General features: G+C 42.5%; 2 protein-coding genes across 2 annotated transcripts; both read left to right on the forward strand.

Annotated features, from left to right (window-relative positions):
- Nucleotides 1–23,889: 23,889 nt before the first annotated feature.
- Nucleotides 23,890–26,424, forward strand: LOC123384816. The gene has a single exon (XM_045055376.1). The coding sequence runs from the start codon at nucleotides 25,246–25,248 to the stop codon at nucleotides 26,422–26,424; it is 1,179 nt and encodes a 392-aa protein (XP_044911311.1). The 5' UTR covers nucleotides 23,890–25,245.
- An 18-nt stretch (nucleotides 26,425–26,442) lies between these two features.
- Nucleotides 26,443–29,152, forward strand: LOC123384817. Its single transcript, XM_045055377.1, has 2 exons — nucleotides 26,443–26,703; nucleotides 28,335–29,152. Exons 1-2 carry the CDS (start codon nucleotides 26,443–26,445, stop codon nucleotides 28,839–28,841), a joined length of 768 nt encoding a protein of 255 aa, XP_044911312.1. The 3' UTR covers nucleotides 28,842–29,152.
- The last annotated feature ends 42,937 nt before the right edge of the window (nucleotides 29,153–72,089 follow it).

The raw sequence follows: 72,089 nt of genomic DNA on the forward strand, positions 1-72,089 counted from the left end.
ACAGCCTTTGTTAGGTCATAGTTCTTAGTCCGCTCCCGACTTTTGTGTCAGAGTAAAGGGCAGTGCTAGCACATAGGTAACACTGCAGCATTTCATTCAGCTGCCTGACACACTTAGATGGTGAGAAGTGGGTGATTAGAACACGGTTGTTGTAGAAGCCCATTAGAGAGGCGCCTGAAAGGGTACCATCATAAATGAGGGTACCATTGAGATGTGAGCTTAAGAACGCAAAAGAGGTGAGCTTTGCGAGTAATGGCCTAAAGCTGTTCCTAGCCAAAGAACAGGTGAGGAAACATGGAGAAGAACGTGAGTGGTATGTCTGTGGCATCCAGGGGACTCCAGCCACTTGGTGGCAAAGGGTGCACTAGGTAAGGTGAATGAGTTAGGAGAGGACAATCGGGAAGACCAGGTCAGAAAGGGACTTTTAGAATCATCCCTTAGTGGGCATCGTGGATGCCCTCAGGCGTCTGGTAAAGCCGCAGATTGTTCAAAAGAGGACCAGTAAGTTCATCCAGCACCAGTCAGACCGATAAGTCAAAATTAAGCACAACCGGCAGAAACCCAGAGGCGTTGACGATAAGGTACATAGAAGATCAAGGGACAGGTCTTGATGCCTATCATTGGTTATAGGAGCAACAAAAAACAACAAAGCACATGCTGCCCAGTGGCTTCTGGAAGCTCCTAGTTCACCATGTCAAGGGGCTTGAAGTGTCACTGGTGTGCAACAAATCTGAGAGTGCGGATGTCTCCTTCGAGAACTGCACAATGTCTCCCTTGTCACAATGCGTCCTTCGAGACCTGCCAAGCCATGGTGGAAAAATCAGCCCAGTGGCCGTCAGAGTCACCAATCCAGTGATGAATGCCAGTCTGCGCAGTGAAGAAAATGAATAGACAGACAGCGATGTGCCCATTGTGTTTGTGTTAGCGAAACCCAAAAAAGGAATAAAAAAAGGAGGGGGGCTTTTAAGTTTGCAAAAGGAGACCTGCTTTTATCTTCAAGGGAAAGGATTTTTAAGAAAGCTAGTGTGAAATCTTCAATTTGAATTTAGAAATATGACCCCAACAGGATTGTTGTGTATTGATTCCTCCCGAAAAAAATGCCAGAGGAAAGGAGTAGGAAGGCCCCCGTTGTAGTAATGCAGGGGGGTAACCAGAGCCCTACTATGAAATCGATATGATTGGAGAGGAAGAGTGGTTTGAGTCCTCTTTGGGAGGTAAAGTTGTGTGCACTTGAGGATTGGCAGGTGGAGCGGTGAGGAAGAGGATGACCATGTTAGTGGGGACAGGGGTTGGGGGTGTAAGCTCAGTATGAACATGCTGAAATGCACGAGGTTATTTCCTGTGAGCATTCTCAAGCTCTGGCCTGACTGGATAATTCCGAGTAAAGTTCCTCATCCACAATATGGATACCCTCCACTATTATGTCACGCAATTGTAGGGGCTCTGGGCAAAGTCTTAGAACTTTTATCATTTTTCAAAAATTGTCGAGTGCATGTTGAATGCCTATGCGCAAATCCCGTATTGGTCGACATGCCCTACTTACTTCCCGAACACTTTTGTTTTTTGTTTTACTGCATACACTATGGCAGACACTGTGGTTGGCCACCCCAGTCCCTGTTCCCAACCACCTGTTACCCTTCCTGTCTCCGCAGAGGATGAAGGGGCTAATTACACAGTTTATTGTGTTCCCTGCAACATCGGTGGCCATGTGGTACCATCCTGGGCAATTGCACAAAACAAAATCTTCCGGGGGCTTATTTTTAATTAAAAAATTAACACTGATATTACCTTTTCATCTGTTCTTCCTGCCCTGATAAAATACTTGGATCTAAGATAGTTACCTTGGGTTCATGAGAATCCCAGGGATTCGGGGTTGCTGTGGAGCTGCTAAGCCAGTTAGAGTGACTCCGGAATTTTCATGGTATGAGGGGGATAAAAGTTCTCATTTGTTGAAGTCATGTTGTTTAGGCTTTCTGTTGATTGCAGCTGCATGCTTTCCTAACTGATACACAGCCCCACACAGTCTTAGATACAGCATACAATCACTTCTACAATTGAAATACGCAATCTTACGAAAGTAACCAAATTCAGTAATAAGAAATCCCCACTCCTCAAAAACAGTCCTTGATATTCAATAAAATATGCATATCAATATATGCAATAAAATATGTTCAAATTCATTCATTCATCAAACACTCATTGTACTAGGTTGACTGGATATAATGGCATTAGGGAAAATCAGTCCTAATATCTTACCCAGAAATGTTCTGAAATACACTGAACTGGAAACCAATGGTGGGAGAGGCGAGTATAGTATGAATGTTACTGAGTATTTATTGAGGTCCACAGATAGCCAATAGTCACGTTATCTGATTTTTTTTTTTACTTCAAGAAACAAGAAGAAAATTAAATCTTAACAACTTCTTATCAATTATTTAAGGCCCAGTCACTGGTATGTTCCAAGCAGAAGGTGAGTGGGTCATCACTTAAAAGGTGACCGGAGAAGATGTATGTATCAGTTATCTTTGTTACGATAATGTTGCATAATCAGCCATCAAAACTCACTGGGTGAAAGAACGTTTATTATTGCTCGTGAGTCTACAGGTCAGGTTGATAGTTCGTCTAGGGCCAGTGAGGCTCTCCTATATGTTGCTGGTCAGCTGCAGATCAACTAGGTGGTCGTGCTCATCCCGGATGGGCTTTCTCACAGTTCTGAGACCTTTTCTGGGCAACTAAACTGACGTCACTCTGTCTTATATGGTCTCTCACCCTCTAGGAGGTGGCCTTAATCTTGTTCTCTTGTGAAGGTGGAGGACCAAAAGGAAAAGTAGAAGTGTTAAAGGTCTCCTGGGGTCTAAGCTTGGAACTGGCCCTGTGTCCTTTCCTGCATATACTATTTATCCCAAGCAAGTCATGAGGCCAATCTAGACACGTTGTGCAAGGGAATGAATAGTCTTTACCACTTGATTGGAGGTGCTGCAAAATTACACTGCAAAAGATGTGGATATGGGGAGAGGTGGAGAATGAGATCTTTTTTTGTAACCAGTCTACGTCACGGTCACACATCAGGATATGGGATTAAACAGATGACCTTTCAAGTCCTCTTCTATCCGAGAATAGAAAGTTAATTGAACTGGAAAGGAATCGTTGAGTCTTTTGTCTCAGAAGAGTGTTCCCTGAAAGATTTTTTATCCTCCAGTGACTCTGATAGGAATAATTGTTGATCTTGATTCTCAAAGAGACACGTCTAGGTATATCAGTTTGGTCCTCTGAGAAGCGGACTACCAAGATAGAATTAGATATACCAGAACTTCACAGCAATTGCCTGTGAAGGTAGGGGCAGCTTTCGAACTGTAATGTTTATTATATACCTGTGCAAATGGAGCAAGAAGGAGGAGTCAGGGAGTTCTGAGTCACCGTAGTTCTGAGAAGTTATGGCCATTCCAAAATGCAAAAAAAATAAGTATCACATCCGAGTATTTTCGTTGTGCACAGTTATTGGCTGGAAGAGGCCCAGGCAAAATGTGTCCTGGTGTGAACAAGAAGATCTATCTCGAGGTGTGGCATCTGGAGGTTGTCAATCATCTACACACCCGACATCGGGTTCCTTCAAAGGAGGGGTCTAAGGGCCTCAACTCCGTCCTACCATAAAAAAGAGAATATGACATTGAATGAGTGTTCCAAAATTTGGGATGCTCAATTACGTCCGTGTCAGTCATCCGAACGTAATTAGATCCAGGGCTAACTCTAGGAGGAGTAACTAACTGCACTGGGATCCTGCAGCCAGACGCCCAAATTGCCAGCAAAGGGCTCTACTCAAACACAAAATGGGTTCTTCTTTGTTATAAATGGTACCAAGCACCTCTCCAACCAGGCTCTTCTACTCTCAACCTACCAGTCATGAAAATCATGTCTTCCCTGTTACTTATGCTGTGCTCTCTGCAATGCCTCTCATATGCTTTCCACCTACCAGACACCCATACTTCAAGGCCCCGTCCAAGTCCCCACCTCTGTGGCCACTCTATCCGCAAACTTTCCCTCCAAACCCCTGAGGAATATTATCATACCACTGTTTACCACCGACAACGTTTATACACCTGTAATAATAGTTAAATTACTGTGTCATTTAGAATTTCAGTTATTTAAGGGCAGAGACCATGGCACACTGATTAGGTTGCCAACTTTTGTCATTTCTCTTTCTTTATTCTGTTGAAAATGTGGGGAGGAAGAGCGAACTGGGTGGAAAGCCACCTCACTATAAAGATATGCTCAACCAAAACAGTGTATGTATGTGATGTAGGGAAAGAGAAAAGTAAAGGTTACTTGGTGTCATGACAGGAATTCCCAATCCCCAAACCATGCTTACCTGTAGGTACAATCCTTGGACCACTTCTTGTTGCAATGAGACCATAGAAGGAGGATCAATGGATTTGGGCAATGATTTTGGCAATCAATGGATTTTTCCCTCCCCTAAAATTCCTTACTTGCACACGCGCTTTGATTCTATCTCAAATCTATAACAACTCTCCATCCTCCTCCTCCTCCTCATATTAGTTGGAGGGCTGTGAGGATCTCTTACAGGGCCTCCATGCTCTCTTTCCAATACATTCTTTACCAGCATCCAGAATCATAAACCCATAAATAAAGGTACCTAGGTGGCTCAGTCAGTTTAGCGTCTGGCTCAGATCATGATCTCGTCATTTGAGGGATCAAGCTCTGCATTGGGCTCTGCACTGGGGGGCATGGAGCCTGCTTGGGATTCCCTCTCTGCCCCTCCCCTGCTCCCATTCTCCTTCTCCCTCTCTCTCTCAAAATAAATAAATAAACATTAAAAATTACAAAATCGTGCATAAGATGATATCATTTCTCTGTGTGAAACAATAGTTGATTAGAAGTCTGAAAACATTCTCACCCCATATATTCTTTCTCTTCGAAGCTTTCAGAATTTTGTTCTTGTGTTGTGTAGTAACTCAGTGGTCGTCTTAAAGCTAAACTCGTTACTTTAGATCTGAAAACTGTATTGTTTTTATCTGGTTCTTTGCCCTTTTCTCTGTTCTTAAATTCTTCTAGATTGAGCCTCTAGGTTTCTTTGTTTTGCTTAATCCTGGTTTCTATCTTATAATATCTTCACCAGGAGGTAGAAATAATTTATCAGAATGTGACTCCTCAAACTTGCTTATGAGGATGACGGTTTATTTCGATAGGCTTAACCTTTCAGGTAAGTGACAAACTATGCTAAGTTGTCATTTTTTTGTCTCTTGCTATTTTTCTAGTGGTTTCACATAGCTCATCTGGAACTGATGGGCTTGCTAACAGTTTCACTTAAAAATTCACCAAGAAATATGTTCCCATCATTTTTTTTTTCTTCAAAGCAGCGAGATAAATTGGGCTGTTGGAAGTGAGGGTAAAGTGCAATGTAATATAAATTTAGAAAGTAGGTCAGGTCCTACTTCTGTGTCAGGGATAAGAAATGAATCTCAGATTCAGAAAGGGAATATTCAGTAATTGACACAAAGAGAGAGCTCCCTGAAGCCAAAGTCATTTGTCATTTGGTTATGGAATTCAGGAACCCTAATCAACAGCATAAACTCCAGGGAAGGTAACGCCCATCTTTCACTGCGGCATTTACAAGGTACAATAAGATTGCGGAGTAGAGTCAGTAAAAGGAAAAGAGAGAGAGGAAGAGAGGGAGACCAGTGGGTCAGGCAGCATGGGGTAAGGGGAAAACCACTGGATTAGAAACTGATTTTAATTCTGGTTCAGCGCTTGTGACCAAGTGCCAGGCAGACACAATGTCTGCTTGTGGCTCAGGGTCTGCCATCAAATGTAAGAATAAAATCAAATAAGATCTGTGACGTCTTGGAGAAGGACACAGGTTAATAAAAGCTTCGCAATTCTTACGACTGACAAACTGCTTCAATTTACACTTGGATCAGTGAGATAGAAATGGCAATTATATTATTTTACTTATCTTTTCTTCAGATTAGGAAACTGTCACTAAGTGAAAGTAGAACTAGATAAGATAAAAGCTTGTACCTTTTGTTCCGTTAAATAGAAGACACATTTAGCTGAACGTTTATGATGGACCCGCTCCAAGTGGTGAGAAACTGATGTCTTCAAAGATTGCAATGACTTTTCTCAGGGCTTGTTGGTAAAAGACACGATGAATCTAACAAACGGAAACATCGGTATGTTATTCTTTGTGCTCTCACTTGTCTCTGATGATTTAGGGATAATCTTACCCAGGGTAGTATAAGAGCTCTGAACATCATTTCTTGAACTCAGAAATCAAAGAAGTGCTGTTAGTCAATGGAAAAATCATAGTAGATGTTGTAAAGGTTTCTTTTATGGACTAACGCCCACTTGACGGGTATCATTAAGATGCCGTGTGGATGCCTAACAAGCAGATTGGCTAGACAGAGTCCGGGGAACAATTCCAGCTCTTCGAATCTTTAATAGAATATAGGCTAATCATTACCTCCCGAACCATTCCCAAGTGAAATATTATATTGAGAATATTAGAGCATTTCTGATTTATACCTCTGTGTCTTTCCACTTATTGTTGCCTCCGAAACACGTTATTTCTTTATTCTTCACCCAATCTTTGCACCTTGAAAGTCCAGCACAAGCTGGATAAGATAATCTGTCCTTTTTTATTTTCAGTGCAAGTCTGTATGTTCCCATGCCATCATCTGCACAGTAGGATATTTATCGCACTGACAAATGTGGGTCACTAGTCCGTGTGTCCCCATGGAAATGTAGACATAAGGGCAGGACCTGATATGTCAAGTTTCCCCAGTTCCTAGCACAATTCTAGCTATGCTAGCTATCCTTACAAAAAAATTAAGTAAAAGGAAACAGCATGGATTTTATAATTGAAAGATCTGGGGGCGCCTGGGTGGCTCAGTTGGTTAAGCATCTGGCTTCGGCTCAGGTCATGATCTCACAGTTTGTGGGTTCCAGCCCTGCATTGGGCTCTGTGCTGATGGCTCAGAGCCTGGAGCCTGCTTCAGATTCTGGGTCTCCCTCTCTCTCTGCCCCTCCCCTGTTCATTCTCTCTCTCTCTCTCTCTCTCTCTCTCTCTCTCTCTCTCTCTCTTTCAAAAAAAAACATTAAAAAAATTTTTTTAAATGAAAGAAAGATATGGATTTCAGCCCCAGTTCAGCTTACTTCTAGCTATCTTACTTTTGGGAAATGAACGAATGTCTCAGATTTTTAGTTTTCTCAGTTTTCAGATGGAGATAATAATAACTTTGTTACATGCTTATTGAGATGTAAGTGTGATACTCTGGAAAGCCACTTTGTAAGCAGAAGATGCTATACTAATATTGTCATTGCTATTGTCCTACAGAAGCAAAGAGGTATCAGAACCCTCGGGTTGCATGATACCGGGCTGATATCAGATGCCTGTGTATTTTTGAAGTCTCAAATCCCTCCACAAACATGTTTCCCAAGTAACATTTCATTATGAAACACAAAAGTCTCAAGACTCCTATGAACAACTCTGGGGAACAAGGGAATGTTTAGATGTTTGGAGTAGAGGTGTGGGCCAAGAGCAGTTAATCTACAATCAATGTCACTGAAGGGATGACAGGAGACAGAAAAGACAGGAGTGTGTAGCTTGATTTTACCAATCTGTGGGTGAGTAATTGGAAAACACTCTTTTACAAACCCTGTGTGTAAAGAAAGTCTTATTCGGAAATCATAAATATAGATATCATGTAGTCTAAAAGAAAACGTTTATAGAAAAAACTGGTTTGTTTTTTTTTTTTAATTTTTTTTCAACGTTTATTTTATTTTTTGGGACAGAGAGAGACAGAGCATGAACGGGGGAGGGGCAGAGAGAGAGGGAGACACAGATTGGAAACAGGCTCCAGGCTCTGAGCCATCAGCCCAGAGCCCGACGCGCGGCTCGAACTCACCGACCGCGAGATCATGACCTGGCTGAAGTCGGACGCTTAACCGACTACGCCACCCAGGCGCCCCTAGAAAAAAATGGTTTTGATGGCTTCTCTTACTTCTGGTTGTACATTAAAACCAACTAGCAACTTTTGGAAAAGATGAAATAAATTACAGTGTATGGATTTTCCTTTCCTTTGAAATAAAACTTTTGTCAGCCTTCTTTTATGTGCCAAGAAGCCCTGAGTAAAAGCCACTGGATATGTATTCAGAAGGTCTGAAAGCAAATCCCATGTAGAAGTAAAAAGATGAAGAATGACATTTATTTGGTTTATATGAAAAGCCGAGTCAGGACTTCTGCTTTGGGTAGGATCGAGGATTTCATAGCAGACCAATACTCCTACGGAAACCACTAGAAAAGTCAGATATAATTTTTAGAAGTTTGGTAAGTGTAAGAGAACCACAGAACTAGGGAGAAGAAAACTTTTTTTAAAAATTATAATTTATTGTCAAATTGGTTTCCATACAACACCCAGTACTCATCCCAACAAGTGCTTTCCTCAGTGCCCATCACCCACTTTCCCGTTTCTCCCACCCCCTCATCCACCTTGTTTGTTCTCTGGATTTTAAGAGTCTCTTGTGGATTGCCTCCCTCCCTCTCTGTTTGTAACTATTTTTTTTCCTCTTCCTTTCCCCCATGGTCTTCTGTTCAGTTTCTCAAGATTCACATATGAGTGAAAACATATGATATCTGTCCTTCTCTGACTGACTTATTTCAGTCAGCATAATACCTTCCTGTTCCATCCACGTTGCTGCAAATGGCATGATTTCATTCTTTCTCATTTGTTATTCATTCTTTCTCATGATACAGTATTCCATTGTACATATAAACCACATCGCCTTTATCCATTTGTCAGTTGATGGACATTTAGGCTCTTTCCATAATTTGGCTATTGTTGAAAGTGCTGCTATAAACGTTGGGCTATAAACATGTGCCCCTTTGCATCAGCACTCCTGTATCCCTTGGATAAATTCCTAGCAGTGCTATTGCTGGGTCACAGGGTAGTTCTATTTTTAATTTTTTTGAGGAACCTCCACACTGTTTTCCAGAGCGGCTGCACCAGTTTGCATTCCCACCAACAGTATAAGAGCGTTCCCATTTCAACACATCCTCGCTAGCATCTGTAGTTTCCTGATTTGTTCATTTCAGCCATTCTGACCGACGTGAGGTGGTATCTCAGTGTGGCTTTGATCTGTATTTCCTTGGTGATGAGTGACGTTGAGCATCTTTTCATGTGTCTGTTGGCCATCTGGATGTCTTCTTTGGAAAAGTGTCTATTCATGTCTTCTGCCCATTTTTTCACTGGATTATTTGTTTTTCGGGTGTGGAGTTTGGTAAGTTCTTTATAGATTTTGGATACTAACCCTTTATCTGATATGTCATTTGCAAGTATCTTTTCCCATTCCGTTGGTTGCCTTTTAGTTTTGTGGATTGTTTCCTTTGCAGTGCAGAAGCTTTTTATCTTGATGAGGTCCCAATAGTTCACTTTTGCTTTTAATTCCCTTGCCTTTGGAGATGTATCGAGCAAGAAATTGCTGCAGCTGAGGTCAAAGAGGTTTTTCCCTACTTTCTCCTCTAGGGTTTTGATGTTTTCCTGTCTCACATTTAGGTCTTCCACCCATTTTTAGTTTATTTTTGTGTATGGTATAAGATAGTGGTCTAGTTTCATTCTTTTGCAAGTTGCTGTCCAGTTCTCTCAGCCGCATTTGCTTTAGCAAATGTCTTTTTTCCATTGGATGCTCTTTCCTGCTTTGTCAAAGATTAGTTGGCCATACATTTGTGGGTCCAATTCTGGGTTCTCTATTCTATTCCATTGGTCCATATGTCTGTGTTTGTGCCAGTACCATACTATCTTGATGACTACAACTTTTAAACAAGAAGGTGAAATAAGGCTTTCAGCTCTCCCTGTGGACAGTATCAGATTCTGGACATGGGCTGACAGTCTGGGCTCAGCCCAAGCTCGCACTACTCAAGTGATTGAGGCTGAGTTTGAGTGACAGGCTTAGAGACGGGAACGTCTACAAATGATGGCCAGTGTCCCCTTTAATACCTTTCCTGCATAGGATAGGACACTGAGGAGCTCAGCCCAAATCTCAGAAAAGCTGAGTGGAATTTTCCACAGCCTCTTGATACTTAGAAAATAAATACTTACTAGAGACAGGAAACCTACAAGCAAGAGACGATAATGGAAAACTCCCGAGCAATGGTGAATTAACATGGACGCAAAGTTCCAGTTGCTTTTTTCCTGGAGGCACTCGCAGATCTGGGAACACCTACAATCTAAGAGCGCCGCTGCTGTAGACAGAGAAACCAGCAGAGCTTTTGTCATTTACCCAGAATTGGAATGATAAAATTGGAAACTTGAGGGACTTTAAACACAGCTGGTCTCCTCCTCGAGACTATTGTCAAACTGTGATGTTGTGTGGGATGAGAAGCTGAAGACTGGGGCTATAAGCTCAAAATCAGAGCAGAAATTCCTGCAGTTTTTCATTTTGGAAGAGACAGAGACCCCCAATGATCTCAACTGGAAGCCCTAAGGGCCATACGTATACCCTAGGAAGAAGCACAAAAAAGGGGACAGAGTCTTAACATAACAGCCACACAGTGCGGGTACAGAGCAGTCTTGATTGGATTAGAGTAATCAACCTCCCGACCATTTGGCAAAAAAAAAGGGGGGGGACCCTTCTAACCTGAAAATAAAACCATTCAAGGCAGCTACAATTATTTTCCCCAATATATGGCAGTTAATAAAAAAGTACTAGGTGTGTGAGAAGGCAATCGTGGGACTACACCCTAAAACACACCATAGACTCCAGAAGCACGTCGGCAAGTTGTCCCGATAGCTGAGTTAGCACACAAGTTGTTAAGAATGAATTCGTTTAGGATGTGCAAGAAAAGACAGGAAAAGAGGAAAGATAGAAAGAATGTAGCATTTTAATACAGAATTGGAATTTCTATTCCAAGGAAATCAAATGGATATTACTGAACTAAAATATATAATCTCTGAATTAGTGATTTTAACGGCAAATTGTGTGTTCGCAGACAGAACGGTGAATAGGAAAAACAGTCAATAAAAAATATCCAAAGTAAGGCACAGAGAGAAAAACGAGTTTATAAAAATAGAAGAATATAGAAGAGACAGACAGGTCAAACTCAAAAAGTGTAACGTATATGTCATTGGAATTCAAGAGACAGAGGAAAGAAAATGAAAGGTAGGCATTTTTAAAAGAGGTAAGAGCTAAACATTTTCCTAAAATGGTGAAAGACATCAGCCCGTGGCTTCGGATAGCTCAAGCAAAGCCAGATTAATAAATGTAAATTTAGAAATACCTGAGAACATCATGGTCGAATCATTGAAAACCAAAGAGAAAAAAGAAAACCTTAAAAGAAGTTATAGAAAAAGAGACACGTTACCTTTAAAGAATGAACAGGCGGGGCGCCTGGGTGGCGCAGTCGGTTAAGCGTCCGACTTCAGCCAGGTCACGATCTCGCGGTCCATGAGTTCGAGCCCCGCATCGGGCTCTGGGCTGATGGCTCAGAGCCTGGAGCCTGTTTCCGATTCTGTGTCTCCCTCTCTCTCTGCCCCTCCCCCGTTCATGCTGTCTCTCTCTGTCCCAAAAATAAATAAAAAAACATTTAAAAAAAATTAAAAAAAAAAAAAAGAATGAACAGGCAGTTCACTTTTCAGGAAGTCTGAAGAAATCCTAATGATATCTTCAAAATGCTGATACCCAAGTAACTGCTAACATAGAACACAATATTCAGCAAATATATCCTTCAAAGATGAAGGTAGAAGTAAAGACACATTCAGAACAAAACAGTTCATTACCAGCAGGCCTATATTTTAAAAAAATACACAAGAATTCTGTAGAAAGAATTCATGATGCCAGTGAAATCATGGACGTGCATGGAAGAAAAAAAAATCACTGGAAAGAGTAAATATGTGGATAAATGTGAAGGAATATTGACTGCAGAAAAGGCTGCTGATAACGTCTTATGGATTTAAAAATATATGTAGAATCGAAGTGTGTGACAAAAACAACCTGAATGGTACGACGGATAAATGGAGTTAAATTTTTGTAAGTCCTAGAATTGTTGGGAAATGATAAAAGTAGTATTTATGCTATCTTGCCCTAACTCAAGAATGTCTGTTACAGTGTATGGAGTAACCACTAAAAGTAATAAACGCAGTGAAAAGTGAATAAGTAAATAGGGCAAATTTGAATAACAAAAATCACATTTGAAAAATAAAAAGTATAAAAATGAAAAGAAAAGAAAACGTGTGCCAACGAGCGCCTGCGTGGCTCAGTCGGTTAAGTGTCCAACTTCGGCTCAGGTCGTGATCTTGTGGTTCGTGAGTTCAGGCCCTACGTCCCACTGTGTGCTGACAGCTCAGAACCTGGAGTTTGCTTCAGATTCTGTGTTTCTCTCTATGCCCCTCTCCGGCTCGTGCTCTGTCTCTCTCTCCCTCAAAATAAATAAACATAAAAAAAATTAAAAAAGAAAAAAAGAAAACGTGTGTCAAATAGAAAACAAAGTGGTCAATATAAGCTCAACTAAATAACATAATTAAGTATTAAAGGGTGCCTGGGTGGTTCAGTAGGTGAAGCATCAGACTCTTGGTTTGCACTCAGGTCATGATCTCATGGTCCATGAGTTTGAGCCCTGCATCGGGCTCTGTGCTGTTAGTACGGAGCCTACTTGGGTTTCTCTCTCTCTCCTTCTCTCTCTGCCCTTCCCCAGCTTGTGTTCTCTCTCTCTCTCTCTCTCAAAATAAATAAACTTAGAAAATAAATTAAATATTTAAAAACCACTTATATTTAAAAACACAAAATGTAAAGGTAATAAATTAACCAAACAATCATATTCCATGTAAATATTTAGTAAAAAGCTCTCATAGTTTTGTTAATATCAAACAAAATACATTTTAAGGTAAATAGTGCTAAAAATAGAGAAGTACATCTTATAATGGTCAAGACATGTCTATTTAAAGGTCAAAAAGACAAATCCAAAGTGCTAGATGTAGACTTAGCAAACTTCTCTCTATAGCTTATCGAACAATTAGAACCCAATCAGGACATGAAAGCCTAAACAGCACAATAAATAACCTGTTCTGACTGACCATTACAGAATACCCCACCCAATAACAGCAGACTTCACTAAATTTACTAATATACTAAATTTACTAAAATGATCACATGCTGGGCCATTGAAGAAAGCTTTAACAGATCTTTAAGAACTAATATCATTGGCAGGATGATGTCTGATCCCCAGTGGAATTAAGCTCAAAGTAAATGAAAAAGTTCACTTGAAAATCTTCAACCTTTTGGAAATTCAAGACTGCACTCCCAACTAATATGTGAATCAAAGAAGAAATGACAACTGAAATTTGAGAATAGTCTGAACTGAATTACAGAAAAGCTACAACATTTTTTTTTTCAAAAAGCATCTTGTGAGCCTCAGCTAAAGTAGAACCCAGAGGCAAATGTTTAGTTTTATGTGCATATCTTGGCAACAAAAGAAACTAGTCAAAAATACCAGTGAAACTAAATTAAGTAAAATAGAAAAAAAATAGTAAAGTTGGGGCGCCTGGGTGGCACAGTCGGTTGAGCGGTCCGTGGGTTTGAGCCCCGCATCGGGCTCTGGGCTGATGGCTCAGAGCCTGGAGCCTGCTTCCGATTCTGTGTCTCCTTCTCTCTCTGCCCCTCCCCTGTTCATGCTCTGTCTCTCTCTGTCCGAAAAATAAATAAACATTGAAAAAAAAATTAAAAAAAAATAGTAAAGTTAATAGTGGCTAATAATAAAATATAGGAACTTCATAGAGAGAAGCAACTAATATGATAGTTGATTCTTTTAAACAATTATCATTGATCAAAACCTAGAAAGAGTGAACAACAATAAAGGAAAGAAAGAAGAAAAGAAGGAAGGGAGAGGAAAACAGATTACCCAATGAAAAAATAAACATCACTACGTACCCTACACACATAAAAGTGAAAAGAGAATGTTAGAAATAATCTTTTTTGCTAAAAATATTTGAGAGGCACCTGGGTAGCTCAGTTGGTTAAGCGTCCGACTTCGGCTCGGATCATGATCTCATGGTTTGTGTGTTTGAGCCCTGGGTCAGGCTCTGTGCTGACAGCTCAGAGCTTGGAGCCTGATTTGGATTCTGTGTCTTCCTCTCTCTCTGCCTCTCCCCCATTCATGCTCGGTCTCTCTCTCTCTCTTTCAAAAATAAATACACATTAACATTTTTTTATTTTGACAATTGGAACAAAATAGATAAGTCCCTTATGAAAAAACTTACTCAAACTGAAACAGACCAAAAAAAAAAAAAAATCCCTAGCATAGTATTTAGTAAATAAATTAAATCTGTTGCTAAATAACTTACATATATATTAAGCAAAAATAACCACAAGAAAACCCAAAATACTCATATAGCTCATATACCCACATACTCATAAAACTTCAATAAATTTTCCCAAATAAACTTAAGGAAAGCAAGTAGCACCAACCTCATAAAATTCTTCCAAGGAATACAAGCAAAGGCAAGACTTTCCTATTCTTTTAATGAGGCTAATATACCTTGATCCCAAAACTTGCTAACCAGAGGGGATTTTTAACAAAATTTTAGCTCAGTAAGTCCAGCAAAATATATACACAAAATAATACCTCTTGACTAAACTAATATTACTCCAGAAATGTAAGAGTAATCTAACATTTGAAAATCAATGAATGTAATTCTCATCTGAGCGAGAAAATGGCGGGGTTGGGGGGGTGAAGGCAGTGGGGAAAAAAATCCTATGATCTTTTTCCTAGATGCGGAAAAACATTTGAGAAAATTCAGCACCATTCATGCTAAAAGAAAGCAAAAAAACTCTCAGCAAACTAGAAACAGAAAAAGCATTTCTTCATTCTAGTAAATATGGATGAATTTCTCATTATACGGAGGTGAAGAAGCCAGACAAAGAATGCACGCAGCATAATTATAGTTATCTAAAATTCAAAACCAAGGGAAAGTAATCTGTGCTGTTAGAAGTCAGAACAATGCTCACTGTTTGTCTTAGTCTGCTCTGGCTGCCATAACAAATAGTGTAAATTGTCTGGTTTAAACAATAGAAACTTATTCTGTTCTGAAGGCCGGGAGGTCCAAGATCAAGGTATCATCAAGAGGTGTTTCATTTGAGGGCTCTTCTCAGGGTTTGTAGGTGGCCACCACCTTACTGTGTGCTCACGTGACCACTTCTTTGTGCACGTATGGGGAGAGAGAGCAAATCTCTGGAGTCTCTTCTTCTGTGGACAATAACCATGAGGGCCCCAACCTCACGAACCCATTGAACCCTAATTACAACCCAAAGGCCCATCTCCAAATATCATCACATTAGGGGGCAGGGTTTCAATATATGAACTTAGAGGATTCAGACATTAGGTCCAGTAACACCGTTGTTCAGAAGCAAGTAGTACTAGAAGTGGGCACCAGAGAGCTTCTGGAATGCTGGCCAAATTCTAATTCTTGAACTGGTCACTAGTACATGGAAAGGAACGCTGTAAAAATACATCAGCTTGTACACGCTTTGTGCACATTTTGGTATATATGTTATGTTTTACTTATTTTTCTAAATGTTTATTTCTTTTGAGAGAGAGCACACGTGCGAGCAGGGTAGGGGCTGAGAGAGAGGGAGAGAGATTATCCCAAGCAGGTTTCTTGCCGTCTGGGGGTTCCATCTCAGGAACAGCGAGACCATGAGCCAAAATCAAGAGTTGGGTGCTAAACTGACTGAGCCACCCAGGGGCCCCTATATGTTTGTGTTTTTTTTTAAACACAAATTATTCAGAAAACTCTGCATGATGTCCCTCATATATGTATTATAACTTCATGACTTCTTGTTCCTTTTTAGATTTAGGAGATATGTCAAGACCATCTACATCTGCTTTAATCACTTCCCATTCTAAGAAGGCTCATTTTGCATTTTTCAAAGTTATCCAGCCTTTCAAATATGAAGGCTTCATCTGAACATGATTTATGAAAATTCAACACAAGCAATAAAACCTATGTACGGAATACAATAAAAAAAAATAACGAAAACAGGGACTCAGCAGGAACTTTCCAGGTGGCCTTTCTGCAAAATACTGCATCCTTCTAGTCCATGCCCTGAATCCTGACATGGTTGTTCATGTTATTATGAGGAGAGGTGTTTGGAGTCAGGTGAACTGGGCTCAAATTCTGCCACTTTTCTGGTCCTGCTTTTCCTGGCAAATTGGAGCCATTGGAGCCATTGCTTTCATTTTCCTTGTAGAGGGAAAGCCATGACTGATGTAAACCGTTCTTGACTAGTTTTCATGGACATATGAGAGACGAATAGAGGGAAACTATATCTGGGGCTAGTCACCGATTTTTTTTTTTTTTTAACTGAAATCCCCATAGCATTGTGTTTGTAAGTTTTATTTTCTCTTAAAAACGTGAGGGGGCGCCTGGGTGGCTCAGTCGGTTGGGCTTCCGACTTCAGCTCAGGTCATGATCTCACGGTCTGTGAGTTCGAGCCCCGCGTCGGGCTCTGTGCTGACAGCTCGGAGCCCGGAGTCTGCCTCGGATTCTGTGTCTCCCTCTCTCTCTGCCCCTCCTCTGCTCATGCTCTGTCTCTGTCTCAAAACTAAATAAAAACATAAAAAAAAAATAAAACAAAAATGTGAGCCAGCCCTCTCTCTTTGTTCCTCTCCTGCTCACACTCTTTCTCTCAAAAATAAATAAAGATTAAAAAAATATATATTTTTTTAAAAAGAGGCGCCTGGGTGGCCCAGTTGGTTAAGCAGCCGACTTCAGCTCAGGTCACGATCTCACGGTTCGTGGGTTCGAGCCTCGCTGACAGCTTGGAGCCCAGAGCCTGCTTTGGATTCTGTGTCTCCCTTTCTCTCTGTTCCTCCCCTGCTCGCACTCTTTCTCTCTCAAAAATAAATAAAGACTAAAAAAAATAAAACAAAAAAGCAAAAACAAAAACCCAAAAAACGTGAGCCAGGAGGTGAAAATAGACACTAGGTCTTTATCTGTAAAAGCTTTGCCTATCGGTCCGGGGCTACAGAAATTTGTCCTATTTTGCAGCGGCTGACTCATGCAGTGTCAGAATGATATTCTGTTTATATTGTCCCATTTTTCAAACTGTTGTTTATAAGCTTTGCAACAAAGGCTGCTAAATAAATCTCTCTGCTTGGAATTAAAACATAATACAAGGGAGGCAATTTTCTTTCTCTTCATGGTGGTGGCCCATGAGTTGAAAATAACTTGGTCTATTAATCACTAATTGGATGGTCCGGATTGCCAAGTAAATATTTACTGTGGTATAAGTCCTGTATAATCAGGAAGATCCCCCTCCTCCTTTGGGGAATAGAAAATAAGAAAAAAAAAATTTTAATATCCGCTTTTGTTCATTGCTTTAACTCTCGAATTGCCTACCATGCTGTACTGTACCTTGTTTACATCTCTCAGATAGATGTTCTTCTCATCAGCTGCCCAGCTTCTGCCTCAATATTTACCCCCAGATGTTGGCTACACCTTTCTATTTGGTCCTAATGTGCTTTCTCTGCCTGTGGTCCCTGATCTCCTCCTTCACCCCAGCCCTGGGTCTGTCTTTACAAACTACAGATGTGGTCGTGCCGCTCTTTTAGCTAAAGCCTGTCCATGTTTCTTCATCGATTTCAGGGGGAAATTTGAAGTCTGGCTTGTCACATAAGATCCTTCATTGCTTAGCGTTTGCCCATTTACTGACCTGAATGAGCTTGGCCAACCTATCATAGCCTCTGCATCTCCTTACCCTCCTTGGCAGAACTGGGATAATGACGTTCCTACCGCAAAAGGCCCTGGTGAGGATTAAAAGAGGTAAGACTTGGGGCGCCTGGGTGGCTCGGTCGGTTAAGCGTCCGACTTCGGCTCAGGTCATGATCTCATGGTTTTTGAGTTCGAGCCCCGCGTCGGGCTCTCTACTGACCGCTCAGAGCCTGGAGCCTGTTTCCGATTCTGTGTCTCCCTCTCTCTCTGCCCCTCCCCTGTTCATGCTCTGTCTCTCTCTGTCTCAAAAATACATAAACGTTAAAACTAAGAATAAAATAAAATAAAAGAGATAAGACTTGGGGCGCTTCGGTGGCTTAGTCTGTTGATTCTTGATTTCTGCTCAGGTCGTGATCTTACCCTTGTGAGATCTGGCTCTGAGCTGGGCATGGAGGCTGCTTGGGATTCTCTCTCCCTCTCTTTCTCTGCCCGTCCCGTCCCCTATGCCCTTGTGCTCTCGTGCTCTCTCTGTCTCTCTAAATAAATAAATAAATAAATAAATAAAGGAGATAAAGCTTCACTCAGTGCCTGGCTTGGAACAAGTGAGCAGAACACTGACTTTATGATTATTATTCTTCTCTCCTACCACCCCCAGCCCACACTCCCCCTGCAATCTTACTGAATCTTCCTGGTTGCCATGTCAAAAGTGCCTTTCGTTCTCCTATTCCCACCTTCCAGCAGCCTATTACTTTGGTATGATTCTGGCACTCATTCCAACGTGTGTTTTTACTTTAACACACCAAGTAATTAATTTAATTCCCTGAGGACCCTGACCGTCCCACACATTTAACTCCCAGGTTGACCCTACCTACCTGGAGATAGCATCAGGTTCCTCAGATCAAGGGCTCGGCCCCCCAAGACTGCCCCCCCACTTCGGATGCCAGTGACAGGTCCATGGTTGTCACGCGCGCTTCTGTGCGACCGGCTATGAATCAGAGGTTTCTATGACTTTCTCCTTTGGTTCAGTTAATGTGCTGGTGTGACTGATAGAACTCACAGGAAATCAGTTTACTTACTGGATTACCAGTTTATTATAAAGGATATTAAAGGTGACTCCTGATGAAAAGCTACACGGGGCTAGGTCTGGGAGGGTCCCCAGGGCAGGAACTTCTATCTTTGTGGGGTTAGGGTGCACCGTACTCCAAACCTTGTCCTTTTGGGCGTTTCTTGAGCCTTCTTTATATAGCGTGGCTCATTAAATCAGTGGCCATTGGTAATTAAGACCCTCTCTCCTCCCCGGAGGTCGGTCGCGCGGTCTAGGGGAGTAGGGGTGGGGGATGGGACCGAAAGTTCCAACCCTCTCAGCTCCTGGTGGGCTCCCCACAGCCAACCCCCATCCTTAGGTATTTGGCAAAAGCAACCTCATTTAACATAACAAAAGGCAGCTTTATTGCTGGCTCTCCTTACAGGAAATCTCAAGGGTTTTGAGAAGCTCTCTGCTAGAGAACAATAGGGACAAAGACCAAATGTACGTTTCCTATTATAAACCACACTATCATGCCTGGCTAACTCCTTTGAGTTTTATCTGAAGGCTGATCTGCTCCAACAAACGTTGTGCAAAGCCTGGCTGTACTGCATGTGTTTTCCATTTGGCTTCCTTTGTCTTTTCGGCACGGTTCCTGATGTGTCTGCAGTCTTCAAGGAGACAAAGCATCATCTGAGTTTCACTGTCTGTGCGTTTCTTAAATGGCATTTTGGCGCCATTGCACTATTTTTGTGTGTGTTTATTTTTTTTGCCGGGCGCCTGGGTGCCTCAGTCGGTTTAGCGTCCGACTTCGGCTCAGGTGGTTAAAAGTCTGACTTCGGTTCAGGTCACGATCTGGCAGTTCGTGGGCTTATTATTATTATTATTATTTGGTTTGAGGTCTCTATATTTTGCATCCTTTAGGGGCATACAATATCCCAAGGTGGTTCTTTTCTCCGTCGTCTGATGGAGCCCTGCTTCCATCACCGCTCTGTCATCATTCTGTCTAGATGCAAAGAGAGGAGGAGAGTATGATCAGGTTTTGGTTCGAATGGATGATGTGGACGTGAGCTGCACCCCACGGCTGTAGCCGAGGAGCTCTTCCCCCGTAGCTGGGAGGTGAACCTTTGAAATGGCCACGGCAAAGGTTGAGACGCACCTGAAGTCGTCCCTGGGTAACCCAACAGTGACAACATCTTCCATGAGACCCAGAGCACCTGACATTTTTAAGTCATTGCTGCAAAGAAAGGCAAGTTTAATTACTGCAGATGAAATAAATCAGAAGGATCTCATTGGAAATGCAGGCATGCCAGACAGCCTTAGCTGCAGCCGTCTCAGCCATCTGCCAATACGGGTAATTTGCTCTGGCTTCTGAAGGAACAGGCTGTGCAGTCTAAGGGGACGCGAGAGCTTAAGGGCAGAGGCTCCAAATGCCTGCAAACTCTCCACCTTTAAGAAAGGAACTGAGAAAACGCTGATGAGCTTATGGGGAAACATACTCAATGGACACCCGGGTGTCCATTCTGACCCTCCTCATCTCCACTCACAGCTTCGTTTCCAGCCACTGGAAACTTTAATTTTCATTGTGCCTAAACGTGCGCATCATAACCTTTGCACAAACCTTGGCTGATTTTACCCTCCACCTCAAATGCCTTTCCTCAGTTTATTTATTTTATTTGTTGTTGTTGTTTTTTTTAATGTTTATTTATTTTTGAGAGAGAGACACACAGAGTGTGAGCAGGGATGGGGCAGAGAGAGCAGGAGACACAGAATCTGAAGCAGGCTCCAGGCTCCGAGCTGTCAGCGCAGAACCTGCTGCGGGGCTGGAACCCATGAACCGGTGAGATCATGACCTGAGCCGAAGTTGGATGCTTAACCGACTGAACCACCCAGGCGCCCCGCCCCCTCCTCAATTTATCTGTCACCTCTGTGCTCTCTGCTGGGCAGAAGGTTCTTCTATCTCTGCTACATTATATCATTATATATGCCTGCCTTCCTACTGAACTGCAAGCAATTTGACACACATTTATTTTTATTTTCATTCTTATGTACCTACGCTTACCCATATCTAAATATTTGCTAAATCCTTGTATCCTTAGAATGAAGGAGCCCCAAAGGCAAGCGGAGGGCAGAGCACAAGCTAGCAACACCCCCTCCCACCCAGGCGAGATTTGAGTGACATGCCTCAGGCACTCCTTACCCAAGCACAAAGGAAAAGATAAAACAAACGGGTTAACTGGTTACCCGGTGGTTGGTGGTTAACTGATAAGAGATCAGGGTCATGCGGATACGAGTCTCCATCATTTACAAATGTCTTAGTAAATTACAAGAACAAGGCAATCTTATCAATAGCCTAAGCTCCAGAAATTTACAGACTCAGTTTCCTGGAGCCCCAACATCACCCTCCCCTCCACAGTGATGTGGGGAGCAAAGGAAGGAAATGGCAGGTAAAATTAAATTTCCTTATAACCCGCAGCCCATTGACAAATACTTGAGGCAAATACAGAGTATAAAGTTTTTCCAGGAACCCCCCCCTACTGCCTTAATGTTAATGCCTTACCAGAGGGAAAACCACCTTATCTTGACAATAGCAAAGCCTTCATTGTTATGCATTCTGCTTCCCTGGCACTGAATTGTGGTGTGAACTTGTTGTAAAACCCTATGACTATACGTAGCACAATCGCAAAAACATTAATATCCTTTACAACAGTAATCTTACCCCCAGCAATATAGCCGATGGGAACAATTTTATAGAGGAAAGAAGCCACGTGGTAAATGGGAAAAATTCAACCCAGTGAATTTTGAAGATCTAACTGGCTTTATTCAACAATTCATGAATTGGGTGGCACCCCATCTAGCAAGAAGACAGGAGATCCAAAAGACTACACAAAGGGAAAGGTTTTTGAAGGCAGAACGAGGAAGTCATAAGTGAACAAAAGGATTGTTTTCGATGAGGTCACCTTCCTTTGGGGGAATGAACAGGTCTATTAGGGGATCTTTTCATCTTCCTGTAGGGAGTGGAAAGAGCTTATGTGGTAGATTACCTTATTGGAGTTGACCAGAAAATTCTAGACTGAATAGTTAAGATTATATTCCCGGGGAAGATGGAAACCTCAATTAGGTTAAGCCTCTGTGGGCTTAGCCCAAGTGACTCCATTTTGGTCCTGTTGTTTCCTTTTAAAACACAATGTGTGTATGACAAATCTCGCATGTCAATATTCAAAAGAAAGACAAACAGATAAGGCTTATGGGAATCAAGATTTATATCTCCCTGTCTTAACATGGTTGATGGTTCCTTTTTGAACTTTTCTATAAATGTTTATATATGTATTTTTAGAAATTTTGTTTTGATGTATATTAAATGTTCCGCAAGACTAGGCTATCTTTGCTAGTCACCGAGGAACTTTTTTTTCCTAAATGACTCAATAATTTCAGCTCCGGGTCAATTCTGTGATAGGTTCCTTGGAATTTTAGCCACAAACAATACAATCGTGATAACAATAGCTAACAGTAGTTGAGCTCTCAATTATATACTTGTAGCAGGATTCTTAGACAGAGAGAGTCCGGACGATGAGGCTTCTCTTTCCAGGAAGCAGCCTTCTTTGTTGTGCCAGCACGGGCTCAGTGGGTTCGTACCCAAAAAAACTGAGCCCCAAGCACAGCGGGGTATAGCCTTTTGTACAATTTTTGCTCCTTTGTCTCCCATACATGGTAACATGTAGTCTGAATGGGCGGTCCATGTTACAGAGTTGGGAGAAATGTCACACAAGCACACATGGACAGATTGCCTTACCTTGTCTTGAGGTTTTCCTTAGGCACATTCCTTAGGGAAGGGCTCTATCACCTACTATTTTAAGTTACTTACATATGTGTTAAATCAATATTCAAACAACCTACTATTATCCCCATCTTACAGGTAAGAGGCAGAGGCACAGCAAGATTAATGAACTTGCCCATTTCAACAGAGATGAGAAGTAGTAGATAAAGCCAAATATCTTGCTCAAAGCTGTACTGTCCTCACCTCCCACCCTCAGCACCAGGCTGGGCCCTGCTGGGCCTCTCTGAATTTTTCTGGGTTAATCCACAGTTACATAGGGTCTGCTTCTGGGGTATAATAATTGTGGCATTCGCCTTCCGCTCTAAGTATAGAGTAATAGATGTGATGCCTTTTCCAAACTTAAGTTTAAGTAACTCTAAAAGCACTCCATAAGCATTTACTGAAGATTTTTAACGCTGTCCATAATTGTGTCAGGGGTCCCAAGAGTACCTTCAGGTACAATGATTTGGTAGAAGGATTCACAGAACTCAGTAAAGCCATCGTACTCATGGTGAATATTTATTACAAAAAAATGGTACAGATTAAAATGATCCAAGGAAAAAGGTACCTAGGTCAGCATCCAGGAAAAAACAGGCATAACTTTCCAGTTGTACTCTACCAATGATGTTATTGGACAGAATTTAATTCTCTCAGCACATAGGTTTTTGGGCTTTTTTTTGTTAGGGGTCAATCACATAGGCATAGCACGCTTGCACGACTGGCCCTAACTGTTCAGGCTTCAGCCCTCCTGAAAGGAACAATCCAAATGACAGCCCTGCCTTAGTTTAAAGCTAGGTTCTCTTTTCTGCTTATTATGGATCTTTGATAAGAAATACAATTGCTGAGAAGTCTGTTTTGCTTGCTGTTTGCTACGAGCATTGTGAGGCCTTTCCTGAATGTAACCCGCTGTGTAGTAGAATGGGTTGTAAACCTTCCTAAATGTAGTCTGATATGTAATGGAATGAGTGATTGTACATAAACTAACTGGCATTTCTCGCTTCTGTAAACCTGCTTGCTTAGCACATTCCTCACCTAGCCTACCCCCTTCCCCCTTCCCCCTTTTTTCCTCCCGCCACAAGTAACGGACAAAGCCTTCCCGCCAAAGGACAGACAAAGGACGCCCAATCAGAGAACAACAAATGTCCTTACTTTAAAATCAACTAATCAGGCCCCTCATAATTTGAAACCTCCCCTGTGCTATTTGTCTCTGTCTATAAAAACGCTGTACCAACCCTGATCGTGGCCTCTTGCGTCACCGGCGACGAGTGCGCAGAGGACCAGGTTCGAACCTGCAATAAACGACCCTTGCCGCTTGGCTTTGACTTACGACTCTGGTGGACTTTTGTGGGAGGTTTCGGAACTTCGGGCATTACATTTGGAGGTTCCACCGAGATCTCCTCCGAGCCCACCAGACTTCTGGTCAACGGGTCGTATCTGATTCCGATCGGTAAGTAAGCCGGCTCTAACGTTCTTCCTTTTCTCTCTGATCTGTGTTTCTTCTCTGGAGAACCGGTTCTGTCTGGAAGCTGGTGTGACCCTGGCGGACGCGCTATAGGGCACCCAGCCGGTGTCAGTTGGAGACGTCCACTGACTGGATCTGGGGGCCTTCTTGGCCCATCTGGGGGCCTTCTTGGCCCGTCTGGGGACCTTCTTGGCCCGTCTGGGGGCCTTCTTGGCCCGTCTGGGGGCCTTCTTGGCCCGTCTGGGGGCCTTCTTGGTCCGTCTGGGGGCCTTCTTGGCCCGTCTGGGGGCCTTCTTGGCCCATCTGGGGACCTTCTTGGTCCGTCTGGGGACCTTCTTGGTCCGTCTGGGGGCCTTCTTGGCCCGTCTGGGGACCTTCTTGGTCCATCTGGGGGCCTTCTTGGCCCATCTGGGGACCTTCTTGGTCCATCTGGGGACCTTCTTGGTCCATCGGGGGCCTTTTTTGGCCCATCGGGATTCTTTTCTGTGGGCTGCTTACGCCCAACGCGCCTGCGAACTAAATACTTTCATTTTCTCTATGAACTTCCAGAGTGCTAAGAAATATCTCTAGGCGTCTAAAAGAAAAAACCATCTAGGCATGCCAATTGTTATCCGTATTTTGATGTGATGTGTGTCTGTGTGTCTGTCTGTTAAATCGACTGGAATGATTGTTGGGAGTCAGGGGCACGCGCCTGACTTCCCCTATGTGTAGTCCCACAGCATAAGCTACGGGATTCGAGTGGGCTCTAACCCGACTTCCGCGGTGATCCTCATACGGCTTAAGGCGGTCAAAATTTATTTTGATCCAAGCAGGGGGTTTATACCTGCCCGCCCATGCTAAGAGGCACCTAAGTTCCCGCGAGGGACGCGGACGGGCGAGTACGCGAGTGCTTCTATGTCAGTCTAAATGTATTGTCACCCCTGGGCCCTTGTAATTACTGCCGTCCTAGCCATAACCCTTTCTGTTCGGCTGGCCGAGACCAGAAAGTTGGAACCACTGCGAAAGATTCTTGTTAGTTCTTGTTTTTCTTTCATGGGTCGGATGTTTTATTGGAATTAAGTGTTTTATCGGCTGATCAGAATTAATTATTCCATCCTTTGTTCCTCTCTCCTCCTTCCTCAGCTCCCTGCGGCTTTCCCTCCCACCCCCTGGCCAGCGGCGCCCCCTCCCCCACGTCCGTGCTGCCCGCGCCCCCTTCTCTTCTCCTCTTCCTCAGAATCATAACATGGGCCAAACGCAGAGCACCCCTCTCTCCCTCCTTCTCGCCAACTTCAGGGACGTAAAAGCTAGAGGACACAACTTAAGCCTAGACATTCGCAAAAGGAAGTTGATCACCTATTGCCACTCTGAATGGCCCACCTTTGGGGTCAATTGGCCTACAGAGGGAACCTTCTGCCTCCCTGTGGTCCTTAAAATAAAATCAAAAATTTTCCTACCAGGGAAAGAAGGTCACTCGGATCAGATTCCCTATATTCTGGTGTGGCAAGATTTAGTAGAAAACCCACCTCCCTGGATGGCCTCTTTCTTAACAACAGGGCCATGCAGAATTCTAGCGGCTAAACCTATCAACCCTCCCAAGCCGCCAACTCCAACTGCACCCCCTGTTCTCCCCGACAGCCAAGATTTACTTTCCCTTGGCCCACCCCCTTACCAGGTTCCCCCTCTTATTCCGCAAGCTGCTCCTATCCCTGCCGCGCCGGCAGAGCCTCCCGTAGCTCAGCCCATAGAAAGATTAGAAGATAGGGAGGCTCAACCCGCGCCCATGCCTAGAGGGGACGAAGTCCAAAGTCCGGCTGGACATACCCGTAGGCGGGCCCCTCATGAGCCAGGACTCCGCCTTCCTGACTCCACCGTAGCTTTACCCTTACGGGAAACAGGGCCTCCCGATGATACGGGGAACCCCCGACTTCAATACTGGCCCTTCTCTACCAGTGACCTATATAACTGGAAAACCCAGAATGCCCAATTTTCTGACAACCCTAAAGATTTAATAAGTCTCTTAGACAGCGTTATGTTTACCCACCAACCCACCTGGGATGATTGTCAGCAGCTCCTCCGAATCCTGTTCACTGAGGAGCGAGAAAGAATTCAATTGGAAGCAAGAAAGCTGGTTCCTGGAGACGATTGCCAACCCACTGCTAACCTTGATCTCATTAATGCAGCTTTTCCCTTGACCCGACCCCCACAGGATGGCTGGGACTACAACACGGCAGAAGGTAGGGGACGGCTGCGCATTTATCGCCAGACTCTAATGGCGGGTCTCCGGGCTGCTGCACGCAAGCCCACTAATTTGGCAAAAGTGTATTCAGTAATACAAGGTAAGACAGAGAGCCCTGCTACTTATTTAGAAAGACTGATGAAAACCTTCAGACAGTATACCCCCATGGACCCCGAGGCCCCCTAAAACCAAGCTGCTGTTGTAATGGCCTTTGTAAATCAGGCAGCCACTGATATTAAAAAGAAACTCCAGAAACTAGAGGAAAAGGGGGGAAAACAGATTCAGGACTTACTCCGCATTGCCCAGCGTGTCTATAATAATAGAGAGACTCCAGAGGACAGGCAACTTAAAGCCACTGAGGAAATGACCAAAGTCCTGGCCGCTGTTGTCCAAAAGCCCCTAGATAAGGACCAATGTGCCTATTGCAAAGAAAAAGGCCATTGGGCCCGAGAATGCCCTAAAAAGAAAAATGCAAGAAGCCTCTTTACCTGGTCACCCGAGAACAGGTGCCCTTTGAATGGACAGGGGAAACTGAGCGGGCTTTCCAGCAAATTAAGCTCGCCCTGTTGTCGGCACCAGCCTTAGGGCTCCCCGATGTCTCCAAACCCTTTCATCTCTTCGTAGATGAAAATAAAGGGGTAGCCAAAGCAGTGCTGACACAACTCCTTGGCCCATGGCCCAGGCCCGTTGCCTATCTTTCAAAAAGACTGGACCCAGTAGCGGCTGGCTGGCCCCCTTGACTCCGTATGATCGCTGCTACAGCTCTAATGGTAAAGGATGCTGATAAATTAACTATGGGACAAGAGTTACATGTTACAACCCCTCATGCCATCGAGAGAGTCCTCAAACAACCTCCTGACCGATGGATAAGTAACGTCCGACTGGTTCACTACCGGGGACTATTATTAAATCCCCTCAGAATCATTTATGCTCCCCCCCGAACACTAAACCCTGCCTCCCTGTTACCAGACCCAGACTTGGATACCCCCCTCCATGACTGCGCTGAGATATTGGCACAGGTTCACGGAGTTCGGGAAGATTTACAGGATCACCCGCTACCAGACGCCGAGGTTACCTGGTTCACTGACGGCAGCAGCTTTGTACATCAGGGTCAAAGGTACGTGGGGGCAGCAGTCACAACTGAAACTGAGACTGTTTGGGCAGAGCCTTTGCCAGCTGGCACCTCTGCCCAACGGGCTGAACTTGTGGCCTTAACCAAGGCACTGACTTTGGGAAAAGACAAGAGACTAAACGTGTATACCGATAGCAGATATGCTTTTGCTACGACCCACATACATGGAGCTATATACAGAGAGAGGGGACTGTTAACTGCAGAGGGGAAAACTATCAAAAACAAAGAAGAAATATTGGCTCTTTTAAAGGCACTCTGGCTGCCTAAACGACTAGCCATCATACATTGCCCAGGCCACCAAAAACCGGTCACACCGGTGGCCAGAGGAAATAATTTGGCTGACCAGGTGGCCCGAGAGGTGGCCTTACAGGTGGACTGTGCTTTAATGACCGCCTTACCAGACCCCGGCTCAGCCAGTTTGCCAGAAAGCCCCACCTACACTGAAGAAGACCTAAATTGGATCCAAAGGTTGCCCATGACCCGCTATCATAATGGATGGTGGAGAGCAGGAGACCGGAGCGTAATCCTCCCAGAGGAAATGGGGAATAAAGTCTTAATTAAAATACACCGGGCCACCCACCTGGGCACCAAGAAGATGCGAGACTTGATAAGACATGCTGAAATCACCATCAGGAACTCAGGGCCAAAGATTGAACAGATAGTTGCCAACTGTAAGGCTTGTCAACTGACAAGCGTGACCAACCATGGAAAAAATCCCGGCTCTAGGACTCGCGGAACCAGGCCAGGAGCTTAGTGGGAAATAGACTTCACCGAGGTAAAGCCTGGTAAATATAGATACAAATACTTGCTAGTGTTTGTAGATACTTTTTCAGGATGGACGGAAGCTTTCCCCACCAAACGAGAGACTGCACAGGTAGTGGCAAAGAAAATATTAGAAGACATCATGCCCAGGTATGGATTCCCTATCCTAATAGGATCAGATAACGGGCCAGCATTTGTTTCTAAGGTAATACAGGGAGTAGCACAGTTCATTGGGGCTGATTGGAAACTACATTGTGCATATAGACCCCAAAGCTCAGGACAGGTAGAAAGAATGAATAGAACCCTAAAAGAGACCCTAACCAAATTGACCATGGAGACTGGCGCTAACTGGGTAGTCTTACTCCCCTACGCTCTGTTCAGGGTGCGGAACTCCCCTTACAAACTGGGATTAACCCCCTTTGAAATCATGTATGGAGTGCCCCCCCCTATAATTCCCAACCTACAGTCTAATGTGTTAACTGAATTTAATGATCATAAACTTCTTATTTCCCTGAGGGAACTCCAGCACATCCACCAGGAAGTTTGGTCCAGATTGAGAGCCATTTATGAGAACGGGACCCCTCCTGAGCCGCATCACTACCAACCCGGAGACTGGGTATACGTGCGGAGACATAAGCAAAGAAAAAAAAAAAAAAAGAACAGGAGGCAGGATGGTTTGAATCCTGGTTCAGTGCATCCCCATGGTTAACTACCCTGCTCTCCGCTTTACTCGGGCCTCTAGCCATCCTACTTCTCGCTCTCACATTAGGCATCATAAACAAAATGATTAATTTTGTCCAAGACAGGTTCAATGCTGTACAGTTAATGGTCTTACGAACCGCTCGAGACATTACAAATAGAAAACTGAAGATCCAAGATTGGCTCTTTAGGCACAAGGAAAAGGGGGGAATGAAAGGAACAATCCAAATGACAGCCCTGCCTTAGTTTAAAGCTAGGTTCTCTTTTCTGCTTATTATGGATCTTTGATAAGAAATACAATTGCTGAGAAGTCTGTTTTGCTTGCTGTTTGCTACGAGCATTGTGAGGCCTTTCCTGAATGTAACCCGCTGTGTAGTAGAATGGGTTGTAAACCTTCCTAAATGTAGTCTGATATGTAATGGAATGAGTGATTGTACATAAACTAACTGGCATTTCTCGCTTCTGTAAACCTGCTTGCTTAGCACATTCCTCACCTAGCCTACCCCCTTCCCCCTTCCCCCTTTTTTCCTCCCGCCACAAGTAACGGACAAAGCCTTCCCGCCAAAGGACAGACAAAGGACGCCCAATCAGAGAACAACAAATGTCCTTACTTTAAAATCAACTAATCAGGCCCCTCATAATTTGAAACCTCCCCTGTGCTATTTGTCTCTGTCTATAAAAACGCTGTACCAACCCTGATCGTGGCCTCTTGCGTCACCGGCGACGAGTGCGCAGAGGACCAGGTTCGAACCTGCAATAAACGACCCTTGCCGCTTGGCTTTGACTTACGACTCTGGTGGACTTTTGTGGGAGGTTTCGGAACTTCGGGCATTACACCTCCCACCCCTGCTCAAAGGTCACACTGATACAGTATGGCCCAGGGCCCCAAGGGAACAAAAAAAGATATTCATAAGTCACATTGTTGGCATAAATCTGACTTATCTCGAGTCCTCCGGTACATAAAGACACTCTTATTAGGAACAGTCACAGGGGCTTACAGGTTATTTTGCAGAAGCTGGGAAGGGCCAATCTTTCCTTTGGAATATGCAGGGTTTGAGCACCCCCCATACCGCTGAATTAACCCTTTACCGCATAGCAGTAGAATTTAGCAATAGAACTGCATCTACCTCGAATGATAGAAAACGCTCCTGGTCTAGCAGTTCCAAACATGTTCTACAAAAGCACATGTTGAGATACGAAAGCTTTAGCATTCATGTGCATTTTATTTAAGTCAGTTATTACGAGGTGAATTATTTGATTTTTTGTCCCCTTAAACTGAGTATCATGTGTTGCTTATTTATGGCTCATCATGAATGCCATGAAAACCAATTTTTACAACATTTTGAAGTGAGCAGAATAAACTGCCGCTTAGACTATCATGTTCTTTATTTCTCCTGCCTGTCTTTTGCCCTACATCTCTCTTTCTCATATTATTGTCAGGGTTTTTGCTTCATTCTTCATGGCTTTCTATGACCTCTACTTTTGGGGCACCTGGTAGTTAAGCATCCAACTCTTCATTTCAGTTCGGTCATGATCTCATGGTTCGTGGGTTCTGGGTTCAAGCCCTGTGTCAGGCTCAGAGCAGATAGGGAGGACCCTGCTTGAGATTCTCTGTCTCCCTCACTCTATGCCCCTCCCCTGCTCACACTTGCTCTCTCCTTCTCTCTGTCTCAGAATAAATAAGTAAACATTAAAAAAAAAAGCCTTCTGCATTCAATGCCCTCTCTCTCGGTGGATCTTAGTGAATCAGGAACTCTACAGTCTAAGTCACTGAGAATATGTAGACTCTAAAAAAAAAAGGCTGAAATGTAATGCGTGCTCTTTGTCATGTGGGAAGTGAATGCTTAGAGGCCTCTCTTTTCCTCCAGCAATGCATTGGCTACATTCCAGAGAGCCGGGGTTATCACACAGATGCTACTAAACAAGCTAAATTTTTGGAGACGATAAAACCCTTCATCTGTAGTCCTAAGTATGTTTTTCTCATCTCTAAAAGGTGTACAATAACGCTGTACATTTCATTTTGTGAAACATTGTGATTGCAGGCACACTTTGGGATGGGCTTCCAAATCAGTAAGTAAAGAATTGATTAACCGATACATTATATTTGGGTAAACGGTTAGGCATGTCGACAAAATAAAGTCAGTTCCCTCATTGTCAACCTAGAATAAATCCCAGACTGATTAAAAATGTACTTGAAAACCTAAGGATTAAATAGTAGCAAATATTAAGTGACTATTATAATTTCTCAGTGTGGCATTATGGGAAAAACTCTGCAGAAAAATGATAGTTTTGACCATCATTTTAGCAAGTAGTAATCATGATAAATCAAACTGAAAAACCATAAACTGGGGAAATTCATCCTCAAATTATATGGCAGAGAAAGATTCAATATCCTTGACAAATTAAATCTCTTAGAGCTGAAGTTATTTCAATGCGACAGTAAATGTGTTCTACGTTGTAAGCTCTTAGAACAGTGTTTGGCACGTAGTAGGTGCTACATTTTATTTTTTAAGTAAATGAATAGTGCACAGAAGATTTGAGTAGGTAAGTTAGGAAATTTGGGGTGCCTGGTTAGCTCAGTCAGTAGAGCAAGCCACTCTTGATCTCATGGTTGTAAGTTCAAGTCCCACACTGGATGTAAAGATTACTTAAAAATAAAGTCTTAAAAAAAAAAAAAGAAATTCAAATAGGGACGCCTGGCTGGTTCAGTCGGTAGAGCACGTGACTCTTGATCTCAGGGTTGTGAGTTCAAGCCCCACCTTGGGCATAACAATTACTTAAAGAAAAACTGTAATAAATTCAAATAGAAAATTACGGTGTGAATATGTTCAACCATCTAATTAATAAAAAACATAGAGTAGAACAGAAAGCACTTTGGCTTCTGTCTCTCAGAGGGTCTGTGATCACAATTAGTAATAGTCAACATAGCAATTTTGCCACTGTGTCAGGATTCCAAATTCATACAGTTAGTACAGTTAAGGTATCTGTAATAAAGAATACAAAGGGGACTGAGTTTAAAGGAAGACAGGGCTAACTTGCAATGTTGAATGGAGAATATTCTGTTACATACAGACCACAGCGGGGATTCACCATCAGGCTCTTACCTGGAGCGATCACAGCTGCTGGCAAAGATGGGTCACAGGTTTAACCACGGTCACAGTTCTTGCCTTTTTAAATTCCTTTTTTAACATTTATCTATTATTGAGAGACAGAGAGACAACAGAGCGTGAGCAGGGGAGGGGGCAGAGAGAGAGGGGGAGACACAGAATCCGAAGCAGGCTCCAGGCTCTGAACTGTCAGCACAGAGCCCAATGCGGGGCTTGAGCCCACAAACTGCAAGATCATGACCTGAGCCGATGTCAGTCGCCCAACCAACTGAGCCACCCAGGCGCCCCTTTAAGGAAAGAATATATATTTGAGAACAATTGATTATTGAAAACAGGACATAGAATAGAATAGAATAGAATAGAATAGAATAGAATAGAATAGAATAGGAGGCACCTGGGTGGCTCAGTTGGTTGTGTCTGGCTCTTGATTTTGGCTCACGTCAGGATTCCAGGATGAAGCGGTTTGAGATTTTCTCCCTCTGTCCCTCCCCTGCTTGTGTGCTTTCTCATGTGTTGGATTGCTCTCTCTCCCTCTCTAAAATATAAAATAAATTAAACAGAATAAACACATCCCAATACATTCTTTAAAAATGTAAATAAATCAAAAAGAGCAAAGGAAATTGACTAAGAATGAAAATAATCAGGTTCAGGAGAACAATCATGAGGCAGACATTCAAATCACTAAAACGTGGCCATGGTGAGTGAAAACTTGCACAGTTAGAAGTGAAAACATTCAAAATGGTTAAAAGGTGAAAGTTTTGTTACAAACACCAAGAATGCAATCTATGGATAATTAGCATGAAAAGCACTGAATGAAAAGAAAGACAAATGTAGCAGTAATAATAGATAATATAGGAATGACTCTTGAACAAAAATGCAGTTTGCAGAGAAAAGGATCCATTAAGTAAAAACATTGAAAGTAAGCTCATTATCTCCTTTAAAAAATAACCCAAGAGCACACCTTGAGTACGTGTCGAAAATACTAATTCCCAGGTTTGCTCATAGATCGTACGATTCAGTAAGTTTGGATAGATCCAAGAAATCCAGATTTGCAGCCAAAGCCCAGTGTGATTGTTATCGTCAGGTAAGTCTGGGAAATTCGAATCTAGTGGCAAAGAGAAGGCCAAGCAAGAAGCTAACTAACAAATCCGGTAGGTCTACAAACCAAGAAAATGGCAACACAAGCAGAGAATGACAGGAAATAGAAAGTAACGTATTCTCCTCCTTTTATATGGAAGACAGTTTATATTTTTCTACCTCTTACACTACTTATTGAAGAAATAAATTTCTAGTATAGTTTTAAAACTTGCAGCTAACACATGAAATGTATAAATGGGTATAAGTTCTCCAAATATTGGAGAAAACCAAAGCCAAATAAGGAACCTTAGCTCAAAGAACAAAGAGGAAAAAATAATGAGAAAAAAAAAAGAAGACCAAACATGAGTGATGGCAAAACATTTAATCAAGAGCAGTACACTGATCACCCTTATAGACTGGATAACAAAAACAATGAGCAACTGTGTTTTCCAAAATAGATTTTTCTAAAATAGGGTGAGATAAAATTATTATCAGTAAAATGATAGACTATTTTAGACCAAGAATAATTGACAGAATACTGAAGCAAAGTATACACAATGTTAGTTAACTGATACAGAATTGCAGAGCAAAAACTTTAAATGCAAAAAAAGAAGACTATTTATAAATTAAGGAAATGACAACCCCCTTAGGATATGAAGTACAGGTCTTTTGAAAAGACTAATTCACTAGAGTAAACTTTTATAATCTATTTTTAAAAATGACTGAAAAAAATCTACAAAGTCATGAGTAAAAAAGAGTATATAACTAATGGAACAAGGGGGATTTTTAATAAATAATCTAATTTGTAGAACTCTGCAACAATAAGTTTTATTTCCTTTGAAATATTGGAAGAAGATATGTCCAATTGTCTCAGATAATTTTATGACTTCAATTGGCCCAAGAAAAAAATACAAGATGTTAATTGACCATGGAGACGGCAGAAATGGAATTTAAAAAATATGTCTGAGGGACCCTGGGTAGCTCGGTTGGTTAAGCTGCCAACTTCAGTTCGGGTCATGATCTCATGGTTCAGTTTGTGACTTTGAGTCCTGTGTCAGGCTTTGTGCTGACAGCTCAGAGCCTGGAGCCTGCTTCAGATTCTGTGTCTCCTTCTCTCTCTGCCATAAGTCCCACTCACGCTTTGTCTTTATCTCTCTCAAAAATAAATAAACATTAAAAATATATATATACATCTGAAAAATATTGTAGTCCCAACTAATAATTCTAAGTCCATTTTTACTATGCATTTCCAAGAAGATCGAATGTCTGTAAGAAACTTATGTCAGGTTATAAGAAAAACAAGATAAAAAGTTTTCCAATTCATTTGACCAAATTTGCATATTCCTAAAGCATATACCTTATAATGATAGGGAAGGAGGGAGGAAGAGAGAGGGAGAAAGAGAGGGAGAGAGAGGGAGAAACTTATTTAAGAATATAACCCCCAAATTCTAAAGTAAATATGATAAAAAGTGGCTTTAGAACTATTAAAAGGCCATGACATAAAAGGCCAAGGATATCATATGACCATTACCAAAATATAGAAAAAGAAAAAGAAGAAAGGAAGAAAGAAAGGAAAGGGGAGGAAATCACCATAAAGACATGTTTGCCTTCCTTACTACTCAAGCAATGCTGATTAAAGTTTTTTTGCTATCATGGCCAAGGTCATAATCATCATCGTTGTTAGTGGTATTGAGTATGTGAGGAAATAAATATCCATTTATGACCAAAAATTCTGATAAGTTTTCCAAAAGTTTGTGAAAATTCTCCTGGCTAATTCTAATCAAGAGCTTCATTCATAGGAAATCATCAAAGATGCCCACAAAGACTTATGTGCAAGAATATTCAATATATTTTTATTTATGATGACAAAAATTGGAAACTTTAATGTCCAATGACTTAAGTTCATTTAAATATATGATAGCCTATCCATAATGTGGAATTTTGAGATCCTTCCTAAGGAGTTGGCAAAATGATCTTGATATAACATGAAAAGAAATAACAGTATATAGTAAGAGACACATTTAAAATAGATACATTTAAAAATATTGTGCCAGGATAGCCAACACAATATTGAAAGAGAAGAACAGAGCTGGAAGACTGACACTTACCTGATTTCAAGACTTATAAGCCTACAGTAATGAAGACAGAGTGATATTAGCAAAAGAATAAACAAATAGATCAATGGAGGAAAATAAAGAGCCCAGGAATTGACCCTGGGTTAAATATATTCAACCTACCTTTGACACAGGAACATAGATAATATAACATGATAAAGACATGATATTCTACAAATGGTAGTGGAACATAGTACATCCACCTATAAACGAAAGAATCTAGACACAGGACTTACAATCTTCCCAGAAATTTACTCAAAAAAGTGTCAGGGAATGGATGTGATAGTCATTCTGTAAGGCACACAGAGAAGCCCTTAAAGACACATGTAATAAAGATGGTTATAAAAGCACAAAATATTTAACTGAAAATGGAGCACAAATCTAACTGTAAAATATAAAACTACAAAACTCCCAGACTATAACGTAAGAGAAAACCTAGATGACCTTCGATATGTGGTGTGTTTTTTTAGCTACAACACCAAGGACACAATCCATGAAATAAACAATGAATAGCTAGCCTACATTAAAATTAAACTTGCGCTCTGGCAAAGACAGTGTCGAAACAATAAGAGAAGTCACAGACGAGGAAGGAGACCTGATAAAGAAGTATCATCCCAAATTTACAAAGAACTCTTGAAACAATAGGAAAAGAAATCAGTTTCAAAGTTGGCCAGAGATCTATCTCAAGAGACACCTCGCAAAAGATGAGAAGGTACAGATGGAAGAGTGAGCATATGAGAAGATGTTCCACATCATATCTTATTAGGGAAATGCAAATTTAAACAATAATGATATACCACTACACCTCTATTAGAATAGACAAAATGTGGAATGCTGATCACACAAAATGCCAGTAAAGATGTGGGGAGATGGGAACTCTGATTCACTGCTGGTGTGAATGCAAAATGGTACCGCCATTTTATAAAACAGTTTGGTGGTTTCTTACAAAACTAAACATAATTTCACCATATGATCCCACAATCACACTCTTGGTATTTACCCAGGAAGTTGAAACTTATGTCCACACAAAAACCTACGCACAGATGTTTATAGCAGTTTTATTCATAATTGCCAAAACTTGGTGGCAACCAAGATGTTCTTCAGTAGGTAAATGGATAAATGAACAACCCAGACAATGGAATACTATTCGGTACTAACGGGAAATGAGCTATCAAGGATGAAAAGATGCGGAGTAACCAAAGATGCGTATTACTAAGTGAAAAAAGCCAATCTGTGAAGGCTACCTACGGTTTGATTCCAGCTATGTGACATTCAGGACAAAGTGAAACCATATAGGCAGCAGAAAGATCGGTGTGGTCATGAGTTGGGAGGGAAGAGGAATGAGCAGAGAAAGCACAGACTTTTCAGGCCAGTGCAAAAACTGTGTGATACCATAATAATGGATGCATGCCATTCATGAAACAGTTATCCAAACGTATAGAATGAATCCCGATGTAAACTGAGAACTTCGGGTGGTTCTGCTGTGTCAGTGTTGGCTCATCAGTTTTAACAAGTGTGGCATTCTTTTGTGGAATGTGGATAATGGGGGAGGCTATACGTGTGTGAAAGTGGGGTGTATACGGGAAATCTCTCTGCCTTTCTCTCAATTTTGCTGTGAACCTGAAACCGCTCTATAACAAGTTTTAAAAATATTGTGTATATGTTCATCTGCCGTACACATGAGGTAGATAAGCAGATAGGTAAATTTGCATAATGGAATTCATCTATGATAAATAAATGTCTATTGTATTAACAGTATTTATAATTTTGGTTTAAGGACTTAAAACATTTTGTCTTCCTTCATACAGCTTTGTCTTTTTTCCCAATTTGTACAAAGATCACGTCAGGATTAGTGGGGGCAAAGACACCTCTAGGTCAAAATAAATACTATGTAAAGTAAGCTTGAGGCTGCCTGAGTTTTGGAACTCTTCCTGGGGATCTAGAAATATCCAATTACAGACACTATTTTAAGAAAGAATGTGATTCCATTATTTGGTAGCTGTCTGAATTGCACGTCTTGTTTCTTACCAGTTCATTTCAAGTCACATGCCCCCATAACTCAGAGGAGGCTGATCAGTAGACTTGCTCTGTGGTCAGCAAGGCTTTGGAGGGAGGTGCTGTATGCTTTCATTGTCAAAGAAGTCAGCGTCTTTCCTTAACTAATTGTATCTGGTAAGCTCAAAATTTACTGTTACTATTTTAACTGTTCCGAGAAAACCATTAGAAGGTTTTAGCTAGAGTGTGTCTATGAATATTCATAGATAGTCAGCTTCTGTATTAAAAGCCACACCCACATCTCTGCCGTATCTGCAGCATGAATAAGGGCTCTGTAGGGCAACATGAAAACTTGACACTGGGCTGCCTGCAGAATGCACATAAGGGCTGCTTTGCTGTGCTGACTTTTATAGTTTATAGAAAAGCCTTTCTGCTTTACCTTTTTGTGTCATGGAAATGTTTTTAAGCTTCGTTTGTCTGTTTTGCATGGTTTGCCTAATCGCAAAGCCCTCATAAAAGTAAAATTGTCATTTTCTAAAATCAGAGATTGATATGTAGCTTTAAAAAGAGTGCATATACTATTGTATTATTTTGGGATGTACAATGAAGCAGCATTTTGCATATATACATAGTAATGGAAGTAGAAAGGCGGTTAAATATATAGACAAATATGGTTCATACTAAACATCTCGATAAGGCTATCATTTTGAATTTGAATTTGATATGTGAATATAGGCGCATAGATAAATGAGTTGACATAGAGATAAATATTTGCAACTTGCCTAAGATCACATAGCCAGCTGGCTAAATCCATTAAAATACATTTCATCCACATGCATCATTTATGTACGTCTATACTGTGTAACACAAAGGTCACCTGGAAATTTCCTGTCCCTGTGGGAAGCAGGGAGCCCTCTATACAATTTTTTTGTCAGTTCTTACGGCCCAGTCTCTCATGACCTCCTCTGTCATGTACATTGTCTTTTAATTGCACTAAGTAGGCAAAGTGGAAATCAATAGGTCTTTGAGAATTGACCACGCCCTTCCTGCCATGCCACTGAATCCGCAAACACAAAGACATCAGTGAACTATGGACTTATTGAAGCTTTCATGTGAGGACAGGAATTTAAAGCTGAGCATAGAATTTCAAATCTCTTTCGCCATGTTCCTGCCGGGGTTTCTGTGGTCTCACTAAGCATCTGGCCTTTCTTTCTTGTTCTCTTTCCCCCTATTTTTCTCTAAAGCATTTCAGTTCTTCTTTCAATTTGCAGAGTAATACGGCGAATTTGCATATCCCAAATTTGCTTGTCCAAGCCTATCAATGTGTGCTCGACATAAGGCTTTTCTCATTAACATAATGCACATAAGAATAGTCGGGATTATATAATATAAAACTTGGTTGTTTTTTTTTTTTTTAACTGGACACACAATGCTTTTTCCAAACATTAGTGCATCCAGGGTTACATTTTTGACTGCCCCCTCATGGCGTTCTTCCTATATACCCTTTTCCTTCTCCAGTGTTTCGAACTCTCAGTTCTATTACAGTGACCTGCGAATTCCTGTCTCAGCTTCTTCCTCCTGCAGTGCAAACCCACACCCAGATCGGCATATTGGACTTCTAGATATGAAAGCCCCTCCACCGCCTTAAATTCAACACGTTCAAAGCAACCTTACTATATCCCACAAACATCCAGCAGTTTCTTTTTGTGCTCCTTAGATCTGTTCATGCCGCCGCTGTTTTCACAGGCACCAGAGCATCGAAATCTAGGAGCCACTACTAATCCCACCTTTTCCTTGTAATTAACATTACCTCGCTAATGGAAGCCTGTCTCCCCTAAAATCTGTAGTCTTCTTTCCAGGCCCATTAGCCCACTTTGAGAACATCAGCGATTGTTCTCCTAGGCTCTGGGAAGTACCAAATCCATTGACTTGGGTTTGGTCTGTTCCAACTCCGATCCGTACGCTTCTGTTTCTGCCAGGGAGAGCTTTCTAAACTAGAAAGCTGACTCTCGTTCCCCTCCCTCACTCAAAGGTCAAGCCCAAGTACAGGAAGTATTAAATATTAAAGTACAACGTCCTTCACAATCTGGCTCTAGGTGACTACTGCCCTCATGTGTTCCCATCCCCTCCAGACTGCCAGCGCTGGGCCCAGCGTCTTGCTGTGTTCCTCAGTGAGCCATGTCATATTTGATGTTTGGTTTCTGTACCCGTTTAAGTGCTGTTGCTTTGACCTTGAAAGACCTTCCCTGATCTTTTTTTTTTCCTTTACGCTGGTAAATGCTGACTCTTCCTCCAAGACCAGACTGAAAAAAAAATCTTCGTCTGAGAAGTTCTGCTTAACTCCCGTTCTCTTCTCTCCTGCTTAGCATTAATTCCATCCCTGCCCCTGTGTTCCCTTACACTTTCCTCAACACGTTACTAAGGCATCTGTTGTCTTACACTGTAATCATTAACTTAACACCTTCGCCTCCCCATTAGAGTGGGGACTCCCAAGTCAGGATGGGATCATACTCAAATTGATTTCCTCCATATTTAGCACGGTGCCTACAGCAAGGTCAGTGGATGCAAATGGTTGAATTAAATAATGGGTGATTCTTACTGAACTATTGATATATGTAGACAAAGGGACTTCAGACGGGCTCTTAAGGTGACCTTTTATGTGACAAAAAGTCTCCCCTTGACCCAACTTTAGCCAGGTTCCTCTGAGCATCCCTCCCCGCCCCCCCCCACTTATTTATTTTTATTTATTTATTTTTATTTATTTATTTATTTTGCTAGAACTTGACCTTGGGTCCTGTCCTTGGCCTGCCTAGTTCAGTTTTAGCAAGAATTTTGCTAAGTCAGTTCAGCAATAATCTCCCTACCCTTGATATTTTATTACCCACAGTATCTGATCAAATTCCTGTTCCCCCATGTTTGATGTATAAACCTCTGGCCTGCCTTCAATAAGAATCCTATTGAGATGGTTTAAGCAAGAGTTTCACTACCCTTTACATCTTCTCTTAGTACTTTTCCATCCCCTGACCCCCTCCCTCTGCTCTTTGGCTATAAATCCCTAAGCGTCTTTTTTTTTCATGCAGAATTAAGGCTCATCTCTCTCCCCTATTGCCATAATCTTGACACCTATTGCAAAAGTCCTGAATCAAGTCTTCTTTTTCTCTAGTATATGCCATGTTGATCCTTATGAAGATGCTACCCTCTGGACATACATGAGGACCTCTGAGAGGTATGCTGATCGTTCCAGACCTCTTTTTGTCTACATAACTGAGCTTAGCTAAATGTTCTTCTCAGCCTCCATGATGTTTAACTTACGTTCAGAGCGTGACTTACTCATACGTCAGGATGTGTCCATATTTAAGACATTAGATAAACTTTTAAATGATCTCATTAGCACATTTATGTGTTCACACTTAAACATGTGGAGGACTGGTTTTATAAAGAATGCAGAAGAATATGTACATTTAAATGATTATTGACCACTGGGATTCCCTGAAAAAGGCTGAAGAAAGAAAATCACCCATGTCTGAGTAATCGTGAGCATTCATCATACGCTGCTTTCTCTTTTTTCCCTAATCAAAATAATGTCCTTAATGTCCTCAGTCAGTTGTACACTTATTCTGATAATTTTGACACTGATTGAATGCCAGAAGTCTCTTCTGGGAATGTAGAAATTGTAATATTTTTAGAACCAATCCTAACACTTCATAATTATACTTTGGTTTTCTTTAAATATTAAAATATGCCATGCATACTCAAATTAGAGAGTAAAACAACACCTTTCATTGGTACTTTGTTAAATATTTTTTTAAATCTTACTGCTAGATGCTGAGAATGTAAGGGGAAAATTCAGACCAGGTTCTTGTCCTCATGGAGTTTATTTTATAGTGCAAGAGAACGATAGACAATAAACAAGAAAATATGAAGTCTACCAGATGATGGTGAGAAATGTGGAGGAAAAACACAGCAATTAAAAGAGGTACGGTTTGGGGGCGCCTGGGTGGCTCAGTCGGTTAAGCGTCTGACTTGAGCTCAGGCCACGATCTCACGGTCCGTGAGTTCGAGCCCCGCGTCGGGCTCTGGGCTGACGGCTCAGAGCCTGGAGCCTGCTTCTGATTCTGTCTCCTTCTCTCTCTGCCCCTCCCCCATTCATGATCTGTCTCTCTCTGTCTCAAAAATAAATAAACGTTAAAAAAAATTAAAAATAAAAGAGGTACGGTTTGTATAGAGGATGCCATTTTATATGGAGTACTCTGAGAAGACTTCTAAAAAGGTAATCCTAGGCAGGGGCACCTGGGCGGCTCATTTGGTTAAGCATCCGACTTTGGCGCAGGTCATGGTCTCACGGCTTGTGAGTATGAGCCCCACGTCGGGCTCTGTGCTGACGGCTCAGAGCCTGAAGCCTGCTTCGGATTCTGTGTCTCCCTCTCTCTCTTTTCCTCCCTTGCTTGTTCTCGGTCTCTCAAATAAACATTAAAAAAAAAAGTAATCATAGAGGAGAAACCTGGAGAAAGATAGAAACACACGCACACACACACACACACACACACACACACACACAGAGGGAGAGAGAGAGAGAGGATTGGTTGGAGGGAAGTCCCACACAGAATAAATTCCCAGTGTGAAGGTGAGGTGGGAAAGTTGAAAGTATTCAAACAGCTGAAAGAGGCAATGGTAAGAGAAGATGTAGGTAGTTGGAAAACAGGTGGTGGTGGGGCCAGCTCGCTGTAAAGCCTCTGACTCTTATTTTCAGTGAGGTGGGACCACTGGCGGGTTGGGAGCAGAGTGACATAGCTGACTTACTCTTTTTTTTTTTTTAATTTTTTTAACGTTTATTTATTTTTGAGACAGAGGGAGACAGAGCATGAATGGGGGAGGGGCAGAGAGAGAGGGAGACACAGAATCGGAAGCAGGCTCCAGGCGCCGAGCCGTCAGCCCAGAGCCCGACGCGGGGCTCGAACTCTCGGACCGCGAGATCGAGACCTGAGCTGAAGTCGGACGCCCAACCGACCGAGCCACCCAGGCGCCCCTGACTTACTCTTTTAAAAGACTCCTTCAGGTTGTGGTGTGAACAGTAGACTGTATGAGGGCAGAGGCATGAGCAGGGAGAATAGTTGAGAGTTCCTTGTTATAACTCTGGGGAGGGTGACAGAAATTTTGACCAGAGCTGTAGCAAAGCAAGTAGTAAAAGAGGGCCTTGTTGTTGCTATCTGTTGAAGATTGGCCTGCAGGATTTTCTTATAGACTCATGATTGAGTGGAAAGAGAAAAAAGAAAGCAGGGTGACTCCTTGGTGTTTTGTGGGAACAGCATAAACAAGGAGATTACCACTAAGAAGCATGGCAGGAGTGATGGCTTTGGAAGGTAGGAATTGGGTCATAAGGATATCCAGAGTTCTGCTTTTTAAATATGTTCATTATCTATAACCAAGCCCTATCTCCCAGAAAAGGAAGGATTTCTCTTTCGCATTTTGCATTTCCTCTCTTTCCAGCAGTAAGACGTGCCCGTGCGGGGGGCTGTAGAGCTGGATGGTTTGCCATTGCAATGTGAATGAAGTATGCTGTTTTCATCAGAGCCTAGTGGGTTTAGAGATGGGAATGAAGTCTCCCAATGCCATGGCAACCTACCAAAATTTCACAAGGATAAGAACAATGTTCTAATTAATTAAGCCTCAAGGCAGTTTGGCTTGGATAGAACAGTGCCCAAAGTAAGCCTGCGACTTTCTCCCTAGTATTAAAGCACAGATTGCTTTCCTAGCCCCTGAGATTCTTTAACATATGGAAGTGCCACTTCTAGCAAAGAGGCTTTCTGTGCTCGCTTGTAAAGGGTCCTAACATCACCTCAAAAAGAACCCATCAATGCCGTCTCTCTTAAAATAATAGGCAACTCGGGATGTTGCGATAAACATTTACATGTTTCAGAACGCTTGCACATACAGTATTTAATTAGATGCCCTCGCACGCCAAAATTCTATGAAATGGGTTGGACTACCACAATCGTCACTGTCAGTGACGAAACCCGAAAGTTGGAGCAAAACAGAAACAAAACCAAAAACAAAACAAAACACCCAAAAAGCGAAGGCACTAAATTCCAGAAGTAGTAAGTAGCGGCACAAGGTTGCAAAGGTGACTGCTCCAGAGCCGGAACAAAGAACCATCTAAACTTGTAGCTCAGTATCCTTCCCACCACAGCACACAAATATAGCCAGTGAGCATTTCCCTCTGTATTTATTAATCTCTTATGTAGGTTTTCTTTTGGAACCGGCAGCAACTTCTGCAGTCTACTTTATGTATGAGTGCTGTTGGGAAATAAGTCAGAGGAGGCGATTGGCAAGTTGAGGAGGGACCTGCTTTTATTGAGCGATCATAAAATATCTTATATAAGCAACTGGAGGCTATCCAGTTCTTTCTGGTTGCAGAGAAACTTGTCCTCCAACTCCTGGAAACAGGAATTTTAGACTCAACCAATGAAGCTCAAGCACATAGCATTACCTCATTGCAAGAGCGTTTCATTGGCTGTTCACTTTCCAAGTAGCTTTAGAATAGTTTCTAATACTTTAACCCTTGTGTTTATAAACCCTGCATAGTGCCGTGTTGGACCTAACTAGATTCTAAAGACATTCTATGCGATGTAACATATGATTAAATTAGAGAAGCAAGTGCCACGTCTTTCCATCCGAAACCTATAGCTGTATAATGGTCAACTTGAGTTAAAAATTTTTTTTTTAATTTTCTTTTTGCTGAATCATAATATCTCTATTTGCATGCTAGAAAAATATCGGTCCTTGAGAAAAAAAAGAGCAAAGAGAACCAGAAACTGATGCTCTGCTCTGTGCGCTGGGGCCTCTGAAATAGCCAATATTTTCCACGGGTGATGCCTCCTCACACATTCGTCTTTGTCAAATTAAGAGGTAGCATTGGGTGTAAGTGCCGGAGAGGGGAGTAGAAATAGAAGAAAGGTGGAAGAAAACGACCATCGCAGCTGAGCGATGGGAAGAGCGTTAAAGGGATCCGGGGGTGGAGAATTCCTGTTGTTTCTCCTGAGCAGATATTTTCTCTTCTGGTTATAGGAACACCTTTACCTGTCCTTCTAATCCCATGGATCCTTTAGGCAAAAGTGAAATCTCACTTATTCTCTTTAAAGCAGCTGTCACTAGTCTGACCCCACCTTTTGACCCCTCACCTTTGTTCTTCCGTTTCATGGCAGTTCGGCTCTAATATTGGGACCTAGTCTATTGTCATCTAATAATTTTTTTTAACCTTTATTTATTTTTGAGACAGAGAGAGACACAGCATGAACGGGGGAGGGGCAGAGAGAGAGGGAGACACAGAATGGGAAACAGGCTCCAGGCTCTGAGCCATCAGCCCAGAGCCCGACGCGGGGCTCGAACTCGCGGACCGCGAGATCGTGACCTGAGCCGAAGTCGGACGCTTGACCGACTGAGCCACCCAGGCGCCCCTAATAATTTTTTATGTTGTCAATTAGATTGCAAATCCTATGAGATCAAGATTTAGGAGTTACACATTTTGCACCTCCCTCAGAGAACCTAGCACAATATGTACCTGAAGCCCAGTCAGTGCGGTGAGGGTTCAAGTCAGAACTTGAGCAAAAGAATTCAAAAATAACCGTACGTCTTAGCTAACAGAATGGGGACAGTCCACTCCAGAAAAGGAGACCTGGATTTTCTTTTCTTTTTCAGTTCACAGGTCTGTTGGCTCAGTCGTCAGGTTGCTGAAGGTGTAATGAGCTTAGAAAAGATCCAGATTTGACACCTAGCTCTGTCACTTTCTGTACTGTCACGTTGGGTAAGCTATTTAAATACCATGAACTTCAGCTTCCTTATCTAGGAAGATATGGGAGAAAACCGGGAAAAAATGGAGCCTGGTTCACAAGATAGTTGTAAGGATTAAGGGAAGGTGCATAGATCCACCCACCTTGCCATCTTCTGTACCATCTTTCCTTTCCTTTGGGTGAGACTTCTTCATTCTGGATGGTGAGAAAGAAAATTTGGTACTTAGCAAGAACTTTCTGGGATCACTTCCTACTTTACTCATTCTTGCTCGGCTATGAGATGCTGAAGCATTTAACTTGTGGCTTAACCTTCTTCTAAGTCTCTAGCCAAAGCCCCGAAGACAGGAAGAAGTGCATTGGTGGCATCCAACTTGTGAATTAATAGATTCCGAATTACATTTGTCGTCATTGACCTACTTCATCTATGATGAACCTTGAGCATATGAATGTCACTGGGCTATAGCCTTCAGCTTTACCTCTGACTTATAGGCTTCTTTGTTCCAAATGGCTGTGTCTTGTTTCCTGCTCAACGCTTCAGCTCCATGTTGAGGTGAGGGTCTTAACCTCGGGTGCTGTTACTTTATTAGGGCTTAAACATCGTTGCTGGCAGCTGGCTTTCCTCTAGACTGGGCTGCACTCTCTTCTCAAAGTATGGGGACTTAATGTCATTAACCACGGGCTTGACATAGATTCTACGTTATCACTGCTCTTATTTGTCTTCATGTCTTCGGGCATTACATTGGATTTCTAGGCAGACGATTAGCAAATGCATCCTTCAAGCTTAGTTAATTCATTCACGTTTCATTTTTTCATCCATTCTTTCATCCGTTTCCTTAGAACATTAACTCTATTTCACCCTTGCCTAAGTGCTAGGATGCAGAGTTAAATATACTAGTCAGTTCCACTGGTTTTGATCTGACCATGTCTCAGCTTTACTGCCTACTGCACTTATCCCAACATGACTCATAGCTGAGCTTGAATTATCCTTAAATGTTACCTTATACTGTTTACAGGAAAAGATATTCAAATGGGAAATGAAGAAAATGTTGTTAACAGATCCAAATGCATGTTGAATACTTTGGAAATTTCCTGAAACCTAATTCACCTCAAAGCAATGGCAAATGATCTTTCCTAAGTAGAACTATTTACAGTATAAACAAGGGACCAACAAAATAAGCTAGCACAGAGAAATCTTTAGAAGTCTAGTTAAGTAACATATTGCACTTGCCTAGTGAGAGGCAGAGCATGAGCCAAAGCAAATTTAATGCAGGACTCTGTCTTCTCTACACAATTCTAGCTTTAATAGATGGCTGATTTCTTATAGTTCTAATTAAGTAAATGGAAGTAATCAAAGTCTTTCCAAGTATTTCTTGCTTTTATTGTAAAAGTCAATACCCTGCTTTCCATCAAATTATGATAAGGCATCAAGCCAATATGTAGACTTTACAGAGACTGCCAAGGGTGTCGGTTTAAAATGACCTAATGCAGGGACAAATACCCTGAAGTCTTTGTGACTCTCCAGTGCTCGACCCACTTGCAGTAAGCCTGTTGGACCCTGAGCCAGCTCTAATAACTACAGGGACCATAAATGACAGTTACTCCTCTCTTGTTAGACTTGAGATTAAGTCACACTCTCCAGCCTGCATTTTAGTGGTCCCATGGAATCCTCTTTTGCGCCAAGTTGACCATGGATCTTGTAAGTGGAAGTGAGCCCATACCACAGCCGGAATATCAGCCTGGCCCATAGGACACCAACGTGATTTCCATTTTAGAGATTTCTCTGCCTGATTCGGAAATGTTTTCTTTTTTTCTCTTCTATCTGGTCTCCAGGATTAGGATACTGTTGTTCTGTGTTGGTTGTTTATTCATCTATTTTTGTGAACCACTACACTATGCCAGCTAGGTCCTTGGTCAGAGCAGGAACAAGGAGTTTGAGGTGATAGATCTTTCCCCTTCCACCATGGAGTTTGAGGTGATAGATCTTTAACAAGACATTACTATCAATGTAATGAGTGTTACTAGAATGATAGCTGCTATCTCCGCCAGGGGCTTGATCTCGACCTGTGCTCAGTGAGGAAATTTCCTAGAGCCCTAACAACAGTTGACCCGTTTGCCAAGAATTGTGCAACCAGGACTTCCTCCCTCTTCGATTTCCCGACACCTTGTCCTCCCTTCCGGATGCTATTTCTCCACACTGACCACGTTGAAATTCGTAATTGAGGCCTGGCTCCCTGTTTCACTGTGCTCAGAGCTGCGTGGCCATTGTGTAGCCAATCCAGTTACTTCCAGCAGGGCTCTGGCATTTGTGCCTCAGGATACCACTGTGCCTCATTCTTCCCCTCAGTTCATGTTGCCAAAGTCCCCGGATCCCGCACATATCAGCCTGTTAGGCTACACAGATCTCTCTGCAAATGGATTTTTATGCAAACTTTGACTTGAAATTGCCTTTCTCTGTGGCTAGACCATGTGGATGCCTTCTTAAGATACAGTGCCGTGTTTCCTTAAGGAACTTGATTCACTTGAGGTTCCCTGCTGTACTATACCCTTTCTGAATCAGGCATGTTTTCTCACGTGCAAAATGCAAATAGTAAATACTGGTGAGAGGTAAGTGTTGCTAAGAGATAACACATGAGAAAATACTTCCAACTAACTAACTACAATGCATCCTACACCCACATGACCAATATTTTTACAGCTGCTTGCTACGGGATACCCTAGTGGGATGAAAGAAATATTATGACCATCGAGATTGGCTTGCTCGCGTCCAAGAGAGTAAAATTTGTTCTTCCTTGATTGTCGATTTTCCCTTCTCTGAAATGAAGGGATTGCGTTGAATCCTTTCCAGCATTAACATGGCTTCTGCGACACTGTTGTGTGTTGCGGATGCTTGAGTATTTCAGCAAGATCAAAGAATAGACAGGTCTATCCATAAGTGTTTATTACACAAAGAGCAAGTACAAGGAATCATATTGAGCGCTTGGGACAGACAGTGATTTCACACGTGATCATGACCCCTGAGGGACTTTTCTACTTTGGAAGAGAAGCAGCACCTATGGAAACGTAGAAATGTCAGCATGGAGTTCAATATTCAGTAAGTGACACTAGAGACAAAGATACAGTTCCCCAGTTAGGGGACAAGTGAGTCACGGGAATAAAGAGCAGATACTTGGAATACAGTCAATGATATCGTAATAGCCGGGCGATGGGACAGATGGTAACCACACTTGGGGTAAGCATACCATGAAGTATAAACTTGCCAAATCACCAAGCTGTGCACCTGAGGCTAAGGTAACCTTGTCTCAAGTCTACATAACTCAACTTAGAAAAAAATATATTAAATAGGCGATACCAAAAGTATCTGGAAGTCAAGCGTGGGAACAAACTTTTACCGAGAGGCGATGCCCCTTATATTCTTTAATCCTCATGATAAATGCAGGGTGTATTTTGGTATCCCTGTTTTGCAAATGAACGATACGGCGCTGAAATAACTCCCGTAACTGAACCAAACGAAAACAGCTGGCAACAAACCACACGCAAGTTAATTTTATAACAGAATGTAGGTTTTGGCACAAAGCCAGACATTTGAGGCGTGCCCAGACTACAGGCTTCTTACCGCGTCATCCGCTACCCAGACGGAGAAGATGTGAGACCACAAAGCGGCACTGTTGATAACTACCTTGGAACAAGAAGACCGCAAAGAGAAATGACCTGGGAAAACCAGGATGTGCGGGCATGCTACTTAACCATGTTTTATTTAAAATGTGACAAAAAAAGAAAAGGGTGTGGGAATAAGTTGGAGAAGGATGGCAGGCAAGTGTCCCTATCACCAGCTTGGTGGAAGGGCCATCTCTCTGCTCTCCCACCACCTGCAGCTCTGTTCTCAGACCTCCAGTGCCCAAGTCTAATATTCTTTAGTCGCATAGTCTTGATAGCCCCCAATGATTCTTCTTGCGTAGACCCAACAGTCCTTTGCATGAAACTTGCAGTTAGTTAATACTGTGATCATGAACTTGGGATCACAGGATGCGTCCCCCAAGGAACCTGTGAGCTTGAATTGTCACCACCATAACTTGTTTCTAGATAGCTGCCTAATACTTGGTACGTCGAACAGAGGGGTGGTGTTTCGGAGTCACCAACAGGCCTAGGTTTGAAGCTCCCTTCTCTTCTTAAGTGCGCGGTATTTGGCAAATTACTTAACTTGTCTTCGCCTGACTTTTCTCATTAGTTAAAAGGGATGGGGCGCCTGGGTGGCTCGGTTGGTTAAGCTTCCGACTTCCGCTCAGGTCACGATCTTGCCGTTCGTGAGCTCGAGCCCGATGTCGGGTTCTGGGTTGACAGCTCAGAGCCTGGAGCCTGTTTCAGATTCCATGTGTGTGTCTCTCTCTCTCTCTCTCTGTCCCTCCCCGACTCATGCTCTATCTTTCTTTCTCTCAAGAATTGATAAATGTAAAAAAGGAAGGATGATGATGGTGTCTCTGAGACATAGAAAATTCTTTCCAAAAATACTTTTATCTACTTTTGGCGTTAGTATCAGATAATTAGAATTTTATTTCTTTCTGCCAAGCGCAAGATGCAATAAACAACTCAATAAGCATGATTTCTGGGCACTTGACAAAGAGAGTCACTGGTAGCAGAGTTGGATTCGAGGTTACAAGCCTTGGGTGAAGGTCCTAGCTTTCCCATGGGCAAGTTGCATCACCTCTCTGAGTCTCAGTTCCTCCTCTGCATAAATCAGAGCAATGCTGACCTTCACACAGTAATGTCTACCTCACAGGGTCACTGTAAACATCAGAGTAAAGTATTCTCTATTCCAAAAAATATTACCTAAAAGTAAATGATTATAACTTGTCATCCTAGCATGTTTTATTACAAAGAATTTAATAATTACTCCTAAGAAAATGTGTATGGCACTTGGCACCGTTCAAATATTTTTAGGTAGAGACGTACTCCTCGCAGCTCTTGTATCACCTGTAACCGAAAGGTGAATTATTCGCAGGATTGAATTAAGATCTTTAAAAGAACCCAATTACCATCAGTTTGGGGGGACAGAAACTCTTGTCCAGAATTTGCTTAAGGGACAAAAGAGTTGCCAGGGAAGCAGTCGGATACAATCTGCTCATCATATCCAGGCGTTTGAAGAACAGACGCCACCCTCTTAATGTACTCCATATGCAAAAATTGAAATAGATCATACCTTAAAAGATACGAGAATGAGAACATTACCGGGATTAGGGCTAGCTCTGATTGGAAGAGATTCGTGGTGCATTGCAGAGAAATATGAGTAGCAATGATGAATCCAGTTATAGAAGTCAGCTTCAGTTCCCATTTGCAACCTTGGTCAAGCAGCCAAAGAAACCAAGAGGAGGAGAGTTCAGCAACTGGCCAGAGAGAACCCCCTGGGGCAAATTTTTCAGAGAAAGGTGATAAATCAGGTGACGGAGAAAAGCCTCCACACTGCTTTAAGTTACTCTAAAAATCAGATTCGATGCAGAAGTTCCCAAGCGAAAAACCTGTTAAAGCAAGCAATCAAAAGTAATTTTGTGTAAAATTTGTATTTTAAAAGGACAGCCTGAGATTAATATCCACTGCCCTTGGAAAACATGTGAGCATCTCAATCATGATTCCCAGGGCATGTTTGATGCCATTAAGGCCATTATCCTGATCATTATTCCCAGCAGGCAGGACCGTACCATTTTCCAGTTGGAGAAATGGATTGGGTTAGCTGCCCCAAGCTCACGACTGGCCATTTTCAGGCTTGTTCTTTCTCGCTGGTAAACCCCGCCATCATTCAAGTATGTCAAGCAGAGAAATTTTATAAAACGCTTTTAAAACTTAAGTGGTTGAAAGAGCTCATGGTTGCCTAGCAACAGAGCTTCCCGAGGTAAGCAATGTGACATACTGAGGAGGTCTCTGGAGAAGAGAGGAAACCTTGCTTCTAGCTGTAGCTTTCTCACCATAGTACGTGGGAAAAGCATTTCAGCACTGAGGCTAACTCGCCAATAAAATGACATGCTTGAGCTAATCATCAGCAGAACTGCATTTGCTATTTTATTGGATGAACCATCAAGTTATAGTCTTAGCCTCTGAGGCACGACACTTGGGTTTAGATCCTGATTCTGTCATTGATTACAGCATCTTTGGTTATTCTCAAATTCCTTAGTCACTTGTCTCTATGTAAGACAAATACACGCTGTCAACATATGGATCTTTCGCATGATTTGCTTAAAGAACAAATTATTTCCAAGCAAGCGCAGTGTGCAAGGCACTGACCTTGTACTAAGGGAGTAAACGTGAGTAAAACACAAGCTCCATCTTTCAGAAGCTTGTGGTTCTGCAGAGGGAAAGCATGCACAAATATTTTGAAAACTTGGAGACAGTCATGCAATTTGCAGTGACGTTAGAGTTCACCTAACCGACTTCTTTTTGGCTCTCAAGGTTCCCTAGAGACCTGGACGCCATTTATTTTATGATGAGGTTTATATTGCCAGGTGTCCTAGGAAGTCTGATGCCTCTCCCACATTTTGACACAAGGGAAAACTGAGGCTCAAGGGAAGTGACTTGCCTCAAATCACTCAGCTGATAGGTGGCGAAGGTCGGATTCAAACTCATAGTTTCTGATTACACATTTCACATTTTCACGTAAGGTAGGCCCCTGATGTAAGGTGCAAATTGATAGACGCACACAACAGCTATAAAAGTAAATGATGGTCTTTGAAAGGAGGGAAGAATTGCATCAGGAAGGAAGTGGGGAAAAAAATCATGGAAGAAATGGCATTTGACTTGGAGATCGTAGGCCATGCGGACTTACGTCTCTGGAAATATTAGGAAAGATATTCTTTTTTTTTTTTTTTGAACGTTTATTTATTTTTGGGACAGAGAGAGACAGAGCATGAACGGGCGAGGGGCAGAGAGAGAGGGAGACACAGAATCCGAAACAGGCTCCAGGCTCTGAGCCATCAGGCCAGAGCCCGACGCGGGGCTCGAACTCCCGGACCGCGAGATCGTGACCTGGCTGAAGTCGGACGCTTAACCGACTGCGCCACCCAGGCGCCCCGGAAAGATATTCTTGGTAGAGGGGATATTATGAGCAAAGGAAGCAAAATGCGCATAGAAGGACCACGCAGTTCAGGGGCCTCGATTTCATTCAGCAGGCAATTGAGAGATGATAACCTTTTTAAGCAAAGGAATGGTATCGTTGTACGTATGATCTTGAAGGAATTATACTACGGTAGGTATAAAGTGCCTTTGTAAAGACCAATCAGGTGGCTGCTGAAGTTGTCCAGGAAAAAGCATGAGAGTGTCAAGCAGAATGACAATGGTCAGGGCAGGGACAACAGAATGGACCCACGTGATTGTAGAGGCTCAGAGAATGATATTGTGGGCTGAGGTGGGGGAGTGCTCAAGTGACCACATTGTATCGAGTCTGGTTGACAAGAGGGCAGCCATGTTGGTGCTACAACTATAGATTCTAGCATCATCTGCCCATAGGAAAATACTGCCAGGATGAAGGTGGATAAATGGGTAAGGGAAAGATCATGTAGTATTGATACGTCTGTAGTCACCACACTAAGTAGAAGGGACTTTGAGTGCAGGGACTATATTTTTATGTTTTAATGATACCTAATTACGATGTGACATACATTCAGCAAAGTGCACAGATATAAAATGTGGAAATGTCTTTTCACAGAGCAATGGTAAGAAAACATTATCTGCATCCCAAAAGGCCCCCGCATGTCCCCTTGGTTTTCCTCTTCTCCCCAGAGATAAACACTAATTCCTTCTTAGTTTTCCCTGGTTCTGTCCTTTATAGAAAGACAACCATCTAATATAAGTTCTCTTGTGTGTGGCTTCTTTTACTGAAAATTATGCCTGAAAACTCATCTCATCTATGATATTGCATGTAGCAGCAAACCATTTTTTTTTTCATTCCTGTGTAGCATCCTATTGTATAAATACACCACGATTTACTTACACAATCTGCTGTTCAGTGACTTGAAATGAAAAAGACACTCTCACGCGTGTTATTCTTGCACATTTTTGACATTCTTGTGCATCAGCTGTGTGTACGCATGGGCAAAAACCTGGGAGTGTTATTTCTGGGTCTTAAAATGCACGCACACATACACACACTGGCGCACGCACTGATACATCTTTAGCATACCGCCAAAGAGCTTTGCAAAGTGATTGTACCAATGAACAATCTCACCAGGAATATATATGAGAACTCTGCTCTAGCTCTTTGCCAACACTGTATCAGCCTTTTAATGTTAGCCATTCTGGAGAGTTCAGTGGTATTTCCTTGTGCTTTCAGTTTGTATTTCCCTGATGAGGAAGAAATTAAGTTGAAGCCATTTGTGTACATTTGTTGCCCTTCGGTAATTTGGTTATTCTCACTTGTGAATGCCTGTTTAGCATTCTTGCCTAATATTCGATTGAGTTGTCTATTTTATACTTATTGGTAAATGGGAGTCCTTTGTATATTTATGTTGCAAACACTCATAAGCTTTACATTTTGCCCATATCTCCTACACTATGGCTTGTGCTTTGACGTACTTGATGGCGTGTTTTGACGACCAGAAATTGCTAATTTTATTCCTCTCATCTGTCTTTTCCTTTACCATTAATGGTTTTGTGTGTTTGGGCGTGTGCATGTGTTGAAGACATCTTTCTCTACCTCAATACTGTAAAGAGATTTCTGTACATTTTTTTTTTATTACTTCAAAGTTAGATCTACAAATCACCTGTAGTTGACTTTTGTACATAGAGTGGGATAGGGGTCAATATTCACCTTTTCTCAAATAGATATCAAAGGGCCCAGCAGTGTTTAATGAAAGACTACTGTTTTCCCTCCTCCCTAGCACCTGTGGCTCTGCTTGTGAACCCTCTGTTCGTCTGTATCACTCTCTTTTTCCATCCTTCCATATTTACAGACTTTCTTTTTTTTTTAATGTTTCATTATTTATTTTTGAGAGACAGAGGCAGAGCATGAGTCGGGGAGGGGCAGAGAGAGAGGGAGATACAGAATGTGAAGCAGCTCCAGGCTCTGAGCTGTCAGCACAGAGCCTGACGCGGGGCTTGAACTCACGAACTACGAGATCATGACCTGAGCTGAAGTTGGATGCTTAACTGACTGAGCCACCCAGGCGCCCCTTTACAGACTGGCTTAATTACTTTAGCTTCATAAAAGAATCCTGATGTCCACTAACACTGTCTTAATTCCTACAGATTAGCAACGTTCGTAATATTGGGAAGCGTTCTGGTCTTCTTAAAGCTTATCTGGGCCATTTTCAGCTCTTCACATTTCCAGGTGCAAAACAGTTTTTAAAATCACATTCTTGGGGCCCCTGGGTGGCCTAGTCAGTTAAGCATCTGAAGCATCTGACTCTTGGTTTTGGCTCAGGTCGCGATCTCCCGGTTGGAGAGCAGGCTCTGAGCTGATGGCACAGAGATTCTCTCTCTCTCTCTCTTTCTCTTTCTGCCTCTGCCCTTTTTCTGCTCTCGCTCTCTCTCTCTCTCTCAAAAATAAATAAACTTAAAAAAATTTTATCTTCCTATTTTACACACACACAGACACACACACACACACACACACACACACAAGCCTTTTGTATTGTATCAAATCAGTTTAGGAAGAACACACATCCTTAAGATATTGAGTCTTCAAAGCCATAAACATGATGTATTTCTTCATTTATCAGACTTTCTATTATTTCCCTCCAAAATGTTTTATAGTTTCCGGTGTAGAGGTTTGTATACATTTTTGTTAGATTCAGTCTCAATCACACAGTTTTGAGTCGTCTTGATAGTTTTTGTTAGTGTCACGAGACGCAATTTCTATCTGTATGTTTATACAGCATCTTGTGGCTTTATTAAATTCACTTAAAGTTGTAACAATCTGGGGGTGCCTGGGTGGCTTAGTTGGTTGGGCAACCGACGTCCGCTCAGGTCATGATCTCACGGTTCGTGGGTTCGAGCCCCACATCGGGCTCTGTGCTGACAGCTTGGAGCCTGGAGCCTGCTTCGGATTCTGTGTCTCCCCCTCTCTCTGCCCCTCCCCTGCGCAAGCTTTGTGTTCTCTGTCTCTCAATAATAAATAAACGTTAAAAAAATTTTTAAAAATTGTAACGATCTGTAGCCTCTGTTGTTTATTCAACAATGCAAAGTCACAATATCAAAGCAAATTACTGTCTCCTCTGGGTCTTTGTATTTCTTTTGCTTTTACTTGCCTTAATATACCAGCTAGGACTGCCAACACAATATTGAATAGGAGTAGCAGTAGGATTGGTCCTTGCCCCATTTCTCATGTCAGAGCCAAAGCTACATATTTTTAACTATTAAATATGAATTTTGCTTTAGATGGTTGTAGCTGCTTTAAATCAGATTAAATAAACATCCTTTTATTACTAATCGACTAAGAATTTTTGTCATAAATGGATGTTCCATATTATCCAATGACATTCCGTCTATATCAAGATGCCTGCATAATTTTTCTTCCTTAGTCTCTTAGTATGGTGCTTTATATTGATTAAACGTTAATGTTAAATGAACCTTTCTTTCTAGAATAAAGCCAGCTTGATTGTGATATATTATCCTCTTTATACCTGAATTAATTGTATTTGAACCTATTTTGCTTTTGACATTTGCAACCATATTCTTTTTTTTTTTTAACGTTTATTTATTTCCGAGACAGAGAGAGAGAGAGCATCAACAGGGGAGGGGCAGAGAGAGAGGGAGACACAGAATCTGAAACAGGCTCCAGGCTCTGAGATGTCAGCACAGAGCCCAACGCAGGGCTCGAACTCATGAACTGTGAGATCATGACCTGAGCCGAAGTCGGACGCTCAACCGACTGAGCCACTCAGGTGCCCCTGCAACCATATTCTTGATTGGCCTGTAATTTTCCATTTGGAAATATACTTTTCTGTGTTTGGCATCATGTTTATTCTCATCTCATAAAATAATATGGGGGAGAGTTTGCATCTTGCTGCTTATGGGAAGAGTTAGTGTAGAATTGAAACAGTTAATCGCTTAAACACTTTGTAGAATTCACTGGTTTAGCATCTGGATTTAGGGCTTACTTTGTGGGAAGTTTTACATTTTTGTAAACTCTAGCTTTAATATTTTAAAATTTAGATATTAATATTTTAAAATATTAAAACTATTTTAATATTCAGAATTCCCATTTCTTCTTGTATTGGGCCACGTCTCCTTAATCTTTTATTCTTCCCCTGTTTTCCAATGCCTGGCATGTTGTAATTGCTCTAATACTATTTAATTTGTATTTAGTGAGTAAATGAACAAACGATTTAGAAGTGGATTGATCATATGAATACATGAGAAAATACCTCCTAGTAACCCAGATTGTATATTTGTGTACACGCATCTACCCTTATACATACATATAAATGTGTGCATGTGTAATTCTAATTTTTTTAGTGTTTATTTATTTTTGAAAGAGAGAGAGAGGGAGACAGAGTATGAGCAGGGAAGGGGCAGAGAGAGAGGGAGACACAGAATCTGAGGCAGGGTTCAGCCTCTGAGTTGTCAGCACACAGCCTGATGCAGGGCTCAAACCCATGAACCATGAAATCATGACCTGAGCCCAAGTCAGACTCTCAACTGACTGAGCCACCCAGGTGCTCCTGTAATTCTAATTTTTAAAGTTTATTTATTTTGAGAGAGAGAGAGAGAGCAAGAGAGAGAGCACACATGAGCAGGGGAGAGGCAGAGGCAGAGGGAAAGAGAGTATCCCAAGCAGGCTCTGAACTGTCAACGCAAAGCCCCATGTGGGGCTCAAACTTACGAACTGTGAGATCATGTCTTAAACTGAAACCAAGAGTCAGATACCTAACCAACTGAGCCACCCAGGCACCCCTGTAGTTCTAACTTTTTTAAATGTTTATTTATTTTTGAGGAAGACAGAGAGAGTAGGGGAGGGGCAGAGAGAGAGGGAGACAAAGGATCTGAAATGGGTTCTCCACTGACAGCAGAGAGCCCGAAGTGGGGTTCGAACTCACGAACCATGAGATCGTGGCCTGAGCGAAATCGGACGCTTGACTGACTGAGCCACCCAGGAGCTCCTGTCATTCTATTTTTTAATGAAGCATGGCTATAAGAGAGCCTGTTATGGGGCATGTTAAACCATCTTAGCTTCTCACTGAGAGTAAGTAGACATAGGCTGGGTCACAACTGACAAACCCAAATCTAGTCCTAATCTCTGCGAACATAAATAAACCTTACTGAGATTATCCACAAGCAACGTTGCTTAATTAATTGTTATTGATTTATTTTTTAACTTCATTTATTTACTTAGAGAGGACGAGTACAAGTGGGGAGGAGCAGAGACAAGGAGAGACAGAATCCCAAGCAGGCTCCGTGCCATCAGCGACAGCCTGATGCAGGGACTGAACTCACGAAACATGAGTTCGCGACCTGAGCCGAGACCGAGAGTCAGATGCTTAACTGACTGTGCCACCCAGGCGCGCCCACATTAATTGTGTCTTCATCCGAGGTGGCATCTATACAGGGAGTCGGATCCCGAATGCTGCAGATAAAGAGAACTTCTAGATCGTGGACAGACACCTCGTCACACAAAATGAGCATCGTGTTTGCAGGTGGTCTATTCAGTGTAAACAAAACAGAAACCAACAAACGAAGCAGAGAACACAGTTCCAGCCGCCAGCGTAAATACCAATGAAGCGTAAGTCGTAGGGCAGAATCCTATCCAGTTCAGTTGGGATTCAGCTCCGATTTCCAATGCCACTGGGGACAGCAGTACCAATCAGGAAATAGAGAGGGAAGCCCAGGCCAAGGTCTGGGGACTGATGGTGGAGGTTAGTGCAGCTGCTCAGTGGACAACTGAATGTGAAAAACTACAGACAGAACGGCCCCTGGGCTTGGTGAAGTAAGACTGATCCTTGACCCTCCCTAAGGGAAGCAGCCAGTTTCTTTAGAGGCTTTTTTGGTTTTGTCTAATTTCGTTCAGAGCTGAGTCTTTGCCTGCTAGGCCAAGGGCTACAGCAAAGCCTGGCGGGCTAAGGCAGCAACGGGCTCATCGTCACCATATTGCAAAGTTTTCGAACCCTATGTGTTCAAAGGAGGTCCAATTCTACGTAGAGTACCTGTTTCAAAGACAAAATTAGGAGTTTGATTGCCTTACTGCTTTGGAAACCATTTTCTCTTCTCAGTGGCATGTGAAATCGAGACAGGTACAATCTCTGAGTTATACATAAGACATAGAATCAGAAATAGTGCTTCCCCAGTGGGACTCTAACGAGCGTACAGGAGGAGGACGTGCCAGTAAATTAATTGCAGTGGGTATACACAGGCAGGAAGTGCCAGAAAATTAATGGCCTCAAAAGCAAAGCTTATAATAACTGTCGTATGATCAGGGCATTCGTTTTTACTCTAGGATGTGAGAGTGACCTGGGGGATCTGGGGATGTGTCAAATATTTATTCCTATATATATTTTTTAATTCTGAGAGAGAGAGAGAGAGGAAGAGAGAGAGAGAACCAGCAGGGGAGGGGCAGAGAGAAAGAGGGAGACAGAGGATCCGAAGTGGGCTCTGTGCTAACAGCAGTGAGCCAGATGCGGGGCTCGAACTCACGAACCGTGAGATCATGACCTGAGCCAAAGTCGGACGCTCGACTGACTGAGCCCCCCAGGCACCCCTATTCCTGATCTTTAATGATTAACTTTTGCTTTCAGGTTTCCCTGTTTTCCACTGGGCCTTTCAGTGTTCATAAATATATTTAATAGAATATTGTGGAAGAGAATAAAAATGGGGAATCATACAGTTCAGGAAGCTATTTTTAACATGGTAGTATTTGCTGATATGTACTAATGTTTCCCATATACAGACTCTGTCCTAATGGCCTTACATATATTAACTCAATTATTACAATAACCTTATTGGGTGGGTACATTATTACATTTACATTTGAGGAAAATAAGGCACAGAGAGACATGAGCACTGGACGAGGTTAACATGTGTAAATAGTATAGTTAAAGTTCAAACACAGGCTTTCTGGGTCCAATCTATACACTTAGCCACTATATACACCCTGCCTCTTAATGATGCCCGAGTGCTATAGGCAATAAGTAGACCGAATTCAAATTCATTCAAAAGACCTGACTTCACTATCTTCTATGACACTGAGCTGTGCTCTAGGTGTGATAAATATATGTCAGACAAGTTGTTAGTAAGGTATAGAGATATATACCCCAAATTACAGACATGGAAAGGTACCCAAGTCCAGCTTTTGATTCTAAGACTACTCAAAAAAAAGTTAGCGCTCAACTAGGAGCAAGTTCGGGTTTTTCTAGCCCCTGGCTTTGACTTTAGTTGTAACCCAGTCGATTTTAGCCACAAAGTTTTTTTTTTTTTAATTTTTTTTTCAACGTTTATTTATTTTTGGGACAGAGAGACAGAGCATGAACGGGGGAGGGGCAGAGAGAGAGGGAGACACAGAATGGGAAACAGGCTCCAGGCTCTGAGCCATCAGCCCAGAGCCTGATGCGGGGCTCGAACTCACGGACCGCGAGATCGTGACCTGGCTGAAGTCGGACGTTTAACCAACTGCGCCACCCAGGCGCCCCTAGCCACAACGTTTTACAGAAGAATTGGTTTCCGCAAATTTCTCATACCTGCTGATGGCAGTCTTTTGGCACTGTTCCATGACTTGTTTTGCATTTTGCCCATGATCGGACTAGACTTTTGCACTCTACCTATTTCTATAGCTGGAGGTAGCTGAGGAGACAGACTCCCTAACCCTTGCAGCCCCTCAGTACCCTTTAAAGAGACCATTTGCAAGTACTCAGTTCTGCGAACGATGAGACCAGAGTCTCTGGAGAACTGGTGTTGCTAACCAGAGGCACCTGCAGTATAAACCAGACTGACGTCTATGCTGTGTGTGAGTACATTCACACAGCGTAATCAATACGGCCAAAGGAAAAGGGTGTGAGTGCAGTCAGCGTGTCGGCTACTGCATAGAAATGTTGTGACAGTGGGACATCGTCTCCTGTTCTTCCACCCAGTAGGGGTTTATTACATTATGCATTGTTAGGTGGCTTGGGGCTGATGGCTGTTAGGTTCATAGAATCATTCAGATTTCCGTGGTGGTAATGAGACTTCCACAAATCACAAACATTAGATCCCGTGACTCCCGGATCTCTATCTGTAGCATTTTTCATTCTCCGCTTTAACAGAGACCTGGTATTTTAGAGATTAGTTCTCAATGGCCTTGGCAATGCTACACCAATTTTATACTTAAAACTGATGGGCTTATCAACCTAGGATAGTGACAAAACCCCGGGGAACTTTAAGCACTGTAATCCTTTCCTTGCCTCTGAAGCCATTGAATGCCAGAACCATCACTGCTTAGGGCCCCTCCCTGTGTCTTGCCTTCTTTTTTTTCTTTTCTTTTCTTTTCTTTTCTTTTCTTTTCTTTTCTTTTCTTTCTTTTCTTTTTCTTTTCTTTTTTTCTTTTCTTTCTTTTCCTTCTCTTCTCTTCTCTTCTCTTCTCTTCTCTTCTCTTCTCTTCTCTTCTTTTCTTTTCCCCTTCCCTTCCCTTCCCTTCCCTTCCCTTCCCTTCCCTTCCCTTCCCTTCTCTCTTCTCTTTCTTTTCTTTTTAAATCACTATGACTTCCAAAAATTGCTTGTAAAGATTTTCCTCTTCAACCAAGCAATGAAAAAGGAGGCATTTGGGAAATGCAAAATGCTACATAAATTTAAGCACACTTCTGTTCATTCTAAAGCCAGAACTATACACATATGATTACCTTGCATGAAAGCAAGTACTTGTTTTTGCCTAATTTAGGGGAAGAGTTGACGCATTCGAGGAGTAAACTGGTGAAGACCAGAATTTATTTTCAGCGCTGCCACTTACTGGATATAAGACCCGGACAGATTACCTTTCAGAGCCCGTTTTCTAATCTAATCTACATAATAAAGGTAATCTCACACACACACACACACACACACACACACACACACACACACACATACACACACTCATACCCCCAGAGACTTGTGACAGCTGAATGAGATAACGCAGGCAAAATGTTAAGCAGGATGTCTATCCTAGTTTTCCTAATGTTTGAAATTCTGAATTATTAGAGTGGGCGGTGCTCAGTTTAAGACACAGGCCAACAAGTGGTTCATCCCAGCAGAGTTGTCACAAAAGAAGAGGAAACCCTGTTGGTGTCCTTCTTTCTCTCCCTAGCTGTTCTCCTTGGAATAAGAATCTATGTGGCCCCAGAATAGTGGTGAATGAATACGGGGAACTCGTCTTGACTCTTTTGGATACTGCTCCGTAATGGGTCCTTGGAAGTTCATTCATAACGAGAAAATTACATTGGATAAGACATCAAAGACACATGGTGCCGTGGAAGTGATACTGGAAAAGCGCCAGGTGCCCGGGGATCTGGTTGCATCTGTTTGCTAGCACATCCTCCAGCCTTTGGGGGTGTTGCTTTCCTCTCCTGAACAAAAAAAAAATGAGAAAAAATGGCCCAACGACCTTGATAGCCCTGAACCTGTCTTCAAATTTGTGCAATGAAATTCCTTCATGAAAGAGAGATTTTCTGCAGCTCAGAAAAAAGGCCAGTTGCTAAAGAATTGCTATGAGCTTTCAGAGCAGGCAAGACACTGATTTCTGTCATTTCCCGAATGTGAATTCAGCTTAAGCACTCTCTGGAGCACTGGCTGTTGGCCAAGCAGGGGCTCCATCACTGAAGAGTAAAGCAAACATGACCTTCCTCCAGATGAAATTGTTGACCGTAGACGCAGCAGCATGTTTGGCCGTTTCATTAATAGAGTTGTTCTAGACCTTGAGGATTTTACAACAAAGTCATCTGTAGTTAACAGGCATTTCATGTGGAATATTTTTAAGAAACAACCCACGCATTTTGAAAAGCCTATTGTGTATTAAGATCCCGCAATGCGTTTTTGTTCTTTCCCAACACCCTGTGAATCCAAATGCGTTAGACGCCTCCATTGGCATTTCAGCCTCCTCCACATTAATGCACCTTTTCTAGGGCAGGGACCTTGGGTTGCTTTCCTCATTATGCATGGAACGTAGCACGGGTACTCGGTTGTTTATTCAGTCGATATGATAATGAATCAGTGGTCACAAAGATCTTGCGAAACACTGATCTGTGAGTGAAATAAGTGGGCATTCAGTGCAATGACAGTCTACCAAGAGATTTCAATTTAGAAAGAAGTCTAACTCGGACACTATCAGATGCAGGTAAGTAATTTTCACCTCTCTGAACTTGAACATCCTCCTTGACAAATGACAGAGTGGAACAAGGTGTCTAGCAGGATGTCTTATCTTAGTTTCCTATGTTCTAGTTCTAAATTCTATGCTTTTATTCTACAGATATATTGGAATTTTTGATAATCCCACAATTGTATTTGGAAAGTACACAGATTTAAGGGGTACCAAAAACTATAAAATGACTTCCCAGCATCCCGATAAATTTCAAGTACCTTACACCTGGCCTTCAAATCCTTCACAACATACTATTTATCGCATCAACATGATATATTTTCTAGGTTACTTTCAACATACAATATTCAACGAACATACAATATTAGAGGTCACAATGGTCCATTCCCTATCTTTTTAAAAACTCCTTGATGGGGCGCCTGGGTGGCGCAGTCGGTTGAGCGTCCGACTTCAGCCAGGTCACGATCTCGCGGTCTGGGAGTTCGAGCCCCGCGTCAGGCTCTGGGCTGATGGCTCAGAGCCTGGAGCCTGTTTCCGATTCTGTGTCTCCCTCTCTTTCTGCCCCTCCCCCGTTCATGCTCTGTCTCTCTCTGTCCCACAAATAAATAAACGTTGAAAAAAATATTTAAAAAAAAAATAAAAACTCCTTGAGGGAAGGATTTCTGTTTTAATTTTCTTTGAGTCCTCACTAACACCTTGCACATAAGAGCAAAAATATATAAAAATAGAAGTGAATAAATGACATTAAATTTTATTTTCTTTTGAACACACACAAATGAAGGAACAAAGGCAAACAAAGAAATAAACCCCATGAAGGTGTCAGGAAAGGAAAACAGAACGGATATCCTTCAACCAGAGGTTTGATTTAGATCAGAGAGATAGAGGACTAGTTGTAGGCAGGCAGGAACTTAGCTCTGTAGCACACCCGTTGAAAATTCTTGGAAGAAAACGCCGATCTATGGGGTTGTGCCTAGACACATCCAGAGAGACTGTTTCTGCACAATTATACCAGTGAGTAGCCTATGAAAGGCATTGATTGTTGATGATGGGGCGTCCTGCTTTAACGCCTTTTGCTGTGTGATCCTGATGCAACCACCTCCTACCCCTGTGCGTAATAAAACTGTTATTAAATGAGCAAATGTAAAGAATGTAGCACAGCGCTTGGTTCTGCTTAAATGTTCAAAAGTATCTTATTTTTTTCCCTTCCACTAGTTGTGTATTTCTACGAGATAAAAAGAAAAAGTCGTATGCAGATCATTTAGATGACCCCAAAGCTTGGGCCACTTTGTGACCTGTAATCTTTTTTTTAAAATATAATTTATTTTCAAATTGGTTTCCATACAACACCCAGTACTCATCCCAGCAGGTGCCCTCCTCAATGCCCATCACCCACTTTCCCCCCTCTCCCACCCCCCATCAACCCTCAGTTTGTTCTCACTATTTAAGGGTCTCTTATGGTTTGCCTCCCTCCCTCTCTGTAACTTTTTTTCCCCCTTCTCCTCCTCCATGGTCTTCTATTAAGTTTCTCAGGATCCACATATGAGTGAAAACATAGGGTATCTGTCTTCAGACAGACTGACTTATTTCCTCTGACTTATTTCACTTAGCATAATACCCTCCAGTTCCATCCACATTGCTGCAAATGGCCAGATTTCATTCTTTCTCATTGCCAAGTAGTATTCCTTTGTATATATAAACCACATTTTCTTTATTCATTTGTCAGTTGATGGACATTTAGGCTCTTTCCATATTTGGCTATTGTTGAAAGTGCTCCTATAAACATTGGGGTACAAAGTGACCCTGTGCATCAGCCCTCCTGTATCCCTTGGGTAAATTCCAAGCCGAACTATTGCTGGGTCACAGGGTATTTCTATTTTTAATTTTTTGAGGAGCCTCCACACTGTTTTCCAGAGCGGCTGCGCCACTTTGCATTCCCACCAACGGTGCAAGAGGGTTCCCGTTTCTCCACATCCTCCCAGCATCTGTTGTTTGCTGAGTTGCTAATTTTAGTCACTCAGACCGGCGTGAGGTGGTATCTCAGTGTGGCTTTGATTTTTATTTCCCTGATGATAAGTGATGTTGAGCATCTTTTCATGTGTCTGTTAGCCTTCTGGATGTCTTCTTTGGAAAAGTGTCTATGTCTCCTGCCTATTTCTTCACTGGATTATTTGTTTTTGAGGGGGGGGTGGAGTTTGGTGAGTTCTTTATAGATTTGGATACTAGCCCTTTATCCCATATATCATTTGCAAATATCTGTTCCATTCCATATGACCTGTAATCTCATCAGAGTCCATGCCAAATGGACATGTTTGTAGCCAATTCTGGTCCTTTTCATCTCTCTGCCCTTTTCTCCATTAGTGGTTCTTCTAGACTGCAAATCAAGCAGTGTGTCCTTAGAGATGAAGCATGGGCCTAAAGAATTATCATTGACCCATTTTTCAAGAAACGGAAATTAAAAAATTGTTCTTGTGTGACAACTGCTTCTGCATCAGTTTCTGAACACTTGGACAGCTTCTCAGTTTCCAAGTGCAGAATTATGTTAAAGACCTATTTATCTGTCATCTCTCTTCTGCTGAACAAAGATTTAGAGAAGCACCATAGCTATCTGTAAGATCCCTTAACTAAAGATTTCAGTATTTCCACATGAGCCGTACTGGGAGAATTAGCCTGGCTTCTACTGGTTTCCACACTTTCCTGGAGGTCTGTTGTAGTCATTCTGAGGTGAGCACCAACACGGATCCAAAATCCAGTTAAAGTAATTGAAATTGCTAACACAGAATTTCTCCTGTGGTCTGGCTACATTTAGCGTATAACTTCAGTGTTTTCCTCTTGCCATCTACATCAAATTTAAATATTTCCACCTAGATGTTAAGCTCTTCTGTCTAGTGGCTTCATCCACCCATTCAACCCCAACTTTCGTTGCTCCTCAGTACATGGTGCCCACCGTCTATTAATGTTCTACTTTGTTACCCTTCTGTAAATGTTACATTTCTCTGACGCTAAGGTAGCCCCATTTTCTTTCTCTTATCAAGATAAAATTGGTCTCAGGGCACCTGGAGGGCTCAGTCGGTTAAGTGTCCAGCTCTTGATTTCGGTTTGGGTCATAATCTCAGGGTCCTGAGATCAAGTTCTGGGTGGGCTTCATGTTGAGTGTGGAGCCTGCTTAGGATTCTCTCTATCTCCCTCTCTCTCCGCCCCTCCTCCACTAGAGTGCATGTGTTGTCTCTCTCTCTCTCTCTCTCTCAAAATATATAAATAAACTTTAAGAAATTATTTTTTTAACAGATCAAATTGGTCTCATCTTGTTCATAAAAACTTTTTAAAAAAATTTTTTAATGTTTATTTTTGATAGAGAGAGAGAGACAGAGACAGAGCAGGAATAGGGGAGGAGCAGAGATAGAGGGAGACACAGAATCTGAAGCAGCTCCAGGCTCTGAGCTGTCAGCACAGAGCCCGACGTGGGGCTCGAACTCACAAACCGTGAGATCATGACCTGAGCCAAAGTCAGGCGCTTAACCGGCTGAGCCACCCAGGTGCCCTCATAAAAACTTTTCTGATCAGTCCAACCTTTGTAATTCTGAGTTTCTTACCCAACCCCTACCCCCCCACCTCCTGCAAACACACCCATTTTTAAAAACATTTTTTTAGTTTATTTATTTATTTTGAGAGAGAGACAGAGAGAGACCGCACAAGTGGGGGAGGAGCAGAGAGAGAGAGGGAGCAAGAAAGAATCCCAAACAGGCTCTGTGTTGTCAGCGAGAGCCTGACACAGGGCTCAGTCCTACCCCCATGAGATCACAGCCTAAGCCAAAACCAAGAGTCAGATACTCAATGGACTGACCCGTCCAGGCACCCCAAACACACCTACTTTTATGATCGGAACTGAGAATGTTTTGCTCGGATAAGTTAGCGCTCTGTAAGCCAGGCCCCTTCCCTTCTGATGCACGGTCCAGCCATGCATACAACTTTGCATCCACGTTTTATGCCTGGAAGGGGAGTTGTGAATAGGAGCAGGGCCTAAAGAGAAGGACAGAGGGGATGCTTTTATTTCTTTATTTATTTTTGCCTGTTTTCCAAGACTGTAGGGAACTGAGTTTCATGGGATGTGTTGTAACTGACTTAACTGGATATAAGCTGATCTGCTCTAGGGCTCATGTAATTGCACTGGAAAAAGGGGGTTGGGGGGGCGGAGGATGAATATTCCCCCTGCTTCTGCATGAAACTAAGCAGAATTAGGACACCGTAGCCATCAGGGTCTGGGCCGATCACAGACGCCATACATGGGGTCATTGGTGAGTGTTACTGAAAGGGGACACGGGGGGAGAAATTGCTGTTTCATAAAGAGGTGTGATTAGGGTTTCAGGAGATTCAAAAAGGATGGTAAAGCATCCCGAGAATGTCAAGAGGAGCTAGGCCTTACCATCTTTAGTCTGAAGGGGCAAAGGAGGCCACTGTTCCTGCGAGGGAGGGAGGGGAGGGGAGGGGAGCCGGGAGAGAGACTGCTGTGGGAGAGGGCTGCATTGCATAGCACCCGCTGCCCTGTACTCCAGTGTGGAAGGATCGGAGACATAAAAGGATTGCTGTGCTGCCCTTTCCCTAAATTCCTGTCTGCTGTCTCCACTTAGACAAATTCAAAGGCAAGGCGAGGGTAGAAAGTGAATCTCAGGGGCCCGAGGAGAGTACCAGGGGCCCCTGAAGTCTTGCGAGACCTGCTGGAGAGGAATGGACAGCACAAGTGACAGATGTGAGACACAATCGAGCATGCCCCCGAGCAGGTGAGTGGGTGTGACTGAAGGCACCCTGGGATTTATTGGTGAGAAACCCCGGGTGGGGGGGGGCTTCCAGAAATAACTGGAGGGCATCTCGAGGTCGGATAATGTCTTCAAGGGAAGAGCACAGAGAGGTCAAGTAAGACCCAAAAATATACCACTACCTTGGGTCAGAGCCCAGAGGTCCAAAGGGGCAGGGGGCGGGGCCTGCCCCGCAGAGCCTGCAGTGTGGGGACTTTACTTTTCTGTCTCTATTTTGTACAGTACAGAGAGACTTGAGACATGTGGGTTGTAGAACACTTCCTATTCTGTGCCCTACAGACCAGGTTTGAATGGCCTACACTTTTGTATTATTTATTGGTAGATATTACTTTCACTATCTAAATCGAAGGGTGAGAACTATTTTTCCCACATTTGTCATATATATGTAATATCTTTAAGGACTGAGCACATGGCAATTATATATTTGCTGATGGCTTAACAGCCTTTGAAAGTAAGATTTTGATAAAATCAGTTGATGATAGATAGAAAGATAGATAGGTAGATAGATAGATAGATGATAGATAGATAGAGACAGATAGATAAAAGCAACTGGCTGCTTCTGGCTATCTTATCCGCATAAACTTTCTAGTGAATGACACATAAAGATGCAAAGGAGTATCTATAAATGAGTTGCTAGAAGCTGCTTTCTGGGTGTCTCCATTCCCAGTTGTTCATGCACTTAACAGGGGAAGAAAGCTATTACATTTTCTTTTTTTTTTTTTTTTTAACATTTATTTATTTTTGAGACAGAGAGAGACAGAGCATGAACAGGGGAGGGGCAGAGAGAGAGGGAGACACAGAATCGGAAACAGGCTCCAGGCTCTGAGCCATCAGCACAGAGCCCGATGCGGGGCTCGAACTCACAGACCGCGAGATCGTGACCTGAGCTGAAGTCGGCCGCTTAACCGACTGAGCCACCCAGGCGCCCCAACATTTTCTATATCTGGTGTGCATTGTCGCTGGTAAGAACAAAGGATGTTAGGATATCAGGAACAGGAATTAGTGAGAATTATTTTGGTACTTTCTATGGAAAATTAAAGAGAAATATCATCCAAAGCTAGAGTCAATGCTTTGCTGTATGAATACATCAGATCAACTGCTGTGTTCTACAAATGACTGTCAGTATGCAGTTCATTGTTATAGCAGGGGAAGTGGCTATTCTCACTTAAAATTAAACAATGAAAAACCGAGAGAACAAGACAGGTCAAACATTTCACACCAACCGGATGCAAAAACCTTCCTATTTACTATACTTAGCGTCCTTCCAAGGTCTTGTGTGTGAGTGTATTTGTTTTATAGTTTATTTTGATTTGTTTTGAGAGAGAGATAGAGAGCAAGAAGGGGAGGGGCACAGAGAGAGGGAGACAGAATCCCAAGCAAGCTACTCGCTTCAGCGCAGAGCCTGATGCAGGGCTCGAACTCACAAACCCTGAGATCATGACCTGAACCAAAGTCAAGAGTCGGACGCTTAACCAACTGAGCCACCCTGGTGCCCTTGTTTGCTTGTTTGTTTTTTAACTTTTTTTTAAAAGTTTATTTATTTTGAGAGAGACAGAGACAGTGCATGTTGGGGAGGGGCAGAGAGAGAGGGAGACAAAGAATCCCAAGCAGACTCTGAACTGTCAGCACCGAGCCCTATGCGGGGCTTGAACCCACGCAACCATGAGATCAGGACCGGAGAGTCGGAGGCTTACCCGACTGATTCACCCAGGCGTCCCCTGTATGGTTTTTTTTTTTTCATTTCTATTTTATTTTATTTTATTTATTATTTTTCTTAATATGAAATTTATTGTCAAACTGGTTTCAATATAACACCCAGTGCTCATCCCAACAGGTGCCTCCTCAATGCCCATCACCCACTTTCCCCTCCTTCCCACCCCCCATCAACCCTCAGTTTATTCTCAGTTTTCAAGAGTCTCTTATGGTTTGCCTCCCTCCCTCTCTAACTTTTCTTTCCCTTCCCCTCCCCCATGGTCTTCTGCTAAGTTTCTCAGGATCCACCTAAGAGTGAAAACATATGGTATCTGTCTTTGTATGGCTTATTTCACTTAGCGTCACACTCTCCAGTTCCATCCCCATTGCTACAAAGGGCCAGATTTCATTCTTTCTCATTGCCACTTAGTATTCCATTGTATGTTTGTTTTTTAACTAGGATTTCTTTCTCATGTTATTCATTGCGGAAGCCACATGGAAGGAAACAGGGGCCCAGTATCCTTAGTGCTTGTTCTCCAAGAACGTGGAGGGCAGGACCCTGAGTAGCTTTCTGCCCAGGAGACAGGTGGGCAGTGGGGCTGAAAATGCGCCTAACGATCTCCCTTCGGCGCTGGCAGAGAACGAGGACGTGATGCCTTTGTTACGGAAGAAGGTCATTTGTTCTGGTTCTCACTGTTCTAGGGCCTCAGACAGCCGTTTGCTATGGTGACAATGGAGCTGAAATTCAGACATCACTCATTTTCCATCTAAAAAACACATTATTTCTTTTTAAATTACAAAAAGTAATCTCCATTTGGCCTTAACTAGTAAATGATGCAAAAGAATACAGAGGAATTTAATGATCGCCTTGTCTCTTTTATTTTCTCTGGCCCATAATAATTATAAACTTTAGAGCCTGAGAGATAGTCTTTCTCAAGGTCCTTCAGGTTCAGACCCCCATATGCTCACGCATGATGTGGTCCACTCTGTGCTCCTAATCTTTTTAAGGCTAGTGCTTGCCACTTCACACGGGGTTTTTTTCTTTACACATTAATCTTAAATCCCAAGCTGGTATAAGGGCCTTGAGAACAAGGATGATTTTAAAGGTTTTCTGTGCTTCCTGTCAAATACATTGCCACATCCCAAACCCACCCTAGCCCACACGGCACCAAAATGAGTTGCCGACCCCATCTTGGCCTTTCCAACCACGTTCTGGTTACCATTAGAAACACTGAAGGGGCACCTGGGTGGCTCAGTCGGTTGAGCGTCCGACTTCAGCTCAGGTCATGATCTCGCAGCTCGTAAGTTCGAGCCCCGCATCGGGCTCTGTGCTGACAGCCCAGAGCCTGGAGTCTGTTTCAGATTCTGTGTCTCCCTCTTCTCTCTGTCCCAACCCACTCGCATTCTGTCTCTGTCTCTCTCAAAACTAAATAAACATTAAAAAAAAATTAAAAAAAAAAGAAACACTGAAATTTCTGGGGCGCCTGGGTGGCTCAGTCGATTGAGCGGCCGACTTCGGCTCAGGTCATGATCTCGCAGTCTGTGAGTTCGAGCCCCACGTTGGGCTCTGTGCTGACAGCTCGGAGCCTGGAGCCTGCTTTGGATTCTGTCTCCCTCTCTCTCTGCCCCTCCCCCACTCATGCTCTGTTTCTCTCTTTCTGTCAAAAATAAATAAACATTAAAAAAAAAAAGAAATACTGAAATTTCCTTGGTTATCGTTGGCTTTATAAAAAATAAACTTACGGAGTACCTGGGTGGCTCAGTTGGTTGAGCGTCCGACTTCACCTCAGGTCATGATCTCGCAGTTCGTGAGTTCAAGCCCCGCATCGGGCTCTGTGCTGACAGCTCAGAGCCTGGAGCCTGCTTCAGACTCTGTGTCTCCCTCTCTCTCTGCTGCTCCCCCACTCACACTCTGTCTCTCTCTCTCTCCCTCAAAAATATATAAACATTAAAAAATTTTTTTAAAATAAGTAAAAAAAATAAAACCTAACTGGCTAAAATAAACGAAACTTGTAATTTCTTATGTTTCTAATATCTTGTTAAAATGTACCTGTCCTGAAGGACAACTTTGTACCTCTTGTAACTAAGGGAAGATATCATATACTGAACATATGCATAATAGAAAAACGTGAGTGTAATAAAGGGAAGGGTTTTAACCACACGATTGCAAATATTAACATCGTTAGCTGATTGAATTTGAAATTCTTCCATGTGATATGGCTATTCCTTTCCAGAAAACCATCACGACTGGTCTTACACGTGTGTGCGTTCTCTGAATCCACGAACGCAAATTATTCCTAGTGATAGAAGGAAAATTGCACTGTCATCTTCGAAATATTGTGGAGTAATGCAAAAGAGTTCAACCATGAACGCATCCAATTAAAATAGTAAGTCACTTTTAAAAACCCTCACGTTATTATCGAAGGTTTGAGCGTAACAGTTCCATATTAGCTGTGCTCCTTAAAGCAAAGAGTTGTGAAACAAGCACATGACCCACAAACACATGACAGCCTCACTGTTTTTGACGAAGAAGCCCAGCCCCATGAACGATGCTGTTTCAGCCCTGCAGCAAAGCAGGGTTCTCGTCTTGATCACTCGACCTGCAGACAGATGATCTCATCTACCTCATTTATTTCGGTGGCTCCCAGAGGCTGTGCATTGCATTTCACAGTAAGAGAACAATTTACCCTCGTGTGTGTGTGTGTGTGTGTGTGCGCATGTGCATTTGTTTAATTTTTGAATCCTCCCTTCGTGGTGTTCTTTTACATCCCAGCCCCTTTAATGGGTGAACTCTCAAGTGCCCATGTACAGAGAATGCATCTAGGAGTGGTGGACATGGGTGCCCCTCTTTGGAATTATTCTAGACCACCTCCTGTTTCGCTCATGGCAGCCAGTTCTCCACGAAGTACTGCACTCTTCCATTCCAGTTGATTTCAATAGACAGGCATCCTTTGTCACAGAGTGAAGGACCTGCTTTGCACATGTCTCTTTGGATCAGCCTCAGTTTTTTCCCTCAGTTGCATTTTTACATTGTCCTTGTAGCACCATGTAGGGATGACGATGGGACCATCTTGCTGCTTGCTGAATCAGCCCCTAAACACACTGCCTTCAGCCTGCCTGCCTGGGCTCTCCACTAAGGGAAACCAACTTGAAATAATGAGGAAAGATTACAGTGAAGGTCAGAAAAAAATTGCATTTCTTGGCATATCAATCAGAAAATCAGGATGTTAAAGTTTGATCAAGTCACTTATTTATTTATGTGAACCAGAACTCTAATTTCTTTAAAAAATTGTTTTATGTTTATTTATTTTTTAGAGAGAGACAGAGCACGAGCACAGGACAGGCAGAGAGAGAGAGGGAGGGAAAGACAGACTCCAAAGCAGGCTCCAGGCTCTGAGCTGTCAGCACAGAGCCTGATGTGGGGCTCAAACTCACAAACTGC

Source organism: Felis catus, chromosome B1 (assembly GCF_018350175.1).
Source record: "Felis catus isolate Fca126 chromosome B1, F.catus_Fca126_mat1.0, whole genome shotgun sequence".
NCBI classification, from domain to species: Eukaryota; Metazoa; Chordata; class Mammalia; order Carnivora; family Felidae; genus Felis; species Felis catus.

Excerpts from the sequence above, each read along its gene's own strand:
- LOC123384816 (XM_045055376.1), top strand. The coding sequence starts at position 25,246 with ATGGGCCAAACGCAGAGCACCCCTCTCTCCCTCCTTCTCGCCAACTTC.
- LOC123384817 (XM_045055377.1), top strand. The coding sequence starts at position 26,443 with ATGGCCTTTGTAAATCAGGCAGCCACTGATATTAAAAAGAAACTCCAG. Across the intron at positions 26,704-28,334 it reads CCCGAGAATGCCCTAAAAAG|AAGGTAATACAGGGAGTAGC; the intron begins AAAAATGCAAGA and ends GCATTTGTTTCT.